The sequence below is a fragment of the Eutrigla gurnardus genome (genome assembly GCF_963514095.1).
Source record: "Eutrigla gurnardus genome assembly, chromosome: 15".
NCBI lineage: Eukaryota > Metazoa > Chordata > Actinopteri > Perciformes > Triglidae > Eutrigla > Eutrigla gurnardus.
The window spans coordinates 1,919,318-1,983,077 of NC_139938.1; the positions used below are offsets into that span (position 1 = coordinate 1,919,318).

Genomic DNA, 63,760 nt, shown 5'->3' on the forward strand with positions numbered 1-63,760 from the left:
TTAAAACCTGTCTAGACCTCTAAAAATGTACATATTTTGACATGTGACCACTGATGAGCATCAGGCATGGCTTTGTTTTAAGTGGTAACATGACGTTGGGAAAAATGATTAAAAAACATACTTGTATTCTAAAGAATCAAATTAGTTATAATAGTTTCTCTCCAATAGAGACAGTTCTTTCTCCAGGAGAGGTAAATAAAGGGATTTATAGCTACTTAAACCTGCCGGGCCGACAGTCTGGCTTCTTGCTGAACCTGCAACTGAAGAATTGTTGTGAGTGCAAAGACAGCTGTGCTTAGTACTAATCAGTTTCTTTCCTCCCTTAATTCTCTGCAATGAGATAAATAAACCCACCTGTATTCAGAACCCATTACTGGATCCACGGCTTTGCCTTTGCTTCAGCCCTACTGGAGGTCAGTCAGGGGTTCCTGTCTTCTAGAGGGCTGTTCCCTCTAGTCTAACCTCATGGTTGGAAACAGAGGAGGTCCTTTATTGGGCTCCTTTTTCAACTGAAGCCTGATGAAGGTGTCTCATGGCGTTTTACAAGCACTCTCCTTTCTAAAAGACTGTCATAATTCTAATGATTGTGTGTGTAGTGAATGCACAGAAACTGACATTTTCTTTTTTCAAGAAATGTATGAGCACATCTCTGGTAAACACAAGATCTCAGATTCTTGATTTTAGGTATTGACAAATAAATAAACAAATCGATTAGTTTATTGTATGTGTTAGTAGACTAAGACCCTGTTTACACATAGGAGGTTTGGCCTTTCATTCAAAAAATGGAGGAAAATGGTTTTATCACGGAAAACGATCATTTCTGAAAACTCCAGCCAATTTGTAAAAAGATAATTTGCGTGTTTATGGGGTGAAACAGAGTTTTAGGTTCCCAAACATCACAGTGTTTGACAGAAAATAATTGTGCGTCCATTTTTTATCCTTTTGAAAGGAACAGGAAGTCTCTTGTGTCATTCGTTGTTGTTGTTGTTGATTCTGAGGGTTCTCATTGGCCTGCGTGGCTTTATCCTTCTCGTTCCACTGCTGCCTATAGGTTTGGCACTGTTATGATGGTGCTTGACGGCGTATTTATGCAGGTTCATGTAAACAGAAACTTCTTTGAAAACGATCTGGGGTGTACGACGTTATTATTGAAGATGGTTTGGGGGAAATATTTGTTTCTGTAAATACCTGGCTATGTGTAAATGTGGCTTTAGAATTGATTTAGTGGAGGACAGCCCTACTTGGCACACACCGTAAGTTTCTCCTGAAGCTGAAACTAGAGGCTTGAGTCATTGTTGGCTTGCTGCTGATACGGCTGTAGATTATGTAGAATCCCAGACTTCACATCAAAGGGAACAGGTCCATTCATTCCCATTGCAAACAGGTAAAAAGGCTGTTATTTTCTGTAGTGTCTCACCGGCCTGATCTCTTGAACGTCAAATGTCTTCATTGTGTAACCTGCTATCAAACTTTGCGTTCAGACACTTAATGCTGGAGTTCTGAAAGTGCTCATTACTCGTCTTAAAAGCTCTGAGATTTGGTAAATATTAAGCTCCGGCCGAGGAATGTCCTCAGTGACCCAGTCCTCACACAGACATGCCACACAAACAAGCTCACGCTGAAGTCAGAGGTTTATCTCATCTGATCTCCAAACTACTCCCCGCAGCCGACTGTTTTCTGTCCTTTCTTAGGATTTTTTCTTCAAGAACCTATTACAAACCAGACATTCAGATTGGGCCCAAAAATGTTCACCTCTTGAACATTGCTTTAAGAATGCAATATGCACATGACAACGAGGAGGAAAAATAGAGCAAATTTGTTTTAACATATCTGTCGCATGTATCAACATACATGTTTCCCCTCAAGCAAGGTCAAAGGTGACTGACAGGTGACCAAAAACATCTCTGTTAGGCTTGGAGCTGAGCCGAAGTGCTGCAATCACGTTGTGTAACCAGAGTCGACTGTAGTTGTAGTACGTATATCCAAAAAGCTTTTATTCCTCTAGAATCCCCCCGCCTCTCTCCACCATGCATCCTAGACAACGTTGACACCTGGACAAACCGGTGTACATGTCCAAGTCCTGGACATGTAAGGAGCGTAGGTTCATTAGCAGTCGCTCCAGGCACAGCTTTGCATTTAGAAATCCCCAGATGATCGGTAGGCAACAGAGCTCTGATTGCCTGGTATCTGGAGTCATTAGCTAGCTCTTTCTCTTTCCTGTCTTTAGACTCAGCTCAGTTAGCCGCCGTTAGCTTCGTATTTACAGACATGGATCCTCTGAACTTTGCCTCTAAATGACTTTTCCGGTTGACACTCAGTTCAGCAGGGCGCGGTGCTCGTGCTCAGTTAATCGCTTTTGATCCTTGATTGTAATGTTTGGTGGTTAAACGAAGCCACAACCGCACAGTAAACAAAAGTGTGTCCAAAAAAAAAAAGAAAAGTGGCACACAGCATAACTCTGCCACACTATGCTGAATCATTAGAATAGTTCTCGACGAGCAGAGGTCAGCTGTGGATCTGTCATCGCTATTGTTTGCTCACAGATCCCGTTCCTGCTGCAGTCAGCAGACCTCCTCAGAGATGCGCATTAATGAGGCTACTCATTGGGCCTTTCCATGTACCCATTCAGACTCACATGGGCTGCATACAAAGCACTTCTTTGAGAGTGGATATCTCTCAAATGGTCTGTGGTGTGCAGTCTATCTGATTCAGCAATAGCAGCAAAAACAAAAATCTGCTTCTGATCAGACAGAAGACGCCACATAAAAAAAATGTGTCACTGGGCTCCCTAACCCTAATGACTTCCAGAAACTCTTAGGATCCTAACCAGTTTATAATGGCTTCACTAATTAGGGGTAAGCCTTTCCTCGGTGGAACTTTTAAACGTGAGTAAGAGAATGTGGAGTTGTGGGTATTTAAAAAAATCAAAAACAAAACAGGAAATGCAATGATGCGCTTCTGGCTGACTCACATAGTCAAAACAGTGACTCGATGTTGAGCCTTTGCACCAGTGCTGGATTAAAAGATTTCGGCGACTTGCTCAATGTAGCAGTTGGTGGCTCAGTGTTAATTAGGATTCATTCAAACTTGGGCCTGATTGTTGTAGTTTTGGCTGGTTATGATGGCACTGTACTCGCCCAAAGTGGTCACATGATTAGACGCGTTGTAAACAAGACACCAGATTATCTTAACCACTTTATTTGGCGGTAAACATGACATTTCTGTGACAAATCCTTGAATAAACAGGAAGTGTATCGACATAGATACAGTAAGGATGATGTCATTCTGTAAACCTGATTGACCTTTTTCCCCCAAACATTTGAACCAACTAGTGCAGTGCCCGCTGAAAACATGCCTGTTCAGCATGGCAGCCCATGCTGAATTCTTGGCCCGTGGTGTTGCTGCTTTTCCAAAAACCACTCAACTCTGGGATTTCTTGAGTCCTGAGAAATAGTCCTGCTATGACATAGTTGCATCACACACCCAAGTAGCGGATATTCACAGTCAGTAACAGGGAAATATACTCATCATGGGAAACCCCACCGGGGCAGATTGTACTGTTAGGTGTGGGAAGGCAAAGTGGGGCCCAAACAGCTATAGATGTGTTATGATGTTTAGAGATGAAAAAGTATTGAATTATGTCACTATTCTAACTCTGTGTACCCTGAAATAACTTACAAAAGGCCCCCAAAGCACTTTTAAAAACATGCAGCTGGCCTGTACTAAAATGATGTTGGAAAGGGTCGAGGGTTAGGGTCCAACTTGTGAATTTCAGTCATGTGACAGTCTCCGTCCGTCATTCCCCCCTCCTCTCCCCACATCGGGGAATTCCTGTTGCTGATTTTCTGCCCTATAAAACTTATTAACACTCTAATGGAAATGTGTATTATATAAACTGCACACTGTTTTCGAGACTGAGATCATTAATCCTTGGCATGTCCACATCCGTGGCAAGTCCAAATACAACATAGGCCTCCCAGTGTATGAGATTTATTTTTCCAAATCAAAAGCTTCACTTGAGAGAAGCTGATGAAGCCAAATATTCTTTTTGATAAGGAGTCAGGCTCAATTAAAGCCATCAAACCTGCAACTAGATATGACTATAAACACATGCAAGAGGCAACTAGGGGAATAAATAAATATTTCCATTGGCTCACCTCCAGGTTTTCCCTCTATCTGCTCTTATGTAGGTCAGACCATTCTGCCGTTTTGACATATCACTTCCTTTTCAAAAGAAGTTTAAAAACTATCAGACACAAGATTTCCCATGTTAGACTCTGACCTTTTCCTCGGAGTCCTCAGACATGCATAAGTCATCATGCCGGAGTCACACAATTCAAAATTTCCACCTTCTCACACACAGCTGCATTCTTGAACTGGTCACAGACAGGCAGAACGAGTCCACGTCAACCGCTGGAAAATCTCCGTTGTTGCATGTCTGCTGTGTTGACCGTGAAACAAACGCACGGCAAAGTGGAGTTTATAGGCTACGGCGGATTGTTACAAGGAACGCTGGCCACCCGCCTCACCGCTGTAATTATACCGCAGCTGCACATGTGAGAGCTGGTAATTAATTTGGATGTTTCACAGAGAGGAAACGCGGTACCTGGGCATATGTTCTGCTTTCATAGTCCACACTTCATCTGCTTCCTCTCTTTCTTCTCTTTCATTTTAATGCTGACCCTCGCTGCAGGTCCTCTCTCTGATAGTATTCTACATATTTGGCAAAAAACGATGCATTACTTTAACTGAAGGAAGGCTTTAAGTGCATTAAACCATTCCTCAAACTGCCCTTACTCTTACAAGGCTCAGAAATTCTTGATTGTCCTCCCTCTGTCATTTTGTTCACCACTGTGAACAATTTAAACAGATAAAAAGTAAATGAAGAGGAAAATAAAGCTGTCTGAGTTAATGAGCTTGCTAATGGCCATTTAACTAGCTTGTTAGCTTGGTTGTTAATGGAAGAATAAGTTCACACAGTCAAGTTAAAAAGGCCCATTTCGACCATGGTGTCTTATACATGTGTGTACATCTCATAACTGTGTAACCGTTTAGTGGAGATATAGAGAATGTTAAATTAAAGTGAATAGTACAACACAGCTAGTGTGCGAAGATGGCTTCTTGGAATTTTGGACTCTCCGGCTTGCCGTTCTCTCGAAGGTCAGGACAAGACAACAAGGTGGCTATAGAGGCGAAGACACGCCCTTCCGGTGATTTAATTCCATAAAATATTGGATATGGCCCAGTGAACTATATCTCTGGCCGTTACCATGACTCGCTAGCTCGCTAGGTCACTTAGCATTGTTACACGCACAAATGAGAGCTTAGCAGATGTGTTTTATCTCGCGACTCTTTTTGTCATCAAGGTAACCTGTAGCTTCAGCAAGAGACGCCACGTTGGCGTGTCGTCTTTCATATTTTCATATATACATATTTTCACAGTCAACAGTTTTACCACAAAATACATCTTTCTAGATGTGCAAAATGATCTTGTAAATTGGCCACATCATATGTGTAAGTCCTGGCACAATTACGAGTCAATCTACTAAATGCGGCAATTGCATTGGAATGCACCAGACTTGGATAGCAATATTAAATATTTGCAGAACAGGGAAAAAATGCAGTATTAGTCATAAGTATACATGAATGGCTTTATTTTTGGAATAAATACACTGGAGTCAAAGACTATTACAAATATCTGTGTAAAAAAAAGATTTAAAAAGTATTTACATTATTTTTTTACAGAGCTGAATAAAAATATACATAGTATACAATACAGCCCATGCAGGTCATAAGTATCTTTTGCTGTACAAAGTGCAAAAGCTGATACAAAATTAAAAATGATAATCCAACTGACACAGGATCCATCCCCTAGTTGGATGTCGGACTGGACAATGTGGCCCCTTTAAGAAACAAAACAAGAATATAATGGATTACAGGATTTCAGCGAGTGTGCAGAAAGAGCAGCTTGGCTCAGGCTATGGGGGCCGTGAACAAGGCGATCCAGGAAAAAACACACACAGCACAACTGTACAGCATAACCGGGGGTTTGCCAGTTTTTCTTCCCCTCTCCGTTTTATCGTTTCATTGATGATAAATTATCTGTGGTAACTGTGCCAGACAGGCATGACTAGACATTATGAACTGAGCAGACAACTGTTGTGGTCGAACGATAAAAGAAGCGAAGGAAGCAATCAAACACACTGAACACAGGAAGTGGGAATTGAACACAGCATGTGTGCGTGCATGCATATCTGTGTGTGTGTGTGTGTGTGTGTGTGTGTGTGTGTGTGTGTGTGTGTGTGTGTTGGCGTATGTGTGTGTGTGAGACATCAGGCTAAGCCCTTATCTCGAATGAGCAGTGCAATGTTGGGTGCAGCCTGATGAAAACCCCTCGAACTGGCAGCCACGCCAGCTGACAGGGACCGCTGGCCATTGTCTCCTTCCCTGCTTTGTTTAGTCAGATGTGTCATGAACAGCAACGGCGTGGCTTTGGTTCTAGTTCAGACTGTTTCCATGACTGGTGCTGAGTGAGGTCTGCAGAAAATGAATGTCCACAGCTTCCTAGATTTGGAAGGAGCGTCGCTGGCAGCATTGTTATCGTTTGCTTCTGTGAAAGTTTTAGGAGTAAAACGCTCCAGTGAATGTAGTGGTTGTTGTTAGAAATCTATGTAATATTGTATGAACCTTTATTGGCGATAGCTGTTGACCAACAGAATGTATTTGCATTGCAAAAAACAATGCAGCAGCAGCACAGATATTATGTCATAGCAAAGGTTACTAAGTGCAACCTTGTGAATGAAATTGAAAAGACTACCTGAAAAAGCACCTGTAATGGCAGATGAAGATCACACATATAATCATTTAATGGATTGGATTTTTTGGGGGAAAAGCCAGGTGCCTTCACTGCTGATTCCCAGTTAAAACAGTTAACTCCCAGACTTACAAGGTAATCGAGACTGATTGCTTGCAAATGGGAGTCTGTTGACAGTACAAAGGATTCAACTACATTTTATTTGACCTTCTGTCATGTTATTTTGCCATCACAGTTTGACCTGGATAATGTCTTTTGAAGTCGGAGGGATGGCAGTGAACAGTGAAACATCTTCCAGCATCCATCCTGCTGCTTTCACTCTCCTTCCAATATTCTTGCTGTACCATGATGCAGGTGGAAAATATGCACCTGAGGGACACAGTGTGTGTGTGTGTGTGTGTGTGTGTGTGTGTGTGTGTGTGTGTGTGTGTGTGTGTGTGTGTGTGTGTGTGTGTGTGTGTGTGTGTGTGTGTGTGTGTGAGTGTGTGATACTTGCAGGTGGATTCCCTTTGTAGTTTATAGGTTTTAGTCACTAGCAAGGCCTTAGGTTACAGAAGTCCAGCTCCTGTGGTTTGCGTAAGCCAGTGCAGTGGTCCCTTGGGAGCAGATGCCCATGTTGGGTTTTGCAGTGCAAAGGTCGTCTCTTGAAGCCCTTCCCACAGGTTCTGGAGCAAGGAGACCACTGCCCAATAGCCCACTCAGGACAGGGGTCTCCACAAACCCTGGTGGCTGGGGGTCTTTGTGAATGATCACAGTCCAACCCCGGCCTTCCATCCGGTCTCAGACACTGCACCAACCTCCTCTGGATCCCGCTGCCACAGGTCACTGAGCACTGGTCCCAACCTGTGGATATCCACTTCCCAAGAGCGGGATCTTCCTTGCTATAAGACTCCTTCAGAGTGTCCCCCCCCTTCTCCTTGACACTGTCCTCAGACAGGACACTGTTATGGGAGTTTACATGCACCTCCTTCTTCAGAGTCTTGTCCTCCTTGGTCTGACGGGCGAGGTAGAAGGAGTAGCGGATGCGAGGCGGCGTCATCTGGCCTGCACACAGAACCTCCACGGTCAGGGATTCTCCCAAGGGCTTCACCGCCTGCAGGGTTTCGGCGAGGCCAGCTGTGCCGCTGTAGCGCAGCAGGCTTTTCTTCACAATGATGTCCCTCTCGCCAGCTGACACCACGTAGTTCCCGTTGAGCAGGTAGTGGCCCTGGCTGTTTTTCACCGCCAAATAGTTGTCATCACTCCTCATGCCCTTGTAGCCGCGTTGACGGATGTCGATGTTGGCTGCGCCCACCGGTAACATGACCACAAAGTTGTAGCCGTGCCTGCATGCCAAAACACATTAACGTCAATGGGAGCTAATAAAAGTGCAGTTGATAATGCTACAGGGAACGGATGGCGTAAGCGACATGCCATGACGGCGTGGATTTTACTCACTCGGGCTTCGTGAAGAGTCCAGACACTTTCTTGCAGCCCTTGCTATCACCTCCGCAGATTCCACACTTATCAAACTTCTTGGCGGAGCCAATTTTTCCGTCACAGCCAGCCTTAATGCACTTCCCTTGGACACACACTCCTGTGGAGTCTGGAGAGCATGGTGTCCCGTCCACAACCTGGAGTGTACAAAGACACTATCAGGTTAGCTTTTCATATACATATATATGTACTATCCAGTACAGAACATAAAAAAAAAATAGTAAAAAAGCAGCAAAAACAGCACAGCAGCCAACTCGCACTGAATTCCATTTTTTTCTTCCATTGTATAGCTGTTTCAGTGCCTGTAATTCTTTCACTACCTCCACTGGAAACAGTTCAGTATGTAAATCAATAGGCAGGCAGGAAAAATAAACATTGAAATGATTATATTATCATAAATGTACTAGTTACAGATAAATAAATGTCCCATGGAGGACAGTATGTGAAGTGATGCTGTCTCACTGCTGGACTGGCTGCAAATATGTGACTGATAAGTTCACTTCAACTGGTCGTGAGTATTTTTTCATCCTCAAATATGTCAGACACCATATGAACCAGACTAAACTAAACTGTACACAGAAAGTACTACGCACTCGTGTTTTTGGTTCAAAGTCATGACTCTGTGGTTAAAACTTCCAGCTGCTGTGATTCAGAGCTACGTGTCCCCTGAGCGCTCTTATCTGCTCCTCCTAAGCCAGTATGATGGAGTGAAGTGTGAAAGCTGCCTTCACTGCTGCTAAAGCTCACTCTACACCCCGCTATCTGAAAGAATCACACTGTCCTCCTCTCCTTCATTCCTCCCTTTCACTCTTTGCACTCGTACCAGAGGCAGCTGGCTGACGCATATTCACTTTCGGCTATCTTGGCCTCATTATCTCAAAACCTTAATTCATTTTAAACTTTTTGTCCAATCACCAAATCTTAATATTTGCTCAGACAAAGCAGATGGTTTACCTTGGGTGCCAGGACATAGAAGTAGCCTGTGCCGTTGGCCCTGCAGATGAGTTTGCATCTGTCGTCGGTGGACACTCCGGAGTACTTGGGTACCCACACCACAGACGGGTCGATGCGGTTACTGTTGAAAGCGCGGCCGCTGGACTCGCACTGCTCCTCGCGGTACGTCTTACCTATAGGGGGAGGGAGGGTGCAAGGTGAGAGGTGGGAATGCTTGAGTGGGGGGAAATGTCATCGGACATAGTTGTCTGGTTTAGCTCCATCGTACCTGTGTCGGGGCAGCGGTTCAGGTTGCAGGAGCGGTATTTGACCCGAACCCCTTGGCAGTATTTACCCCCATTGGATGGAACCGGGTTGTCACACTCTCTCTTAGACAGTTGGACACCGCCTCCGCATGTGCGTGAGCAGGAACCGAACGGGCCCCACTTCCCCCAGCGTCCGTCCACCTGGATATACACAAACCAGTAGAATGTTGCAGAACGTATAACCATAAAGACCCGCCTGAATCCCTCCCCAGTCAAGGTATACGCTGCTGTCAAGGACCTAGTCGTTTTTGGGAGTCTTACCTTCATATTTCGGTCCCGTTTGTCAGAACAGACCCCTTGGTCGCAGACCTGATTGTCCCCACAGTGGGTGCCGTCTGCCCAGGGGAAGTGCCGAGTCATGCACACCAAATGGCCATTGGATTTCCCCGTGCACCACAGACGGCCACACGGCGGTTGCATGAAGGGACAGGGCTTGGAGCCCTCTCCGAACGCAAGCTCACACTGGCGGTCGAGGATGTAGGATGTTCCCGGCAGCGTGTCAGGGAGGACCATCGGCTTCTGGGGCTGGTCGAGCAAGCATTCCCCTAAAAGGAGGGAGAGCAATTGAGCACATACGCATTTATTAAAGTGTCAACATTTAACAAAAATGAAAAAAACAATGCTTTACTTTGTCAATATATAGCCTACACGATCGTTTTCATCGTGTGTTACGTGTGTGTGTTGTGGTTTTGGATCTTTGAAGTGAACGTATAGCGTGATGCATTGCATGCAGTGTATGCCCCATACCACACACAGACAGATACATGACACACACACGCACACACACACATGTGAGTGCCCCACCCCCATCCTAACCTCTCCCTAAAAACCCACAAGCTCTTAAGGTGTGTACACACCGCAAGAACTGCCCGACTCGCGTCTGTAAATTCGCCAGACGCCATACGTTCCGCGCTTGCGCAAGATGTAATGTCTCCAAAACAACAGGCGGCGCTAATCTGTATTGTGGGCCAAAAAACACGAAAACCGGAAGTAGGCGGTCCTCTCTTCTTCGATTCCACTGGTTATTTGGTATGTTTACCATCGTCACTTCCGGGCTTCACTGATTCGCTAGTCAAGCTGCTAGCCTCCACCAATCAGAATGGTAAAAGAATGACCGACTCGAATGGCGGATTACACATTTGAATCGGCTGAAATGAACGCCGACGTGGGCCGATTCGAGCGACCACACCAAGTAGACTCATATCACGGACGCCGACTCTCTCAAAGACGCCGATTTTCGGTCCGGTGTGAGGCCGCCTTTACTCTCAAATATATCAACAAAAAACCTTTGGCCGATCGTCCATACGGATCCGGTGTTTTCGCTGCCTCAAAACGCACTATTTTGAAACCAACTGCCATGTCCTGTCCACACGAAGCAAAACAAACTTTTTTTCTCCGTTTTGCCTTGGCGTCGTTTCAAGAAAATCCGCATCCAGACGAATCCACAGAAAACGACTCAGCGCGCTGTAGTACATATTCCAGGCCCTTATGTGGCGCTGTTTCTGCTACAAAAACGCAGAAGAAGAGACGGAGCTTGACCGGATGTTTGCCATTGCTATGGCAACACGTGAGAGTTACGGCTAATCTCCGCCCGACCACCCGATCAATAAACACCCATAAGATGACAATTTGTCCCGTATAAATAAAACCAACAATAAGGATCAACAGCCGTCACCCTAAGGACCTTGACGAGGCGTTGTCACAGGTTGAGATGGATTAATTAGACAAATAAATGCCTACACTCATGGGAAGTTAGCTAGCGGTTGTTTGTTAGCATCGTAATAAAGTAGCATATCTGCAACTTTTTTCTCTGAATATCGCCCCCCTCTCTCGGCTCCGTTTTTTTCATACAGCGGCCCTGATACGCCTTCGTACAGACGAACAGAATATCTGCTACGAGCACGGAGGCCGCCGTTGTTGTTGTTGTTATGAGATGTCGCGGGGGAAAAAGTCAGGCTCGAGGGTCGAGGGGCGGGCCGATGACGTCAGCGTATTCGTTTTCGCTGTCTACACGAAAACGAACACGAAACGGAGGGGTGCCGTTTTTTCTTTTTCACCCTGAGAGCTGGTTTCAAAAAAGTGCGTTTTCAGGCCGCGAAAACGCCGGATCCATGGACGGCAGGGTGAAACGCACAAGACTTCTGCATTTACGCACTAAAAATGTTTTCGTGTGGACAGGCTCTCAGGGTGAAAAAGAAAAAAACGGCACCCCTCCGTTTCATGTTCGTTTTCATGTAGACGGCAAAAAGCGACATCTCGTAACAACAACAACAATGGCGGCCTACGTGCTTGTGATCGTGCTGCAGCAGATATTCTGCTCCTCTGTACGACGGCGTATCAGGGCCACTGTATGAAAAAAACGGAGCCGAGAGAGGAGGGAAATATTCAGAGAAAACAGTTGCAGATTTGCTACTTTTTTACGATGCTAACAAACAGCCGACATTTATGCTAGCTAACTTCCCATGAATGTCGCATTTATTTTTCTAATTAATCCATCCCAACATGTAGCAACGCCTCGTCAAGGTCCAAGGACAGCCGTCACCCTAAGGACCTTGTCAAGCAACGTGTTTACTTCCCCATGCTCCGTCTCTTCTTCTGCGTTTTTGGTGTATTTTTGTAGCAGAAACAGCGCCACATAAAGGCCTGGGATATGTACTACAGCACGCTCGTTTCCAGTGGATCTGTATGGAAGCAGATTTTCTTGAAATGACGCCAAGGAAAAACAGAGAAAAAAAGATGGTTTTGGTACGTGTGGACGGGGCCTTAGCTTGAAATCTTTGCTTTAAAGCAAGGAGTAAGGAGTAGTAAGGAGGAGGAAAAGCAAGGAGTTCAAAGGTCAAAGGTATTGACTCCATTTTCAATAAAGGGCACACAGAAACGTTTCCAGGAACAGACTAATAATCGCAAGAGTTTGACAAGCAGGTGCTTGGGAACATGAAAGATCAATGTCACATGTCGGGAAGGTTTCCAGGAGTAGGCTTTTTATCACGCAGCTTCACACCCTCATGGGGAATTTACACATCCCAAACCAGTCATTGGCACGGGGGAAAAAGTAGGCTCACTTTCTTTGAACTGTTTTATTATGTTGTTCGTGTTGTGATGAATTCACAACAGATAATAATGCAGTGAGGCTGTAACCAGTGGCAAATTTGTTTCCTCCCATTGAACCGCAAATTTGGCAAATGAGACGCACTGATGGACTGATAGTACAATCCCACATAAACAAGTCACTTCAGTGAACAAGCTGAACTTCACCCTTTCCTTCCTGCTGTCTCTCTGAAGAGCCATCATCCAAAACAATAGCTGGAGTGTGTGTGTGTGTGTGTGTGTGTGTGTGTGTTTGTGTGTGTGTGTGGAGAAATGACCATGTTACAAATAATTTTGGGTGCAGCAATGCATGAAAACTGCCTCAAACATGTGGCAACATGTTTTTTTTGTTTTTTTTTCTCCCTCCTGCTTTTTGAAGTCTAGATTTATGACAGACGGCCAGGCGAACCCAAGTTACGAGATTGTGAGATAGAAATCACTTGCTGTCAAGTAAAAAATGCTCTTCTGTATCGCTCTGGACAAGTTTGTGTTCCCTTGTTCTCAAACTATCTCTCAAATGGATACAGAAAGAAGCAGAGAAAAAAAATGTCTATTTGGAGAAAACCTGCATGGGAAACGCTGGGCAGATACACCTCTCTGTCCAAACCACTGTGGCGACTCTCCCCAGAACAAGCCCTCTAATTTGGGACAGATGTGGGGGCAGTTTTAAAATAAACGTTCATCGCTCCAAGGCCAACTCCAGTGGTTTGGCCTTCTTGGCAAACAATATACATCGAAAGGAATGGATTTCTTTTTTGGCTTTCTGCTCATCTTTTCTATGAGCACGGTGCTATATGAGGTTAGGCAGATGTCACATTTGAAGCAAGACTGATGCTAAAGTTAATCGTGCTCTCACTTGCATTTACCTCAAACGATTGTTGCAAATCAAGAGGTTTTTAACCCAGAAAACAGGAACGGAAAGCAGCAGATGTCAAAAGAAGAGCCTGCTCCTCTTCGACAATTGCGTGAAAGTAATGTTCTGATTTGCTGTGAATGTGAATACACAATGAGTCCTGATGTAGTCCACACCTCACTACACGTTTGGATTCATGGTGGAAAGAACATTTTCCTTGAAAAAACCTGGTCCTTGCATAACACACAATGCAACTTGGCCACAGGTGTCTTTTGTAGCCTCGAGCTGCTTGCCGTTCTAACTCTGCACCACCCTCGTTTTCAGACTCGTAGTCTTCACCCACAACGGACGCCGTCACACAGTTTATCAGCTTTTCCACATATATAGTAGTACTCCCCAAGACAGACTTTGATTTGTAATTTATTTATAAATGACACTTTAATAACAGTTTGTGTCTGTCCTGACTTCACATCTCTTAAATCACACTATGAGGCATGCTCGCAGTCCAACTCGGGGTCGTGGAAACTCACCGTGCCCGCTGTCCAGGAACTCCGTGATGATGGCGGCGCTGCAGGGAGACCAGGGGCTGGTGCGGTTGATCTGAATGAGAGTGGGAGACATCATGTGGTTGTCCTGCAGTTTCCCAAACACGTCCTCGCAGGCCCGCACGTTGTCGTGCGGCATGTTGAACACGTGTCCTGTCGAGAGAGAAAAAAGGAGACGTTGGGCGTCTTGCGTCGGACCAGAGAACACGCCGCGGTACTAAAGCGTGTTATAATGACGTCGGCTCACCAAGCTCGTGGGCAGTGGTGAAGGCCGAGGGAAGGCCATCGTCTTCGATCACGGAGCAGCTCCTCTTGGGGTCGCACATGGTGCCAACATCTGCCATGCCAAGAGTGTCACAGGTGGAGGCTCCACACAGGTCCTGGACAACAAAAAGGAAGAGCATTTTGCATAGTGCATCAGAGCGGGTCAGAGCTCGAGAAAAAAACAGAAATACGCGGCACTCAAGTTTTGCAGCTGTGGCCTTCATTTCTATCCGTTTAAATAACAATGTAATCTGGCTGTAACATTCTTACCTTGGAGTTTGTTTGAAGGCACATGGCCGGTGCCATTTCTTGCCCTGTTAGACTTATTTTCAGTGACATCAGCTTGTTCCGTGCCCTCGTAAAGTCACTTGGTGAGTACAGTGTTGTTAAAGCCAATAGAAGCAATGGCCTGAACAACCAAAATAAGACCTAAGTTGTAACAAACTGGAATTATTCTTGAAATTGTCTTGTTGTCATTGCAGTAAAGTTTGTTTTTTAGAGATTGGAAAAAGACGTGATAGTGCACAACCAGGCTTTCCACCACCCACTCTTAAAGTGTGGGCAACAGTGTTTAGAGCACACCTTCTCTATGAGGTCATGTAACTGTCCCCCAATCATAACATTTCCATCCCAATGCAGAGTTTCCAGATGACCTATTTCCCCACCACACGTTTTTTTAAAACCCAATCTCAGCATCCTTAGCATCCATTTGTAGCTGAACCTACTAATCACAGGACAACGTCTGCAGTAACCGCCACAGAGAACCGCCCATCTGCCCGGCTCCATGACAGCACTGTCTTCTGCATTGCCAGAAACACCGAAAACCAACGGTGGTCAGCCATTAGAGATAAAGCACGGGACAAGGTCAATGTCACGCAGCCCCTGCTGCCCCCCCCTCCCCCCCTCTGCACTGCATGTACACATAAAACACAGAGCCAAATGAAGACCCCGAATGCTATGACAAATCATTCCTAGAATAAACCGCAAAACCACAATTGTTGGCCAGCGCAAATCTAGTCCAGATGTGCTCATGTGTGCAGACAACATCTGAACGCTCGGGCCATTTATGAGCACAAAAAAAAGAAAGCTGCAAGATGAACAGGGGGAAAGAAACATAAGTGTCAATGAGTTTGTTCTTCGCTTTGACCTACTTCCACATCTGTCATCTATCTTTGCAATTTTGTGTGTTTCTGGGAGTTTTAAAACAAAAAGTAAGTAATCTCAGCAACAAAATATTTCCATTTTATTTTGTATACAGATTGAAGTGCATTTAACAGCCATCTGGCCTATTACGGGCCGTGTTTAGGGTGCAGAATTCATAACCAGCATGTTGCTCACAGTTTCATTTTCTAAATAAACCTAAGTGTAGGAGTGAAAAACAAGTCTGATACAACAGTATCAGTTTATGACTTACGGATTATTTGCGTGTACACTTTTCTTTTTCAATCCATTTTATCTGGAAATAAAGGCAAACCCGCTGTGAGGTAAAGTACGATCAGCCCCTCTCTCCCTGAGGAGACAGATTTACAGTCAGATTTAGTCTTTTAGAGACCGTATGTTCACATACAATAAACGTCCTGTGCAACTTAACGAAACGGAGTAAACTTACAACATTCTTTACACAGCAGTCATGCTGGCTATAGAGTTTAAAGACGACCGCAGTTGCCTCTGGACAACACCGAGTTGGTCTTCATAAAACCTGCAAATTAAACTGGGCGAGTAAACAGCAGACAATGGACATGCCTTAAATGCCCGCTGAAGTCCATGGTAAAGCAAAAACAACCCCACTGGCTCAACTGACTAAGTGTGGAGTCATGAATCAACACAAGATGGGTTGTTGTCTGACTTTTTGACCGTTGCTGATTTGCTGAGCAGAATGCTGAGTGTAAAATAGTATAAATGAGTAGCTTGAGTCTGGGAGGGGTGAATATGTTTGTATGTTTGTTAGAGGCCTGAATGGCAAAACACATTATTTTGTTTTATACTTAATTTCATGATCATATTTGTATTCCATACTGGAGCACATGCAGTAATGAGATTCCATGTTTTGCATGTTGTACAATCTAAATCCTGCTCTGTGCACTTAAACTGTGGACATATTTACCCATTTATGGCCTTTCAGTTTTTCTGAACAGAAACAGAAAATTCCATCAGCAGGGATCTGTTTTTCACACGAGGCTCAGGGCCAAATTGTCTTTGTTTGACCCATCCTCCCAATTGCATTTTTTTTCCCGAAATGCAGTATCTGTTACAGCGTAGGCTGTTAATTCACTCCAGCACAATGTGAACTCTAACAGGGACTGAATCCCTCGATGTCTGTTTTTCTGCTTTGTATCACAGATTACAGCCACGTGACCTGCTGTCTGTAGGCAGGACCAGTGCAGTTGAACAGAGTCATCTATCAGCTCTGCATGTGGAGCTTGTGATCCGGAAACCTGCTAACAGATTTTTTTCCTATGTTTTTTCCTGCTGTATACTTTTATGGAAAATATGGCCCATCTTTGAGATGTGATGGCCTAAACAGGAAGAGCATACTATAGGAGCCTTACAGTGAAAACGAGTGAATGAGGGAGAAAGTGTGTGACAGAGTGAAGAATGGGTTGTAAAGATGCAACTGCAGCTGTGCGGGGCTGCACTGCTTCAGACTGGGGGCAAGCAGGTGGGGCAGAAACATGGAGGGGATTGTGATATCTCTGACATGCACATAGGAACCTCCTCCCTCCTACATCACTCCCCCGCTCTCCCTCCACCTCTCCCTTCAGGGGCCTGTTTAATGAGGAGCAGGCAAGGTGGTGGGTAGGGCTGGAAAACCCACAGCTGGAGGAGGAATGGGAACGGCTGAGAGAAACAAGACACTTCCGACTAATGCGTCCCTGGTGGCACTTAAATTTGGCAAAGTTGCAGTTACAACAAGCATTTGTTTGAGGTCCGATGCGATCGTTTCAGTGACACTGGCCAAAGGTAACATATGACCTTATTATACCTTTAAGCTTCAGGCGGCGGCGGCGGCTTTGAGACTGTAATTACAACGACTGTTGACCCTTTGCCGGCAGACTGAACAGTTAAATGTGCATCTGCTGATTTGGAGTCTCCAATGTTGATAAAAACCAAAGTGGCCCGGATCCAGAAGACAGACAGTCCAATCACATGTTACACACCGAGCAATGAATTGTGAGCAGTGACTTCATCTCTGACCCGGTGTCGTCGGCCAAATATTTGGGAGTGCAGAGAACTCAGAGACGGGTTCCAAGTCTATGAAACTATCCTCTAAGGATCCATGAAGAGACTATTGCTCTGTTCAGCTCAAGTAATTTCCTCAGTGAACCCAGCCTCAGTGTCAAAGCTGTGATGGTAAAGCTGGACTTGATATTCACTGAGTGCCTGTTCCCTGACTCCAACAGAGGTGTGGAGAGTGTGTTTTGAGACCGAAACCAATCACCTGACACAGCATGAGTGGAAACCTGTAGTGTTTAGTCTTTAACCAAGCTCATCTCTGCTCGCACATAAACATGCCTGACATACAAAAGACGTTATTTTACAGCATCTGCTGGTGAAATATCAGATTTACGCATTGCTGTGCGTAATGGCGCGTACCAAACTCCCACTACCCCCGCAGCGTGAACTCAAATACATCGTTTTTTTAGTTTTTTTTTTTACCTGTCTAGTGAAAAGGATCGCTGTGTCCCAGTAGTCGGCATGCTTGTCGTTGTTTTTGTTCATCTTCTTCTGCCAAGTGCAAAAGTTTCGCAGCGTCATGGCGGCGTTCCCGGACACCTTGGGTCCTTTGTCCTCCTCGGATATGATCACGATCTTCACAACCACCACGCTGATAGAGTTAAGGATGCTGGGGTGTCTGTAGAGCCTCGCCGCCACCGCCATCAGCGTCAAGAGGTAGTGTTTGAGGTCGTCCCCGTGGAACTGCGCCATGGACTCGTCCGCCACCACGAGCGTCTCCACGTACCGGGGGATCGACGCGAACCTTTTGGCTCTCCCCATCTTCTTCAGCATCGTCTCGGTCACATTGTCATCTTTCAGTCGCTTGTATTTCTCCAGCGATTGCGCCACCCGGAGACTTATGTCGCTGTCCACTGCGCACCTAGAGGTCGAGTTGGGCTTCAGGTGGTTGCTGGTTCTGCGCCGGATGATGTGCGCGCCTTCTGCGCTCGCGGTGTCATTTTGCACCGGGCTGATAAAATATTCCCAGCCTTGGAAGCCAAACGCACCTTGTAAACCCTTACAGAGGCTCAAAGCAGCGTACGAGTCTATGTCAGCGTTCACGTATCCGGAGTAGAAACACCGGCTCAGGTCAGTGGTGACATCGGTGTTGGAGAGCCAGAAAGCGTCTTGGCTAGAAATGGAAGGGGCAATGAAATTGGAGTCCTGGTGCAAGTCGATCACTAACTCCTGTTGGAAAGCTCGTATCTTTAGGACACATTTTTCATTTAGGATTTCCACGTCGTTGTCAAGATCCCGCCTGTCATGCAATCTAACGGGGAAGCAGAGTTCACTCTCCATGCAACGAACCAGTTCTGAGAGGGAGACCACAAAGCAGAGGAGAAAAGTTGCTCTGATAAACATGACGATGTTTGCATTCAACAACGAATACAATGACCATCAGAGAAAAAACCCACAGCGGCGTTGAACCTGCAAACTCAATGGAAGCGGTGACAGTCACGCAGCAGGATGAAGAGCATAATCCAAACTTTACTCTTAAAACAGTCCACTGAGTGCAAACTCCTCCTGGTCATGACCCATCCTCCACCTGTGTGCGCCGAGTCGACTGCAGCCTTCTGTGGACTTTATGCATTTTCGTCATGTGTAAAAAAAAATAAATATGGAAACTCAATCTCTCTTTTGGAGGGGGGCAGTCTTTGGAGGCGCTCATTGGATGCGCGTCTCAGCTCGAGCCTTTTTTTCTGCGGCCACTTGAAACTCCGCAAACAGCAGGCCTATCATCATGCCCCAACACTGGCATGAAGGATCACATCTCCCACTTAGTTCTTTGTGCGCTCAGACCCGCCGGACTCAACATAATATGCGAGTTATTACTCGACACCTTTGACCACATTCGGGAGATGCAATCAATAAAAGCAAATTCCATAGAGCAAGATAGATCAGCAGAAATATATCCGGGGCCTCGTTTGATATATAATGCTTTCATAACTTGTATTTTAAATGGAACACCAGTGGGAATATTACAGAGATCCTAAAATGAGGTGTACCTGACACAAGTCATATCATATTGCAGCTGAAGACCCTTAGAGGAACATGTCATGATCGGTTTCTCTGCGTAACTCACATCCGCCACCTGGTGGCCACACGCGTGTGTAGTTCTGGTCCGGTCGTTGCTGCCAGGTCCATCCTGTAATGTACTGAGACACATGCAGAGCAGTGGTGGAAAGTAATGCTTTTACCTTAGTGGGTTATATATCCACTACAGCTCACATTGTTTCTCTCAGCTTTATTTAGCCTTCTATTTACGTTAACAGTCTGAGGAGGAGGTGGGGAAATATTATTAGTGTTGCTTGCTAAGATGGCTTTTACAGCTGGTCGAACAAAAGCAGTCCGGAGCAAACCAAGCTATTAGAAAGGCTGGTCATATATTCTGTATTTAAAAGTTTAATATGCAAGTAAGTAAGTACAGCTGTATACTCTCCCATCTTCCCCCATGAGTGTAATAATAATGCAATATGTAGGGTATATTCTTGACTCAGCGGTGTATTAACTATAAGCTGAGGGGAAAAACTGAGAAAACAGTATTTTGTGATGAGTGGATTGTCCGGGGTGTGACGCTCTTCAGATGACGTAATTGTCCTCCAGCGAGCCGCCTGCTTTCCCCCCCTTTTTCACTCCGTTGTCAGGAACGCAACAGCGGTTGCTAGGCGAAGGACCCCTGCCTGGGTGTTGTCCACAGAAGAGCCGGTTTTCACTTTTGTGATACACTTTAAAAACAAGTATTAGAGTAACTGTTCGTTCTTCAAACACGATACGAACAGGCTACAGGTACAAATACCGAGTACGTGTGTACGGCAAGTGAAACTTAACTGTGTCTTTTGGGTCTTTTGTGAAACGGCAGTTAGCTGCTTCCTTTTACCGTCAAAATAATTCCATGGCAGGCAACAGTGAGCTGCGCTTTAACGCACTTTACAGTTCCGACCACGAGAACATAACGGCTAACTCTCCCGTCGTTCAGTGCCGACATGGACCGCTACCACGTCCTGGAGCTGGTGGGGGAGGGCTCCTTCGGTCGAGTTCACAAAGGCAGGAAAAGATTCAGCGGCCAAGTAAGTCCCGTTGTGTTTGAATGCGTAGCTGTGTGAGTGTCTGCGTAGCTGTGTGAGTGTTTGTGTAGCCGTGTGAGTGTCTGTGTTGAGCCACCGTCTGCTGTGTCCATCAGGTGGTGGCCCTGAAGTTCATGCCAAAGGTGGGCCGCTCTGAAAAGGAGCTACGGAGTCTCAAACGAGAGATCGAGATCATGAGGGGTCTTCAACATCCCAATATTGTGCAACTCTTTGACAGCTTTGAGACCGAAACGGAGGTACATGTACTGTCCTCTAACACACATAATCACTGCCATTATGTGATCTGCCAAGCTGCTAATCTCCCGATCACCGTCCCTTCATGTTGGTAACAGGTTGTGGTTGTAACGGAGTATGCAGAGGGTCAGCTCTTCCAGATTCTTGAGGATGATGGGAACCTACCAGAGAGCCAGGTATTCAATGTTCAGCGTGCAGTTCTGCCAGACACCTCACTTATCTGGGTTCCTCCTCGTTGACGTGTGCTCATTCGTCCTCCCTTCTTCCCAAGGTCCGTGAGATCGCCTGCCAGCTGGTCTCAGCTCTGTATTATTTACACTCCCATCGCATTCTTCATCGTGACATGAAACCACAAAATATCCTGTTGGGAAAAAGTGGAGTGGTGAAGCTGTGTGATTTTGGGTAGGTAATCATCTCAGAGAAAATATACAACAAAGAATAAAAAAAACAAAGAAAATGTGAGTTTTTGTTGTTGTTGTTGTTGTTGTTGTTGTAGGTTTGCCAGGGCCATGAGCGTCTCCACCTTGGTGCTGACTTCTATCAAGGGAACGCCGCTGTACATGTCTCCAGAGCTGGTGGAGGAGAAGCCCTACGACCACACCGCTGATCTCTGGTCTCTGGGCTGCATCCTTTATGAACTCCACACGGGGGCGCCTCCATTCTACACTAACTCCATCTTCCACCTGGTGCAGATCATAGTGAGAGACCCAGTCAAGTGGCCTGACACCATGAGCCACACCTGCACGGTACAGTACAGCTGGAGTCTAGTCATGCTTTATCAGGTTTGGGTCAAAGCTAACCTCCGTATGAAGATGTGAAGGTCAGCCCATGTGAACAGCGAACAACTGAAAGCCTTATCATTCAAATTCTTAGCTGGGTGGCCAAGAGCTGTGCCTCAGGGCAGGACCTGAAAAGGGATTTTAGTCCAAGTCCCAATGCAGTTTATTTGGACCTGACATAAAAAAAAAACAATTTCCTCCTGCTTATTGGCTTGAAAGTAGTCGAATTCATATATTTTTTGTTTCCCTTTTTTCCCTTATCAGTGATCACTGTCAGCTAGAGAAGGAAAACTCAGGTTTTAGCCAAAGATACTGAGGCAATGTCCCTGGTATTCTCAGCGATGGCTCAAGGCCTGCTAAAGGGGAGATAAGGCATTATTATTATAAGTGCATATTTATATTTCCCTTACAGAGTTTCCTGAAAGGATTGTTGAACAAAGACCCTCAAAAACGGTTGTCATGGCCAGACCTCCTGCATCATCCCTTTGTTGCTGATGGCGTTTTAGGTGATGCTTATAAAATTCCAAATATGCATGATGATGGTCTGTTTTGCATATTTTTTTGAATGTAAGTTTGAATGTTTTGTTTTGATTTGATGATTGTTTTATTCCCATGTTGATGTGTTGTGCAGTGTTGTCAGACACCGGTGTTTTCAGCCCTCTGACAGTCACACCCAGCCCAGACATGATGGCACTGAAGCTTCAGCAAGTAGCGGCAAAGACCGTACAGAGTCCCGGAGGGAGCAGATTATTGCAAAAGGCCAGGGAGCAGATGGACCACAATAAGAGATCGAAACCAGTAGGCTCTGCAAAAGTGAGTCACATACTGATTAGTTAGTCGAATGGAAATGCATGAAGGAGCTTTAACCTGTTCTACTAACAGAAAAAGAAGGATGGAGTAGGAAAGGAACGGGTCGACTCTCCAACGGCAGCAGCATCCCCGAGAGCCAAGCCCTCCTCCAGTGAGGTCTCTGTTACCTCGGGTCCCTCAGTCATTACAGCAGCCAATCAAAACCACAACCCTAGGAGTCAAGCCTGCATAACATCAAAACACAGGTTTTTATGGAAGTTCAGATTAATAATAGAATATACCACCAAAACGGACAGAGGAATGTGCTCACGGTTCAGGGCTTCCCTCTGCAGGGGTCAGATCAGCAGGGACTACGAACAGGAATTCCCTTCTGTAGAGGTTGGGCCTCGACGAGTGCAGAGATGCAATCCAGACAGTCAGACACCACTGCACAGGCAGGTCAGTGCCAGCTGCCTTTTCCACTTCCTATTTAGAGATTGTGATTTGTTTTATAAAGTCAAGTCTTTGTTTTTTCATATTTTTTTTAACCCGGACCATATTTTCCATTGTTTTTGTGTCTAATGAAGATAACGAGTTTTGAAATTGGTCCACTATTTAACGAGAGTGCTGTAACAAAATATTATTGCATGGCAACAGAAAGGACCGTGCAGAGAAATGAAATGTTTTCCACTAGATCCGGTTCAGTGTAACTCTGGGTAGACGGTCTCAGCAGCAGCTGGAGCTCCTCATCCCGTACCCTTCCTCAAATAAATACAGGCGGCCATCAGATCCAAATACCTCATCTGCATTGTCATCTAAATATTCAGCCATGACATTAAATATCTTATACATAACACACGCTCGCTGTACGCCAACCAAAACTCTGCCCAGCTGGCACTCGCGTTCTCCTTGAGCGAAACTCTTTCCATAACATCGTCAGACACTTATAACACTCAGAGCCTGTCAGTGGCAGAAACAAGCACTTTCAGTGACATAAATTGATGATGTGATGGCATCGCAGCCTGTGAGCGGCTGTCGTCTGCAGCATCCTCACTCGATGCAAGACCAAGTTCACAAATGGTTGTCCCTTCTAGTTAGGTAGACAGAAAAACATAGGATTAAAGGTCCAGGTTGAAGAAGATCCCCTTTAAAGGAAATGTGTCTCATAGCATCAACCATTTGTTCTTTCAGGATGTTGACTGTGAGGACTATTGGGAGAAACTGGTCAAAGAATCAGATCCAAGCAGGCAGCACAGAGAACCATTAAACTACGGGGCCATTACTCCTCAACTTAAAGCCAAGATCTTTGCATTTAAAACTCAGGTATGTGGGTAGGATTTTCAAGAAAACTCATGTTGATTCCAACTCGAAACCATTTTGCATTTAGTTCTTTTTGTCTGGCCAGCTAACAGGTGGCGTTGCTAAAGAAGCGTGGCGGATTCAACTGCCACTGAAGGTCTTGCGTAACCTGATTGTGACCTCTGACCGTGAGAGGTCGTACCACGTTGCTCAAGAACTCAGACTGCCCCGTGTTCTCTTTGACCTCATCCGTGATGCTGTAGAAAACTCTGATTTCATGGAGGTGAATGCTCAGGAACCATATTCAACAATGCCTGAAACAGTATTCCTGACTCTTCTTCTTCCTACTCAGCAACCGTGGAGTGTGGCAGCACTTGGAGAAATGATTGCTGTGCTTCTGATCTACTGGAAGAAGCACTGTGAGTGGGTGGAGGAAGAGCCCAGGTTAGATTATACCTGTTCTTCACTGAAGCTGATTTCCTTCATTTCATTCAAAAAAAAAATAGCACTTCCATGTTCTTACCTATAGCACTTTGATCATAGCACTGTGGTTCTTACGGTATGTTTGCTGAACAGCTACTACTTTACTCAGAGGAGGATCTAACACTTGTTTCTATTTTTAGCTCTTACTTTATCGGCAATTATATGTTGTGGTTTCTTTCTTTAGACAAATGTACTTATTGTAAGTCCCTTTGGACAAAAGCGCTGCACAAGTGAGTGACTGTTGTACATCACAGTTATTCGCTGGTTCTCTTTCCGTAGGCTGGGAGAGTTCACCACGCCTTTCATCACCATTCTGAGTCGACCACACCTCACCCCTTTGGCGGTCAGTACTCATCGAAGTTAGAATGTGTAAATGTAGAATTACTACGCAATTAATTTGGGTTTGTATCGCTTCTCAGCTGTGTGTCTGATTTTGTGATCTATGTTTTAGCCTCTCGCTGCCTCTGTTTTATCTCTGTTGATGCAACACGATGTTCGTGTCAATGTTGATATGGTCACTCTCACCTCCGTGCTGAAAAAACTGCTGTTGGACTCCTATGAGGTACTGAATCTGTGAGGATTAATTTGACAATAACTGGACTGTTTTTGATGCATGTTAGTGATCCTCCATTGTGTCCTCTGCCTCGTCAGCCCCAACAGTCTCTTCCATCTGGCTTTGGACTTTGTGACGGCCTCCTGTGTTTGGTCCTCCACACGCTCTCTGAGGTCAGTCAATAACTAAAAATGTGTTAGAAAAACTATTTCACTGGATGGATCCCAGAGATAAACCAGCAATTTCTTCATCCAAGCTTTTCTTTTAACAGCATGAAACTGGATCTTCGTGTTTAGATCAAGAAATGTTTCGGGATCTGTGGGAAAAAATTGGCAGTTCACTGGCAAGGACAACACCAGACACCGACTTCTGTTCATCAAACGGTGAATATACGGGTCTTACTGGGTCCATTGGATTTGAAAACCTGTTGTTTCTTTACTGATTTTTTCATCTTGTGTTTTACATCAGGGCTGCATTCCTTTCTGTCTACTGCACTGTTTCTCTTCACCCAGGACCCATGCTCATGCATTCCCCTGTTCTCAGAGTATGAATCACATTGTGTATTCACTCTTGGCCGGCTGCTGGCCACCGACTGGTTGGTGTACAGATTTCTTAACTTACTGTTTAATTTACATTTTTCATTTGCACACTTCCTAACCCCCACTTGGAGTTAACATGCACATGTTATACCCTGCAGTCTTCGTGTGTTTCCTGATGCCAGTCCTGATGGACTGGAGGTGGATCTGAGACAGACCCTGTCTGGGTTGAGCTGCCACCTGTTGTGCTTTCCATTTGCCCTGGACCTGCCTTCACACGCCATGTCACTGATTTTACAGTCATATGACAGTTGTGGTATTGTTGCAAGCCTCCTGCAGGTGAGGGCCTTCCCGTGCTCTAATAAAGATCCTTGCTGACAAACATAATTCTCTGATGCAACACAGGACAACTCTTGCAACAGACATCCCATCAGCCACACACTACAGTACATCTTGGTGTTTTCTGTACTTCTGTGAGAGCGCTGTGTTGTTTTGTTGTCGGCTGTTTGATCTTGTGACGAGTTGTCTGGGTGATTTTGTCTTCCTTAATTTGGCAGGTTATTCAAACTCTTCCCCCTCCGCTATTAGACCTGCCTCTCTCCCTGCTGAGCCGTTTGCTCCTCTGTGACCCCGAGCGTTCCGTTTCCCGCCTCGAAACAGCTGATTGTGGTTTTTTTGCGCCACCCAGCCACTCCAAACACCAGCCCCCCCCGAGCCGAACTGCCGGCTCTCTGCTCTCTGACTTGCTGCAGCACGACGTGCTGCGTGATTCTGCCGCGGAGCTCTTGACTCTGTTGTCCCAAGTAGCCCGTTTTTCCCCCCGGCCCGCCGGCCTTCAGCTTTACCTGGAAGCCTCGGTGCTGCACCAGGCGCTGGCTCACTCTTGTGATCAGATCAGGGCTGCCACATGCAGACTTCTGGGAAATTTGGATCCATTCAGGCCTCCTACGCTGTACACGCTACAAGCTGACATCTTCAGTAGCATGATAGACTGCCTCCATGATTGCTGCATGCCTGTCCGGCGGGTGGCTTGCAGGGCAGTCGGGAACTGGTTGGTATATATTGCATCAGGGTTTAAAAGGGGTTGGTCCAGCGTAAAGGGCAGTGACACTACAGGGTGGGGGAAAGGGAAGGCAGCAGGAGGTTTGGCTCCGACACCAGAGCAGGGAGTGGATGGCGAGGAGGGGTGCAGGTGGAAAGAGGAAGCCAGGAGGACGGCGGCCATGCTGACGTCTCTCATCACTGACCCCGATGCCCTTACACGCCGTCACTGCTGCGCAGCCCTGGGAAACCTGGTTCACGTTCACGGAGCTGTCTCCTCGCTGTTGGAGGAGGACACGTCCGCCGTTCTTCTGAGAGCTGCATGCTCGGATTCCCATAATGCAGTGAGACGAGCTGCCATCGCAACCCTGTGCCTGTACAGCGAGCAGGACGCAATACTTCAGGTAATAACATGAACAGGCTGCAGGAGGGCAGGAGAGTCTGTTTTCAGAACTACAATTACAACGGTATATTTATTACTCATCTCTTGATTACTTTCCACTATAGAAGCTTGTTTATTGGTTATATTTCATTCCATTCTTTAATGGGCGAGTGAGATATTTTTTCCAGTCATAACTCTGTGCATGTCGGCACTTTGGAACACATTCACAACTATTTTCAAATGACTTTGTTTTGCGTTGGTTTGAAGGTCCTGAGATCCCTGGATGCCAGCACCAAACTTCTTCAGGCTTCACAAGGTGCACCTCCACACTGTGACTATCAGCAGCTCATCACACAGCTGGAAGGGAGTCCAGTTCACCAGGACTGATGGCAGATCTAAAAGCCACGTGGAAATACTTTTCTGCAAAAGTTCTTCTTCCTCCGGCAGTGTGGGACAGAACTGCAGTCGGGAATCATACCCTATTTGTCATGTTCGAAAGTGTCTTTTAACAAATATTAGATTCAGATCTTCACCACTGAAATTATTTTTCTAAAGTGTCTTTTTTTTCCCCAAATGAAAATGCACTGAATACATGAATGAATACATTCTTCATGGGGATCTTTGTTGGCACGGCTGGAGTCATTGCTGTGTGTGTGAAATAAAACATGCTGCATTTCATTCAGCCATGAAGCTGCGGCCCATTTAATTAGACATTGTTTTTATTTCTTTATTATGTTTTAATGTTCGTGTTTCCTTACGAACGTCTAAAGTTTGAGGTCGCCGTGTTTTTGGGCGATTTAAATCAAATCGAGTTGCTGAACTGTCGGACTGCTAGAAGCATATTTGAGGGTTTGACGTTGAATTAATTTTTCAGCGTAACATCGACGAAATAAGAAACGTTGAATATTAATAATCATCATATTAATATTAATAATAATAATAATAGTTCCTAACTGTAGGACGTGTGTGGCGGGCCGCGGCGTCGCCGTCCATCAGGCCCGAAGCTTCCAGCTGCCGTTAAACACACGAAGCTTTATTACGTTAAAACGCGGTTTGCTATAGAAACGAGACGACACGTGATTTCTGATGATTTCAACAGTCGGTGCAGTTCAAACGCATTTGGAGAAAACAGAGAAACAAAGACTGAGTTGATGACACGCTTTATTTTTTTTAAAGAAAAAAAATCATCTTGACGCCACACAAAATGACAAATATCTGATTAAATAAAACATTACAAGTTATGTGCCGTCACGTATTTTTGGTTTTAATAATCGGATAGTGCACCGTAGGAGGGTCAAACAATGACGTGAATAAACAAATAAATGTAAATATCCACGATTGTCTGAAAATCAATATATGCATAGAAAAAAATGGATCCTCCTTCTAATGTTTGACAGTTAAGATGTCCTCTTACACCAGAGCTAACGCTGCAAAAGCCTGAACAAAGAACCTCATGAGATTTCGTTCTGTTGTTTTCTACAAAGGAAAGTCGACACACTTCACTCCCTGAACATACAAAAGTTACAAATCAGTGCAGATCAGCCAGAGGCCTAGAAAACGTTATTGCCTTAACGAGCACTTTCCAGAAGAATCCCCAACTTAGTTCTGAAATCCTAGATTTTCTACTCCGTTTATGGAAAAACATGCAGATGGAGGCTGCTAAAACTCCACTAGTTACAATATTTGTACAGAAGGAAAAGTTTTTTTTCTTTTTTTTTTTTTTTTACATCAGGAAAACCTGTATATCAGTAGCAGTGGAATCTGACAGAAGTCTCTGCATTTGGAGGCCTGGAGGACGGATCAGATCCTGAGCTGCAAAATAGATTCAATTTGCCACAAACAATTTCTACCTTCAAAACATTATACATTATTAACTTTTTTTTTTTTTTGGTCACAGAATATTTAATTTGGACATTATTCACTGCTGGAAAAAAGTGGGTGATTTGGGCATTAAACGTGTAATTACCAGGAGTCATTTCTGACAAAGCAGGATAAAATGTAGATGACTGACCTTCAGTAAAATAAAGTATGCTCAAAACATCCAAATCCCATTAACAGATTCAAAATTTGGACTGCTCAAACATGAAGTCAATCAAAGGCTTTGTCCAAAATAAATGGAACAGTATTAATAAATATGATAAATGTTTGCCGAGGTTGACAACGAAAAGATTGCCGCTCTAATGAACATCAGCCGTTCTTTCCACGACTCCAAAAGTCCAGACATCTCCAAGCGTAATCCTAATATTCTAAAATAGCAATAATATTTGCTGTTCAAGAGAAGTGAGAAATTATTCTAGAAAAGTATTTGGTCTGAAAGATGTGTTCGGAATGAAACGATGCCGTTTTATGTGTTGACACCAACAACATATTTGACGACTATTAAAAAAGACGATAAATAAAACTTTAAAATAGAAAAAAACAAACAAACATGAAGTTCTATTGCTGACATCAATTCCAATGTAAGGCTGTTAAAAAGATCAAACCTGCATAATGAATAACATTACTTCTTCAGAAATAACCATATTAAATTAGTAGATCCAGGCAGAGTGAGATCTATTAAAATGATTGTCATTTAAAGCATTGCAATGCAACAGTGCAGGCTCAAGTGATTAGAGTGCGAAAGCAATGGAAGCATTGGATAGTGTTGATTTAAAATGTAAAAAATAATTCTTATTATTTTTAGCAAAGCATGCATTTACCCCACCCGCCAAAAAAAAAAATCATTCAATTCTGAACAATCTTAAAGACACAAAAGCGCCACGTTTTCCCTGTTCGCCCTTTTTAAATGTACTTGCAGAGCTCTGCTACGCCGTCGTGTCCTGCTTGAGCCTTTGGCTGCGGGCCTTGTAAACTTCAATCAGCAGGTCTTTGACATACTGGATTTCACGTTCCACCGACTCGGCTTTGTCCCGGAGCTCCCGGTTCCTTCCTTCAAGGCCGTGCAACTGTTCCTCCAGAGAATCTAGCTCTGCCCTTTTTCGCTGGCGGTACCTGCATTGAGCAAAACAAATATTAGATTGAGATCTTCACCTATGAAATCATGTTGAAAGTTACATTTTGTAAAAAGCAGAAACCAAAACGTACCTGTGAGCAGCAGTTTTGTTCTGATCTCTCTTCTTCTGTTTGCGCGGCCCACCTTCAGCTGGAATGAGGTCCGTGTCGTACGTCAAAGCACAGTGGTCGTCCTTCAGCCTGCATGCTTGTCTGGGCCCCGAGGACTCTGGGTCCAGACTCTCCCTCGCCATTAAAAGACACTCTGGGCCCTGATCCTCCAGGAAATGACAGTGTAAATCATGTTGCTCTATCTGTAGACTTTCTGCTTTCACCTGTTCGTTGATGTTACTTAAGAAGCTGTGATAGGCCTCCGACTGTGGCGTCGCTGGAAGGTAACAACCTTCGGCGCCCTCCGTTTTCCACGAGACGGTGGCTTTGGTCCCCTCCATGCTTGTTTTGATGTTATTCAGCACCTCGTTGTCCCCGCTGCCTCCGCCGACCTCCCTCATGCTATACATCAGCAGATCCTCTTTCTTGTGCGGGACGTTGAGTGATCCACCAAAGCCAAATCCACCACCAACAACCTTCGCGCCGCCTATGACATCTTGACTGAAACAGCAATTTTTGTCGTCTTTCGGCAGAGCGGCACATCTTCTGACCTCAACTGCACTACCCAGACAGTAGCTTTTCCCCACCAGCTGCTCGTCCTCTACGCAGTCGTAGTTACCGGTCAGGCTCACCGCCGAGTTACCTGAGTTACTTCCTTTGGAACTCAACAAACTGTTATCGTATCCTTCAGCGAACCTCACACCATCGGGGACTCTTTTCCTTACACACCCACTGGGGCGACTGCAGCTGTACGGGGTGTGTCTTGGAATTTTGGATCGCCCAATGGGCCCGCCACAGATACTCAGCAGGTCCAGTTCTCCGGTTGCCAGGGTAACAAGGAGTGGGCTGGATTCCGATTGGTTGGATGTTGAGTATGATGCGTATGGCAGCTGAGTGAACGGCTGAGAAGCCGCCGGCAGCGGACCCCTGTCGCATTTTCCCAGCCTCGGCCCTTTCTCTGGCAGTGGTTCAGACAGGAAGTAGTCCTCCAGTTGGGCGAGTTCCTCTTGCAGCAGAGAGGTCATGACCTCCAAGTCAGAGGGCACCTGGATATCATTCTGAAGGGGTGAAGGGGGAAGGGAGGCATTGGTGGAGGAGGGAGGGGAAGGAGGGTTTGGGAGGTACGAGGAGAAATCCACTTCTTCCGTCATCCAGTCACTAAAACCATCACCTGTCGAGGAGAGAGAAAAATGACAATCGTTACCGGCTGTTTGCTGGAGGAAAAACATTACAGCTAAATAACAACGTTCACGCAAATGTTATAGAAATAGCATTCATTCAACATTGCACGGAGCAGTTTTCTAAAGGCAGAATCTGATCGACGATAGCAAACGCAAAGCAAGATTCTTTCAAAGTTGCAGCATATCGACATAGTAGGCGTAGCTAGCTTTTTTACTTACTGCTCGGGAAGGACGAGTGTGCTGCAGTGCCGAGCCCACCTGAAATGGGGAAAAATATAAAAAAGCGTACTCGCTGCAACTCACCAATTAAGTGCTGACTCTCCTCTGACACCTCCCCCCTGCACCCCTGTGATTGGCTGTGGTTAGCCTGTGGGTGAGAGAGAGCGAGGGGGTCTGCCGGGCAGACATGAGGAGTCTTCCAAACAGGAGCTGATGTTGCCATCATATTGTCTGTTGGTGCTTTGGTTCAGTCCAAGTCCAAGCATATGCTGGGAGCGAGCAGGGTCTGACAGATGGGCCACAGAGAGCAGGGCTGGGTGAGCATAATGAAACCTGGAGGGTCAACGGAAAACATGGATCAGAAACATGCCACGAAAAGAGATGCAACTTATTCAGCCGACCAGGATCAGGAATATCACTGGTGCTTCCCTCAGCAAGTGAACAATGAGGAAACCACCTGCAGGACATTAAATATAAAAGCAGTTTTTTAGCAATAAGGAAAATTATCCAGAGCATTTACATTTATACCAAATATCAATCATTTAAAATACAATTGTTCATAAAAAAAAAACGTCAAGAACCAACCGTCAGAAATGACAGTGAGTGATCACCCAAGTGAGAGCCGAGTCCTCTGAGCCTTGAACTCCCTCAAGGCTAAACGCACTTGGTGCCTTCACACCACGTGGGACCCAGTAACGCGGCTGTCACCGGCCCAGCACTAGACGGGAGTAACTGGAGTGAGAGGCGCCCTGATCACCAAATCGGATTAATGCAGATTAGCTGCTGCTAATCGCATGTTCCTTTGAAATGAACCGCCTCTGTTTGACCACCTAAGCGGTTTGGCAGGTGAGGTGACAGTAAAGTGGCACCTAGGTGGAGACCTGGCAACACAAATGTGATAGTGGATCTCCAGTAGGCTGTATATTAATCTGTTATTAACAACCCAGAACAAACTAAACCCGAGAAGCATTTCCTATGTGGGCTGTATGAAGATATATCCAACATAAAGTAGATACACCAGCCAACAAGTGGACCACTTCGACAACACAGACAACTGTAACAGTAGAGAGTTTGACTTACTCCATTCTTGCAGGAAAAAGGTAGAGCACTTTGGGGGGTGCGTTGCGGAAGCAAAGCACGGTTTCTGTTCGGGTCCAACCACTTCAGTTCACAGAGCCATATCTGAGCTCCACATATCCCGGACAAAGCGCACTAAAAAAAGTCGAGCTGTTGCTTTGTTGTGGTCGACCTGTAAACTGAGGCGCTGCTTAATTGTGAGAAAGCATCAGTTCATTCACACCTAGCAACCAACTGCGTCACCGGGGACGAACCGTGCTGCTTGGCGTAGATCCCTCCGCCCCCTCTCCCTCCGCGTCTCGCACAAGGACGTCCCACAAACGCATCGCCTAGTTCGGTAGAAAAGTACCACCACTGTTATTAATATGTATTTATGATAAACACAAAATACCATGTAGGCATCGGTGACTATCCACAGAAAGCTATATTTGTCCCGGCCTCGTTTCCAACTTGTTGTAATGTTGATATCGCAGTAGTAATCCCAAAAAGTAATCGCATTATGTAACGCGTTACACCTTGCCATTGTTTTCCCTATTACCCGTTGTTGCTATAGAGACAGTGCCGGGGAGAAGCACCTGTAGTGTGTATGCACGGGGGCTCGGACCGCTCCTTTTTTACACGGCGGTCCGGAACCTACGTGATTTACGTGAACGCGTCTTTCAGATACACACCGATACAGTTGGGACACTTTGACGTTACTATGCGGCGTGTTGTTGTTTTATTGGAGCCACGGCGCACGTTGTTGTTCAGTTACAGGTCTGTTGCATCGCCATTGCATCAGTGGTCCACGCTGAGAGCGATTGGCTGCGCGTGCACAGGCTGCCGTTCCGTCATTGGTTGGATTCGGCTACATGTGAAATTTGATTGGTCCGTGGTAGGCAAGGCAAAGCATCACTGTGTTATCCTTTTTCTCTCCTCTCCTTCCTGCAGTGCAGACGGCGCACATGTTCCAGGTAAACAAACCGGGCGTGGAAGTCAGTGCTGCAGTTTTCTAAAAGCCGAGGAAAGCTTTCTGTGTTCCAGTTTTACCCAACAGCCAAAGTCTGACTGAGTAAATGACATGCCAGTGTGTCATTTAACACCAGACTTAAAATATCATCTAATAGGAAGCCATATTGTCATCATCACGTCTCTGTGTCATTACTTTGCAATTAGTCTACTCTATTGTAAATATGTTTAATCACCATTTCATTTTCTTTCAGGTTTTGCTTATTGAATCTAATATATTTTATTATTTCCTTCACCAGGACATAGTTTGATGAAATGACACTGAGTTAGTGAATAATGGAAAAATAAATTCATTTATTGTCATTGTGCACCACATAAACGTAACATACCATAACATACTTTAACCCTTATTTCTGTGATTAATTTAGCGCGCATGCATACACACACACACACACACACACACACACACACACACACACACACACACACACACACACACACAGCTGGCAGAACCAATTGCTTTACTTATAATGACTGTCAAGTATTATGTGAGAAAAGAAGCTTTGTTTTTCTCCTCTCAGCAAATCCCGAAGCTGAGTGAATGCGCTGTTCTCCTGTTGCTATAGTAATAGCGGACACTGCCCCCTATTTTAGACTTGTTTTCTGGTTGCTGTTGCCATGGGATTTGCATCTCTCTCTCTCTCTCTCTCTCTCTCTCTCTCTCTCTCTCTCTCTCTCTCTCTCTCTCTCTCTTTCTCTCCCTTTCTCTCTATCTGCCTCCCCCTCCCTCCCCCCCTCCCTCCCTCCCTCCAGCATACCTGCTGTTTTCCTTCCACCTTACCTCTGTTTCTGCACCCCTCCTCGTTCAACCATTCCTCCATCTCATTTGCTGAGTTGCATCTCTGTGACTTTATCATTTTGTCAAAACCAATGGGTTTATTTCCACTTCTGCTGAATTTGCATATTAATGACCCGTGCGGTCTAGCCTCTTAATAGATTTGTCCACTGAGCAGCATGTCTGTGTATTGAGTGGAAGTCGGGGAACATCTAACTTGAATTGATCGCACATAATCACCTTATCCCGGTCGGCTCCAGCCGGGTTGTTACCACACAAAGGGAAACGTGTTAAACAAATAGAGTTAATCTGTATCTATAGATTATATTGAATGTGAGTAGCTCTGTGTCGGGCTCTGATAGACACACGTCCATCTGTATGAATCATTTAAAGGGACAGCCCGGTTACAGGGGAGCCATTCAGCAAAATGCCCATCGCGCCGGAGCGATCATCTGAGCGGAGCGTTGAGAGCTGAGCAGAAGGGCAACCTGATGCAATCTAGATAAATGTGGTTGTAATGGAAACCAGATTGAGATGGTAGTAGCTGGTGCAGTCGGAGAGTCTCCCAGGGAATCGCTGAGTGCTCTCTCTGTTTGTATTAATTGGACCACTGAGGGCCTCCTGTTTGCACATCATGGGAAATCCAAGGTGCTGCTCACGACAGCGCTGCTGCATTTCCCTCTTGTCTACACTATTAAGTACAATTTACAAAGAGATGGTCATGGTATGTGGCCAAATAAAAATGTCCTCCTTGCTTCAAAATCCAACAGGCTCCAGTATCTCCAGGTGAAACAACACGATTTAAGGTGACACCTAGTGACTCGAGGGGAAAGCTGCTAAACTTTGACTCAACCTGGACTTCAGATATATTTGATACGTGTTACAAAGTTGTCCAATCAGCTGATGCCCAAATTCACCGTCTGAATATTGTGTGTGAGGCGAGAAGGGAGGGGGAAAAAGTTGATGCTGCATGCCAAGTGCACGTGTGGCACGTTAGTAAGGGTTACACCATCATTTCATCATCATCTCTCTCAGAATTTATTGTCCTCAACTTTTGCCCCTCTTTGAACATGCGATGAAAACATGGAAGTCAGTTACGACTTGTGAACTGAAGCCTCTCGGGGGGGTTTGTGGATGTTTGTGTGTATTCAGCCTCCAAATAGCTCCCGTTTGTTTAGCACAAAAAAAAGTTAATTAAGTCTAAAAGAAAAAAGTGACAGGCACAATGTCATTTTCATTCATGCACGGTATCTAGGGGAACTTGATTTATATTCAGCTTTGACAGATGTGCAGCAGTCAGTCACAGGTTATGTTTATTTACGGTTCCTCAAGGACTTGATGGTAAATTAGAGGTGTTTGATGGAAAGGTCTACCGCGTCTGTTTTGTCCCCCTTCGGGATGTCGCGGCTTTTAAGAGAAGACTGGTAACTTATATAGTGCTCTGGCGTCAAAACCTATATTGTTAAAGGTGAACTCAACATCGGCAGGACAATAAGGTGGCGCATTTTGTGGATGGGAAAGTGTGTAAATTAAGTCTGGGAGGGGACAAACCTCCTGTTCGTGCATCACTTGTGTTCTCCAAAAAATGTCAGCTCTTTAAGCAAACGAGTCCCAAACGGTTCCTCAGTGTCATCCTCGGCACTCAGGCTGCTTCATGCGGCTCCGCGGAGCCTTTCAGCCCCAGAGGCTCGCCGTCTATCACCTTTGAGCTTTACACAGCCAATATTCATCTGGGCCATATGTTTGTTGCTCATAACGCAACTCATAACGCTTCGCTTAAGAGCATCACTCAACCGGAGCTCGTATTGACACTGAACTTTAAATCAGGTTTAAGTGTGGCAAATAAAAACAACTGGCTTTACTGCACAAAAGCACATTTCACGTTGCATTTGAGTCACGTAGTTGATGCTTTTACCCAAATTCAACTATAAGTCTAATTCCTACACCGGCAAACTGACTGAGGGTACAGGTCAGCAGCGTGGCATGATGATGATGTAACCGACAGGAAACTTTAAAGCAGATCTAACATTACGATACAGCACTAACCGATCCTGTTCTTCACTTTATCTGAACACAAAGTGCTTTCGTGTTGTGAAAAGCGATTTAGTTTCTAAAATGTGTGTAAAAAAGTAGGAATGAACACATACAAGATGACGTTTTTTTTTTACAGAAGTTTTCACGCTGCGGTGATATTGGAGATCCCTTTCATGCCTGCTGGTGAATAAAAAAGAAAAGAAAAAAGAACACTATGCCACACTGGGGTGCAGTTGTGGGATTCACAATCTGTGTTTTTGTTGGCCTCATTAGGTCAGCGCTGGTGCTTCGGCTTATTCTCCCCTCTGGATGTTTTTCAGAGATCATTGTTGTGCCTGCCATGAGATCCGGAAAAAAACATGTTCCTTGTATTGTAATTTAATGATTTGTACATTGTGTGCCCTATTTGGCATTCATGACATGTCATTTTACGTTGCCTTCAAAGAGAGCGAAGATGATTTGTTCAAAGCGGCAAACATTAAGAGAGGAACTTTTCTTTGGTGTATCAGACACGTTTAGTGAAAGCGCCTTTCATCTGGAATACGTCTGAGCTGAGTGTGTGTGTGTGTGTGTGTGTGTGTGTATGCATGTTTGGGGTTGGGCAGGATATTTTTCTCTTTAATCTCCTAAATGACTCTGAACTCTAATGTGGATATGAAATCTTCTAACTAACAAAATGTCTAAAACTGTGTGAAGGATGTGTGTAAAGTCTTTGACAGGCGACGCTTTTCAACCCAGACATTTTATCCGTTTCATCAGAATGTTGGAGGCTGTTTTCAGAGCAGCTTAACGTCTCCCATCAGCATTGACACAATCATGGGAGAGCCGTGCTAATTCACAGCCCACCGTCTTTATTTGTGCTCAAAGGCCCGAGGGAAAGGCCAGGCTGCACTGTGTGTGAAAGTGAGGGGAGATCACCCGTGGCTCATTAATATTTCACCAACAATACGGCCCGGTGTCACTCACGCTCATCAAAACGGTAATGAGCTCACACTGCCCTCGTAAAGACCTGTTTATTATTCCGCCGGCTGCACCGGAGACTCAAAGATACACTGAATGGCACGATGTGTGGAAATCCCTCCCAAGGTCAGAGAAGCACAAAGATGAGACGTCGTCCTCTCATGTTCTGGACTCGTAGGCTCGTTGGATAAATATAACTAAACTGTAATGTGATTTTCCTGTGCTGAATCTAATTGGTACCTGTCGGGGCCAAGGTGTGTTTCCGTGATTGCCTGCTCGTCTGTTAAATATTCCAGACATTCCCTGCAACAAATGAATCACACCTCCACAGTTGTTTGTGATGGACCTGCAGGTGTTCCTCTCGATTAGAACCCAGAGCAGCAGAACAGATGCTCTCCGTCAAGATATCATACAGGAACTTGTTTATGGGCGCCTTTTTTTTTTCTTCCCTGAGATTTCTTCTATTTTTTCTTTACATGATTTCACATTTCCTGATGTTGAATCATGCATGTTAAGTTGCATGTAATTTCACTCCGTGTTTTTTTTCTTCCTGTGGCCGACCTGGTGAAGGGCGAGCCATGTAATCAACCGCACTGAGCCAGAAACACACGTAGGTGGTACGATTTCAAAAAGCAGCTCCTGTAGATATATCAGAGTTAACGAGCCACTTAACTAACAAACCCACCTGACTGCTGTTATGCAAATAGAGACGCGGCAGTGTTATAAGTGCAACACCTATTGTGTGCTCTCACTTAGCGGCTCGTGAGGGCGTATGAGATTATTTAAAGAGAGCTGGTAATTAACGACTTGTTTGCCAGAAACACTAATGAAGGAAGCAGGAAGTGGGTTACGCCTGAATGTTCTCGGTTTAACCAATTTGTCAGCAACAAACCAGTTTATCCCACAAACAAACAGATGCATCATACATTTTTTATTTATCACATTTACATGGTAGTTTTACAATATCATTATAGGACTTTCATTTATGACTTTTGTTAAAATGCTTTTAAAATGTTTTCTTTATATTTATGTAAAATAAAGGCAGATACATGCTGTGTTGTATGTCTGAATAAAACTTTAGAGTGATATTAATAGAAATGCACGAATACCTGGATCAGGTATCGGTCTGATATCGGATAACATTATTTTAATACATAACAATTCCATACATTTAAAGCTATGTATTTATTAGTTAAGTTTTGTTTTACAAAGTTAAGACAATAATGTTAAAGTCGAGCCCTAAACATGAAAGAATGATCCCAGTCACCAGTGAGCCATACAGCTTATTGATTATACACTGGTATTTATCGGCCGACATCCAAAGCACAGGTGTCGTTGTCGGGACTGAAAAAGTTGGACCGGTGCATCCCAATATATTAACATTTATAGTGTAAAAATTGGACAAAACATTACATAAAATATTTGGCACCAAGTAATGTTTAATTTTAGAATATATGTTTTTTTTTTTTAAATATCTTTGAGAGTATTTGCTACTTAAATTTGTTTACCTCTTAGTGTTTTAAAATATCAAGAGATTATTTTTTTCATCTGAGAAAAACAAATGACAAAAAGTACAAATGTATCAAAAAAGTGGGGGGGGGGGGGGGGGGGGGGGGGCGGTTAGAGTGAAAACACTGCATGCATAGATCGGCTTCAGAGGTGTTCTTCCTGAAACCTCGGAATAATATTGTAATTAATGACAACCAGCCAGCGATCTAACTGAGGGCTCCTTTCATAGATCCGTCGGCAGGCTGCTAAATCTATCTGACTTCTCCAAGCGGCTGAAAGATAAACTCACTAATTGTGTAAATGCACCTCTGTGGTTATTAAGCCCTCATGTGCTGGAAGGCATCAGGCTTCTTTACGAGGACGAGTCGTCTCTTCAAACGTCCACCTCCTACACACCAGCCAGTCTTGTACCTGCTCTCCGGCAGGCAGCAGCTCAGGCCGGCTTGCAGGTGTCTCGCTCTCTCTCTCTCATGCTCGCTCGCTCAGTCCCTGTCATCCTCCAAGCCGTCACCCAGGGGTCCCTCAGCTCATGAACTGTGTGTAGCCCTCGGCGCCTGTTACTATGACATCCATCCAGATCCTCATGGCCTCCGGAGACGGGGCCACCATGTAGTAGAGGCGGTCATGGGTTTTCACACAGAAGGTCAAAGACGGATTGGGGCTCTGGAGGATAACGGGGGAGAGACGGGGAGACTTTTTAGGTTGCAAGCTGCACCTGTTGCATCTTTGTCCTTTGAGACATTTGTCAGAAAAACAAAATATATAACCGCATATACTAACAGTTTAACCTTTATCATGGCCTCTAATATACTGCACCTTTGGGAAATAAGACAATAATAATAATAATAAGACAAACTAGTTCAAATTAAGAAAAATGAAAAAAATAAAAAAAATAAAAATACAACTTCATCCTGTCTAATCTTTCCATCTAAAAACATTCCCATCTTTATCTAGATCAAACACCAACTTTGGCAGCCGGGCATTTTAGTTAAGTCAAGTGTTTGATTGCTGTTCACAATGAACTTCTGACAATATTTCCACAGTTAACACAAATTGTGAGTGACTACAGAAATGTAGCTTTATTCTAAAATTAGTATAATACCATTTTGATGCAAAAAAAAATAATTAGATGTTGTTAAAACAATGTTTAGAATAGAGAAATGTTAATCAGCATCATTTTGGAAACAAATCCTTCAGATTAAATTCAACTACTGATACATTTAAGAATGATAAACAGCCATACTACGTTCCCAGTTATGAGTAACGGAGAAAAAGCGTCGGTTACCTTGGTGGCGCTGCGTAGGTGATCGTAGTAAACCTCTTCAATCGCCTGGAAGTATATGAGTCCTTTCAGCTTGGTCTCATGCTTGTCTGAGCAGAAAAAGGAAAAAACACATATTAAGATACATTACATTACGTCTTTTACTGATGCAAGACCTCTGTCAGCCCAAGCAGACACACAATCAGCCAGTGATGTGGGATTCACTTCACGCTTGTCTTTGGGAAAATAATTAGAGGCAGTCTTTTCTTCTTTTTTTGAAACAAATATTTCATACAAACTTTTTGAAAGTAGATAAGTGGTCACAAATTATATTTAGATTTTGCAACATTCAATTTCAAAACGTGGCCTTTTCATTTGTATTTTAACTATTTGACACAAACAAATGAAGTAATCTAAAACAATAAAGTAAGCTGCACGTTTCCTCAAATATCTGTTTGGAAATAAATATTTCAGAAACCGAAATAAAAGCACAGAAATGTTTTCAAACAGAAGATAAATGACATGCAGAGAAACGGAGCAAAGCCGTGTCTGATAGATAAAAGTGTCAGATGCTGAGCAGAAAGTAAAAGTCATAACTTATCCAACATATGATGTGTGATTTTTTTTGATTTCCTGTTTCCAGTAAATATACTTGTGGATGAATTCCCTCATCCTCTTCTGTCGGCGATGACTTGAATGAAAACCAATCATGGCTCACAGGAAATCTATAGTGAATTGTATTGGAGTTTTTGTGCTTTAATTAGATAACTTTAAAGAGAAAATGTGTATAATTTGACAGTTATTTAAAAAAAAATCTTGTTTCCAAAAAGAGATAAAATCCTTCCATATAAGTAGTATGAGGAAGTAGTATTAGTAATTTGTAAGTAAAACCGAGGAACTTAAATCTAGATGAAGAAAGCCGACTGAAAAACAGCAGAAAGGTGTTTCTCTTTTTTTTCCAGCAACACACAACCCATGAATAGGTATGAGCAGCACTGTATCGCAGACGAAAAGTTAATTAAAAGTGCGAGTCTATTTCAAGCTGTGCCTGAAGTCTTTACCATCCTATTAATTTGACTTGTTTTCTTCAGTCGTACTTTCTGGATCGTCTCTCTTTTCCCTGCCAGCGAGGTTCAATGCCTTTTTAAATCTTAAAAAGAAATGCCTCTCTTTTGTGTATCAGATCACTTCAACGTTTCCCTTCCAGCAGGTCAGAGACTCTGTCCGGTTGTCTGGATTCTCTACTCACACAATATCTTTGAGTGTTGGAGTCGTCACACTGAGGAGTTTGGGAGTTATGTGTCGGAGGAACCTGAAGCTCATTGAGCGGATGGGTTCCTCTCGTTGGGGGCTAAACTGTCGGCATTCAACTTTCCTCACGTCTAGAAGATGAATTTTCTTCATTTCAAAGTCTCTGGTTTCCACTCTCGTTCAAATAAACTGGTCTTTTTTGTCTCGGCTGGGAAACAAACATCCAGCTACGATTAAAGGCAACCTTTTTGAAACACGTCTGACACTTTTGCCCGCGTTCCCTTTTTCCATAAGTCAAATCTGCTTAGTAATGAGATAAATGTTTTTGAAATGTGAGTTTCGTTTTATTAGTCACGAACAAGCCAGGAGCTAGCCTCCTCCCCAAGAAAAACACATCTAGAGAAAGCATTGCATCTTATTTCATCACCATCATCACCATCATCTTCGTCAGGAGTTAAGGGGGTGAAAAGGCTAGGCAAGTGAGCGGGTGGGGGGGGGGGGGGGGGGGGGGGGGGAGAACGGGGCGACGGTAATGAAAATATACTTTGATTCTATTTTCAACTTGATTGTAAAATAATAGTCTCAAAAAAAACCACGCTCATGAATTATTGAGGAGCCGAGCTGTTCTCGTTTCAGATTCGGGGGACGGTCTGATAGGCGTGAATCCCAAACTGACTTTTAACACACAAGGACGGAGAAGGCAGAGAATTCCACTTAGTGCAGCTTTAATTAGTGTTTGCTTCCAGATGAATAAACACCGGTTGGGACAGAAGTCGGGTTTTTATTGAAAAACAGGGTAAAGAGGGCGACGTGTGCGTTTCTCAGAAGAGCCTCGGCACTGCTGTCGGCTACCTGAATAAATCACGTCACGGCAGCTTTTCAACAGAAAGTTCTGAGGTCATGAATTCTACATGTGTGTGGATTCTTCTGTGAGGAGAAGGATTTGACCACTTCAGTCTTTCTGTGACCTGAACAAACATTTGGCATATTAGCACTCGGGAGGGAGGGAGAGAAGTCTTTTTCTTTCACCTAAGTGGCCTTTTAATTTGCAGATTCTGAACTTTGACATGTTGTTACACGTTTTCTGGAGAAAGATGTGCTGTAAAAATAATGTTTGCCGACTTTTGAGGGTAGAAAGAAAAATATCATGACATCTAAACAAACCTGGATTTTTAAATCTGATGCCTGTTTTTATGAACGACTTTTTTATTTGGACTTATTAATATCACTTTATTCTGTGTGATATTATTTGTTTGGTCACTATTTGTCCGTTTTGCGACATCAATGCATTCATGTCATTGTGATATCTGTGTTTCCTGAAAGAGATGTTGGTCCTGTTGGTCAGTATTCATGTCTATATAGGTTTTCAGGTGTAATCGATCTGTTTTTGCTATTTCCACTTTGTGAACAGACCCTGTGAGGATGAAAAGGCTCCAATATGCCCCACTAACTATAACTCTTCCCTTTGCTCTTCTTAAGATGCCCTGACAAACGTTTTCTTTTCATTTCATCATTTTTTCTGCTTTAAGAGCACCTTAATTGTTCCCTAGACTTGCTGCATGTGAAACTAAGTGAGCACTCGACTTCTTCGTCTTTCTCATATTTGCAAATGTTGAACTTTAGCTGCTGCATTTTTCCTCACCTTGTACTCGGTACCAGTGGATTTCTAAAGTGACGGGATAGGAGGCCTTGAATGGTTCCCTGCTATGGGCGCTTGGGTTCAATGAGTAATTTGCTGCTCACAAATTAGCAGTAATAATAACACACCCTCGTGTCATGTGTCCTCACCCGCGTAATAACAGAAGTTCCTCTTGATCCGGTCAAAAACGAACCAGCGTTTCTTCCACGACTTGATCTTGCCGCCCATCTTCACCAGGTGGCCCTTGCACATCTTCTCTGTGAGGATGACGAAGGGGCAGACGTCTATGCTGTGGCCGGACGACTCCACGTGGGCTCGCAGGTCAAACTCTTCCTTGCGGTTTGGCAGATAGCGAGTCATCGGACGGGCCTGTGAAGGAGATGCTTCATGTTGTTTTAATGCAGCGGTGTGAGGTGGAGATGTGTCCGTATGGCTGAGGGCTTTTACGTTTCAAATGGTCAGAAGCAAACACAAGTCACCATGCAAACAATTCAGGTCTCTGAAAGCTGACTATTTAAATGACATATTCATAGTCTCTCAGAGCTGTGGTTTATTGCGTCAAGTGGTTGCACACATATCTTTTACTCTGAGTTTTTTTTGACCACACCTGCCCGACACAGTCATATTCATTTCATAGGTAAAAACTTCTATTTTCAGGTCTCAAATCAAGTCTTTAAGGATTCAAGATTTGAGTCTACAGCAAGTTTCAATGCATAATCCTTGACTTAAAGATCCTTTAACAGATCGTTTTGGCCACTTGGGGGCAGTAGAAGCAACAACACTGACATAAGATGAACCAAACATGTTGTAACATTTGCCCATTTTAAAATCCTGGTGTATAGCAACATGAGCGTTCATTTTGAGTCTTGGTTACAATGCAAGTGGATCCAGTATTCACTGGACTTCAGCTCTTTTTTGGTCTCCACCAACTCCTGGGGGAAATATCTGGCTCTTTTGCTCTGCTGCGTTCACCAGCTATAGTCGCTAACAGTGTCTGTGTGTCGTTGGTAAAGAGCCAGATGTTTACAAAGTCAGGTCATTACACCGTGTGGGTTCTTTCACATGATACACAGTCATTTCATGTATATTATAAAACATATCCGTTCTAACAGCTTTCAATAGGCTCCATTGGAATGAGGTGTATTTGTACTTGACGATTTGAGGATATTTGTTGACTACTTATACCACTAACGACTGGTAATTAAACACACTCCGTCAAGATTAAAGCTTTAATTATGTGTACATTTCACCCCCCCCCCCCATCCATTTTCTCTCTGTTCTTCCTCCCCACCTCCCCTCCATGCTCTTCCTTCCCTGACAATCTTTGATCTTCCCATATTCCCAGCCTCTCTTTATTGTCTCGCCTCTCATCCTCTCCCCCAAGTCTCCCATCCCCTTCCCTCGCTTTCTTCCCGCCGCCCGTCTCCTCCCGCTGCTCCACTGACCTGGGAGAAGTGTTTCTCTCTCATCTTCACCTCCTCCTCCACCAGCCTCAGCCTGTGGGCCGTCTCGTCCTGGAGCCTCCTCTCGGCCTCCTCTCGCCTCCTCCGCTCCTCCTCCAGCATCTGCCGCCGAGCCTGCACCTCCCTCTCCTGGGAGCGTCGGGAGAAGAGACAGAGGAACAGATGGAGAGCAGAGAGGGGAAAACAACGGGGGCAAAAGGGAGACGGGAGAATATGTAAATGGTAGGCAAATATTGCAATACAAAGTGAACGACTGTCAGCGGAGACGCGGGAGAATTCAAGTCCCAATCCAGGGTTTTGTAAAATATATCCCTTAAGTCTGGGTTAGCTTTGCTGATGTAAAATGATCCTTGGCAGCTTTCAGACACTTACATACAGGTCTACTTTGTTTCAACAGGGAGAAGTAATACAAAGGTAAACAACTTCATTTCACCACACCTGGAGCCGAGGGATGGCTTTGATACACGGTGCTGCTGCTAAACAGGAGAACCGGGAGACCGCTGTGGCAACCCAAAGTTATTGCTCATCAACTGTCAGGGGACTTGATGTCATATCATGTTACTGTTTTACAAAATCCATAGTCCAAATTGAGGATTTCATTCAAATTGTGAGTTTATTGCAACGTATTGATATGTTGTATGATTTTATCCAGCCCTGACTCCAAAAACAAAATATGGAGCCCTAAAACAAATCTTGTCTAATGTAATTATGTTTTTAATATTTGCCAGGAATATGATCTATTTCATATTCACTTCTGAAACCAGCTAAAAATGTTCTGTAGAGCATTCGTTACTAAAAAGGGTGAGACAATTACCTTGAGTGGTTGAAACTAGGGCTGCAACATTGTTGATTATTCAGAGAATCATTTTATGTATAAAATGTCAGAAAAATAGGGGAGATGTCCGTTATAATATCCCACTTAACTATCATAACGACACAGTAAAGCATCAATTTGAAAAAAATGGAACTATTAATTGTTTGGCATTTTTGCTTTCAAAATAACAACAAATATGAATAGATTATGAAAATAGAGTAACGTAAGTGCTCGTTTTGAAATCTGAACTTGGAGGAGCTGAAGGAAGTGATGGCACAACTAATGAAAACTGATGTCCAGTCAGGTTAGAAACAACAAAACCCTGCGGCACCAACGTTTGCCACTCACTCGGTTCTCCATCAGTCTGGCTTTCTCCTGCTGCGCCTCCTTCAACATCTTCTCCATCTCTTCTATCCTCTGGGCCTCCAACCCGCAGGCACTACAGCACACAGAGGGAAGGAGGTCTGATGACACGGCCGCGACCAGAAAACAGTTAGCAGACATGCCTGGAAGCCAAACACTGGCAGCAGCAGAAGATGGAGGAGACAAAGGGTTCTTCACCAACAGTAAACCAGGTCTTTGAACTCCGAACTTCACCAAACACTGAAAACTTGAAGAGGTTGGCATGGCAACAGCCGGTGCGCTGGTAGTCGCGGGAGCAGACGTGTAACAAAACATGTTGTCACGGGAACAAAGCGCAATGACCCTTCTCCTGGGAGACGGGGCAGACTTGAGTGTTTCCATGGAAACAGTGCCAACTGCTCATTCTCCAGTCTCTCACCTTTCGGGGGTGCAGGCGGAGTTGCCAGTGGAGACGCTGGTCTCCATGCTGTCTGAGCTCTCCAGGCTCAGGGTGTCGTATGCTTGGTTGCCACTCGGTGGCGACTGATGATGCAGGATGGAGTGATGGACCATGGGAGACAGATCTGTGGAAGCAGACAGGGTGCAGAGACAGCTGTCACAGACCTACAGTGCCCTCTACTGACGGTGTCAAGTCATTGCTACTAGGAGATTCTAATCCAATCCAGAGCATGTTGTAGACCTGACACGCTGGTGGTTCCCAGTCTTCTATGCTGGGTGAAACCCTCCAGCGTGCTACAGAGATGACCATTAAGTACCTTTGCTCTGCAGAGCAACCTGCCTCCTGGAGTCCATGTCTAGTGGGTTTGACATCTCCTTCAGCATTAGCTGTAACCCCTGAAAACAAGTATCACACGTGTAACTGTACTGTACATTAGATTAACACTTTGCATGTGTTACAGCTGATGTGCTCACCTTGGTGGATGCAGTTTTCTCATGGGCGACACCACTGGAGTGTGGCAGTGTGCATGACGCTGCCTGTGCAACCTCACCATCTGATTTGGATTTCAGTAGCTGAGAGAAGACGGAGGGATCTGCTCATTATTTATTCACATTAAAGAGGAAGTGGAAATGTTTTTGCTCCCAAAAGAATCTGACACTTTCTTCTTAATGTGGAAGATTCTTTCAAAAAGCCAAAACTGATATACATTTTTACATATGACTTTATGATTTTTGACTTGCTGCACTCATCTTGGCAGTGGTGGTAGTTATTTTTATGCAAGTACTGTACTTAAGTACAATCTTGAGGTACTTGTACTTTAATGATCTGCTACTTTATTCACTAGTTGTATTACTGATTGTTTCACTGTCATTGTGTGTCTATATGGAGCACTATGCTTCATGTTAGGTAGACTTCCTACCTAGCCCAGTGTGTTTCTACAGGAAGTTATAACTGCTTTACTTTATGTCTGCAGGATCAAGTACTCAACTGAAGGTTCAACTAATTCTCATCATGGCAGAGTTACTGGAACTCCAGAAAAACTACCCTGTTTTGTCCACTAGAGGCCCTCCTTGTCATAAAAATAGGGATAGTTGAAGTTCAAGCCGGTGTGTTGGTTGCACTCTGGCCTGCCGTTAGTGCCTTTTAGCAAGCCACGGCGAGAGCGTGCAGAATTTACCTGACTGTGTCTGCGTGTGGAAAAAGACTTTGCAGGCAGCGGTGGTGGACATGACTGAGGCTCTCCAGCAGCCATGATGTCCTGGTACCAGTGCTCCAGGTTAATAGGAGACATGGCGTTCCTGCTCAGCTCAGGCTGGCTCTGAGGTGATGGAGGGCATCCAGCCAGAGAGGGAGGGGGGAGCAGCACAGCATCGGGACAGAAGCACCAAGAAGGTAGGATAGATAAACATGCAACAGTGCTTTGTTCAGTGGATGACTGACATGTTAAAAACGGGACCCCACCACTAAGGAAAGAATGACAAACCTGCGCAGAGAGAAAGGAGGAAGGACCATATGCAGCTGAGTGGCACGAGAAGGTGGATTCAGAGGAGGCGAGTTGGAATGATGGAGTAGAAGAAGAAGAGGAGGAGGGATTAACTCTCTGCATCCCAAAGATCTGGCTCAGCTGACTGACTGTGATGTACTCCTTCACCGACGCACACACACATTTACAGGACAGAGAGAAGAAAGTGGAAATGAACGCATCTATAAGGAAGATATTTTGGGTCCAGACTTGACAAATCGGAGAGAAATATTAGCAAGTGTGGCAGAAAGCTGGGGGGGTTGTCTACCTCGCAGGGCAGAGCCGGAGCTACAGCGAGGGAGAGGCAGTGGAGAGCAGCGGGAGAAGAAGAGCGAGGCTGCATAGAAGCATTTCCATACATCTTATAGACATCTGAGAGCCTGAGGTACTCCTGCAGCGAAAGCCACAACACAAGGGTGAAACCACGCAGACAGCAACAGTCAACACGGAGGAAAAGTCACGCAAAGCAAACAATAACTCACTTGGTCTCTAGATTTCAAAATGAATATGGATTAAAAAGTTTAAAGGTAATTTTCCCAAGTTGTTTCTTTTGTTTGCGTCATCTTATCCTTCAATTGCAGATAGTGTAACCCTACAATTTAGAGAATGTGCAAACCTCAAACCAACGGCAGCAGAAACCTGACGACCAACGTTCACACTACAACCCTGCTGTTGTTTCTCAGTATTTGCCAACAAACCATCATGCTAATTAAAAACAAAACGCAGTGACGTTTGTTAGGTGTTGTCACAGAGAGGATTCTGGTCGAGGTTTACCTCTTGTAGCCGAACAGGATAGAGTTCAGGGGAGGGGATTTGAGAGGAGGAGGAGAAGGAGGCAGAGGAGGGGCAGGGGCTATGAGGAGGAGCGTCCCCGTAAACAAGGTCAGGTTCGCTGATGTGTAGAAAGTCCTGTTTAAAAAGTTCATCTAAGTTAAAAAAAAAAAAAAAGAAAGAAATCCAGCTTTCCTTTTTGTGCTTCTCCAGATCAGTAAGCACAGATGGTTGTGAGATCATGTCTCACATGTTGCTGCTCACCTCTTTCATGCTGCCATTGGGCTTCGGGAAGTTTCTCCCTCCGGTCAACATGTGGTACCTCTTCTCCAGCGTACACAACCTGTCTTGCTCCTAAAAAAGGCAAAGCAAGCAGGAATGTGGAGGTGCTTTCACAGAGCGCCTATCATGAATGAAATGCTTACTGTATGGGTTGATAATGTGAAAGGCTAACCTTGTATAGCAGCTGCAGAGTCACTGTCCTGTCTGTAGCCATCCTCTCACAGTCTTGAGCCGCCTGGAGCCCCAGCTGCTTCCCCTGGGCTTCCATGGCGGCCATCTTCTCCTGCAAAGCAAACCTGGATGTTACGCTGACATCCAGTCTCACGTTGGTGATCTTATTTTACACACACACACACACACACACACACATGTGTTTTCTGCCACGCATGCATCCACACCTTCCTCTTGGCCACGCTGCAGTGATACTCAGCTCGCTCCTGGAGGAGCTGTGAGCTCTGAGTCTCCTTCTTCTCCTCCAGGCTGCTCTCCTCCTCCAGCTGGCAGAACTCCAGTTCCTCAAACTGCTTGGTCCCAGACTCCAGAGCTTCACCTTTCTGTCCACATACACATACACATGCAGGTTATTCACACACTTTGAAACCAATCAAAGGATGAGGCAGTAATTCATGTTTCTTATTGTTCACAAAAATCCATGAAAAGACCAAAACGGGGAATGATGTATTAATATTGTCTGTGCATCCAAACTTGATTTATCTTATCAAGTGACATTTCCCCTCCTTATGATGAACACAGGCACCGCATGCTGTTAATACTCACTAGCAGGTATTGATCCGCAGTTGAAAATAGTCCCCAATTAAAGCAGCTTCCTCGGTCATTTTAGAAAATACCCTTTTGCCTTTTAAAAATGTTTTAACTCAAGTTTCCATCCTATATTATAGCATTTGATGTTTTCTTCTGAGTGCCATAGATGTCAGAAAGTATTGAGAGATGGCCTGGCTCACGCTGGTGTTTTCATGTGATTTGTTCACAGCAAGAAAAATATACAAAACTCCAGCCTCATCCTTTAATGTCCGAAATGAAGTAACCGCAGCTTTATCCAATCCAATCTGACATAAATCTGCCTGTTAACATGTGGGCATAAGTGACTTGAGTCATTCATAGTAAAAAGCATGCAAACTTTTAGAGCAAAGCTGTGAATGACATTATTGATTATTGCTATTATTGCATTTCCAAGCATCCAGAATGAGGGGATAGCAGAGATTAAGCAGCAGTGGAAATGTGCCGCCGGAGTAGCAAAAGCATCGCTGACTGTGTCGTTACACTTACAACCGTATATGTTCAGTTAATGAGGTGCAACAGCAGGAAAAAGAGGAAATGCACAGTCGGCAGATTTATGAGTAGCTCCAAGTGCTTCAAAACAGAGTCAGTGTTATGTCTGCTGCCCTTTTTCTGTGCAGATCATACACAACTGTGGTATTGGATATATTATAACTCACTGTTGCCAGCCAGTGGGCTGCGTGAGAACACTGACCCTGCTGAGCTGCTCCTGTAACTGTTCCCTTAGAGACAAGGGGCACTTATCAAACTGCCTCTTCAGCTCATTGTACTCATTCCTCTGCTTTTCCAGGGCCTTCCGCTCAGCCGACACATTAGCCCTCCCCTAAAAACACATAGAAACACACACATACGCACGGTTGGGTCCGCACACACACACACACACACACATACACACACACACACACACACACACACACCACCCCGGGGAGAAACAAACCAAAAAAATCACAGATAACTTAAATCCATGCAGCCAAGCTAACAGGCGAAGGCAGTTAAAGTGTTAGACGTATGAAGCAGTTAGGTCGGCAGGTGTGTCGGGTTGCAGGTGTTAAAATGGTACACTGAATCAAACATTTTAGTGTTGGTCACATTGAGCTAAACGCCTCATACATGTAGGGAAGAGTCCCGCTGTTGATGCTTTTGTCTTGTTGGACACTTCAGAGAGAAGACAGTTTGTGCTTTGTGTTTTAGGACAGACAGCTAATAAAAAAACAAAAAGCAGTGCATGTCAGTTGAGATCTGAGAAAACGATATGTGCATTGTTAGCACATTTGGGAAGTAAATGAGTTCATGTCCAATCAAACGCAGATGTTCAAGAACATTCACGTGCAAACTGACGGTATTTACTGTGTCACATTGTTTAGGACCCAGGTGCCCACCTTGTCCTTCTCTTTCTGGGTGGCCTTGTCCAGCTGGCTCAGTTTGAGCTGCAGCTGAGAGATGATTTCATTTTCAGCCTCCACCTGCTCCTGCTCCGCCTGCCTCTCTGCCTGCAGCAGGGCCTGCTCCATCTCCACCTACAGACAAATGTGGAGTCAGAGTCTGACAAGCTCAAGTTTGTGTGTGTGTGTGTGTGTGTGTGTGTGTGTGTGTGTGTGTGTGTGTGTGTGTGTGTGTGTGTGTGTGTGTGTGTGTGTGTGTGTGTGTGTGTGAGTGTGTGTGTTAACCTCCTGTTTGGTCTCTTGTAGTTGCAGCTCCAGTTCACTGACTCTGTGCTTCAAGTCATCGACCCTGGCCAAGATCCGGCTCCTCTCCTCCTCCAGGTAGACCTGCTCCTGACCGCCTAACAGCTCCTCACACTGAGGACACACACACACACACACACACACACACACACCAACTTTGATATATGAGGCATAAATAATGTCATCTGATGCAGGCCTTCATGAATGCGTCTACTACCTCATGGTGTGTGCTCTCTGTGCTGCTAGACTCCTCTCTCTGGTTTTCGTCATCATGCTCTCTCAGCGTCTGGGGTCTGTCTACTCCCTGAAGGGCCATCCCCCCCGCTGTGTCCGAGCAGGCTCCTCTTGCAGCCCCCAGCAGCCCACTCCTCACCACCTCGGCCAGCTCCGCGGCGCTGTCCTCGTGATTATAGTCGGCACACAGGCTGAGGATGGTCTCCAGCCTCTGTCGCTCCTGCAGAAGAGATGCGAGACGTAAGCAGTCGTTCATTATAGATCCTATTGCAGATTAGCTGTAAGTGTCCTTGTGTGACATTGTCCCATTTAGGCAGCTGTCCCTCTGCCACTGGCATGGGACGACTGTAACCTGATAGCAGGAGGGTCCAAGCTGATGTAGTAGGTATCTGAGGAGGGGGGCTCGTAGTAAAACATGTCAGAGCCAGAGTTGTTTATTAGACACTGGTGAGTTTAGGTTTCTGAGATGACAGCACGCCCCGTTGTCACTGGTTGTTTACTCTCTGATCACATATGCTTTCAATGTTGCCCCTTTTAGAGTTGTCATTCTTTTTTTCTTCATCTGGTTTTGTATTTGTTTTCCCTGCCACGTGGTTCCAGCTTGTGGTCAGTCTGTTGTCTCCCATTACTAGAAACAATGTGATGCTTGCTTTGATCGACCAAAATAGCAGCGTAGAATGTGGAACAATAACTAGGAATCTGGCGAGACTTGGAACAATTAAATCCAATGTGTTTATTGTTGTGTCCACAACCACAAGCCCCTTTTTGTCTGGTATATAAATGAATGAGGCTGTTAAAATAACCACTAAAATAATGAACTGTCAGGAAAAAAAAAGATTTCCTAAAATGTTGAACCTTTGCTTCAACTTTAAAATGAATGTAATCTGTAAAGGCAAATTGTATAGATTTAAAATAATTCCTCGACCTCAATATTAATGAAATGTTGCTTTATTGCAGTGCAAATACTTTTAAATTGTGTATCGCCATATAAAACCTAAAATAGAAATGTTTGAGCTCTGTTGCAAATCGACAGTTTGTCCTCCTCCCAGTGGAATTGATGCTAAAATTAACTTTTCTATCACATCCCTTCCTGTCTAGCTCTGCCCTTTAGTTTTCCGAGAGATAAACTGCAGCAATATCCATGTATGTAGGTTGGGTTGAGAAAAAAAATCCATAATAGCTGTGCCAACTGTGCCAAGAGAGCAGTGTGCCACATGTAGGCCATTCATTTCACTGAGAGGAAATCCTCTCTTTGTCTCTGTATCTTATCATCTGTTCGTCTACAGGTGCTCGTTTTTATGTGCTTCTTTCAAGGCTGTATCTGCAATAGCAGCAAACCAAGACTGTAGTCCAAACATAGTTCACCATATGGTATGTGGTGAACTGCAACGGACAGAAGCTAAGAGATGGCCTGATGTGATGGAGCTTCAAGACCAATCATGCAAGGCCTCTTTAAAGGTTGTTGGGTTTTTTTTTGGGGGGGGGGGGGGGGGGGGGGGGGCATGTGATCCTGTTTAGATTTCCTCCCACCACATGAACGCAGCACCAGCGCCTAGAGGAAACATCAAGCGTTTTATCTGTTCATGTATTTGCAGAGGTGATGGCTTAAATGATCCACACGTACTGGATGACTCAAACTGCTCTCAGTCCCAGTCAGACTCATGTTGTCGGTAACTCTCTTATTTGTTACCAGAAACCTTTTGGGTCCTGAAATAGTCTGTGGACACGGAGGGCTGGGAACCCCCACCCCTTCCTCTCCCTACGGTCCCTTCAGCTGTCCGACGCAGGCCAGGGTGGGGGCTGAAGAATGGTGGGGGAGTGTTGTTGGTGGTTGAGGATGGATAACAAGTATGCAGTCTATGATCGAGTGTGGGCACGAATAAGAAAGAGCCTTCAGCCAAGCACGGGCGGCTTTGAGAGTAAAAGTGTTGAGCAATATGCAGCCGCACCCGCCGCGCTGGACCTTAAGACTTGTGGAGGAATGTTCACCCCAAGCTACTCGGGCCACATGGGCTGAGGAGGCCAGCAATGCTCCGGGGAGATGAGCTGGTGGCCGTGTGCCAGGGATTTGGACATGATATCTGAATACAGACATGGTGTCTGCCATGCCAGCAGTCTCAGCACCTCCACCTAACAGTCACAGGGTTTGGTGCTCTGATGGACGGTTAATCTCTTTTTTGCTGTTTATATGCACAAATACAGCTGTGGCTCTGCATGTCATCTTGTTTAGCTGTTTTTCATATATAATGGATTATAGCAGATTTTAAGTACACAGGGTCCACAGGATATAGAATAAACAGTCTCAGAGCGGCAAATGTTTTCTCTATGACTTCCTGAGTGGAGTTCACATCAGCATCTCGTTTCGAGCTGAACCTATCAGGGTTACAATTATTTTCTGTGGTCATATCTGCTGTGAAGTCATATCTAAAGTGCCGATCACTTACCAGTTTCTCCATTTCTTGCTCACGCAGCCTCTCCTCTCTCTGCCAGCGGTGGTATTCCAGCAACTCGTCCTCATTGTCACTGATCTCGGAGATGCTGTTTTTGCGCTCACGGGGGTATGTTTTCATAAGACTCTGTTCCTTGCTGGAGGTCTTTCTTTTGTTCCGAGGGCTAGTAAGAGGAGAGGACCCATGCAGAGAACCCAGGCCTGGCATGATGGAACCACCCAGGCCAGCATACATTGCCCTCATGGCTTCTGCCTTTGACGTCGTTGTGAGCTTGAGGTGGCCCTGGGGGCCCTCTGGGACCGGTTTAACCGTGAAGCCCCGTGAGGAGGAGGCCAAGCCCTGCGATCCTGGAGTCCCTCTGCGGGACATGTAAGGGCTGAGAGGAGGGAGTTCTCTCAGGCTGGTGGACCCAATCGGCTCTGGAGTCCTGAGCCTTTGAGGGACTTCTACTTGAGAGATGTGCTGATCTCGCATAGGACTCGGGGATCTCTTCTGGAGGGAAGAACCTCTTACTCGAGGGCTGGATGGAGCTGTTGAGGAAAGTTTGACTAGGTCCTGTCCTGACCCCCTGCTCGGCAGTGTGGGGCTTGACGTAGCCTCTGCTCTTGCGTTCCTGAGGAGCTTTGGGCTCTCCTGGGCCCTCTGACCTCCACTAGTACCGCTTGAGGCCACAGACAGTGAGGTCCGTGGATGGGGGACGGGAGTGTGGTTGGTAAGAGCGGACCAAGCGGCAACCGGCGGCGTTCTGTTGCCGAGGTTCTGGCTCAGAAAGCTGCTGGTGTTTTCATAAATGGAGTCCTCTGTCACAGAGCCGTTTCTCCCATTGAGCATGTTTGGAGGGGAGGGCTGATGAATCGGCTGTTTACCAAATCCAGCCTTCAGCACCAGTGAGTCCTGGAGGTTCTTTGCTACGCTGCTGATCTTGGAGTCGCCGTTGCTGGAAAAAGACTGCTGGCTCCCGTTCAGGACACTGCGAGAGTCTGCGGAGTGAGACAGAAACACTTGCTCATGAGCATTCCTGTAGAATACAGGAAGAGCACACTCTAGAAGACAGTTGCAACAACACACATATACAAACACGGTGGGAGGTATCTGTCCTGTGTCATCTCCGTCCCAGTCTGTGCTGTATAGAAGGAAGAGGACAGCCCTTAAAAGGACAAATGCAATGCCTGAACACACACAGTGTCCCGTCGGCCCACTTTAAATAGTGATAAATGTCTCCTGTATGAACCAGACGCAGCAGGCGGGATGTTGTGCTCCTCAGTTGTGTTGTAATCCTACAGGGATCTGGAGCTGCTAAATATAACAACTGCATCGGCGCGTACCTCATTCAGAGCAGATGAAATCAGGGCCTGGTCAGGAAAGAGTGGGCCATACACACTGGGCAGGGCGTGGCGGCTCTTACTATACAATCCAGGCACCAACGGCCCAGCCAATAAGGTCAGAGGAGAATGGCTTCTAAATACCATCAACAGCACGAGGCAGAGGTCAAAGCGACGAATGCTCCAGAACGACGGATCTGAATGTAGCCGTAAAACATAAAGGTTACAACAATCCTTTTTCACAATGGGGTCACACCTTGAGCGAAAACCACGGATTGAACTTAATTAGATCACAATGTAGGCCACAGATAATTAGCCCCGAACAAGCTATTTCTGCATCCTGACCAATGCCAGTCAGACTTCGAGACTGATCGCGCTGCAGATGTGAAAATCTGGAGAGCTGGTAAAAATGGCAGCAAATTTGAGCAGCAGAAAACAAACATTACTCCTTTTTTTTAACTTTTGACATAAAAATGTCATTTCTGAGTTTAACAAAAAAAAAAAAATGTAAATTGTGTTTGGTTATCTCTTATTATACGATAACAATTTGTTATGTGAGCACTTAAACATGATAGTCTTAAGAGCTAATCATGTACTAATAATGTAATTCACTGTAACTGATGTGCGACAGTTGTTCAGCATGAACAGGAACTTATGACTGACTTCTTGATTTGTACACTAAGGTAGTAGGAACCCAACTGTGACTGAATATCCATCAGCCCAAAGCATTTGCTCTGCCCAGAATAGCTCCTGAAGAAACTGTGCAACCTTCATACGTACCAGCTTATTTCTGGGGCCCTGATTAGTTATTATTACTAACTGCCTGCGTGCACAGGGTTTGAGCACAAGCTGTGCGACTGGATCACAGTCAGCCGTACAATCATGCAGCCAAGTGTTGCTTCATGATCCCAGCAGGGTATTTACCAGTAGGGAGAGTTCTTGTGGTGCTCGGTCCGTGGCTCCCTCCGGGCAGCATGCTCTTCATCCGCTGGGCCTCCTCTGGATGGTTGAAGCGGAAAAAGGTCGACTGACCAAAACACAGCATGCACCCTGCCAGGTGGGAAGACGGAAAGCTGTCAGTGATAAGTTCACATATTCAGAAGTGGAAAAGTATCACTCTTTAATACTATCCATTCATTATTGCTGATGTAGTGTGTTAAACACGACTTGGAAACAGGAGTAACGTGTGACAGACAGGAAAAACAACTCAGCAGATCCACTCTTGTTGTGATTTGACCTCTTCGTCCACCAAGTGTAAGACTTTAACCTGACATGAGTGAAGGACTATTAACTCACGTGTAATTAACCAAATCAAGTCAAATCAACTGCTCCTGCATTTGCTTTTCCAGCATGTCTGATATATTCCCCGAGAGTCGCTGAAGTTTAGTTTCCAGGTCTTGATATTCCACAGACTTCGGTATTTATGTCATCCTCTAGAGTGACGTCAAAGGTCCACACGGCTGCACTGTTGCTGTGTATGATAGAAATGAAGCATTCCCCTCCATTCCGGGTCGTTTTACTCTTCTTACACGAGTCCTTTTGAATGAAGGCTGAAATATTCGTGTTCAGCAGCTGCTGGCTCCGACACGGCCGCCCGCCGGCCTCGAATGACGCTGCTGGCTCGGAGCCCGAGAGGGGCCTGAGGTGGGCGGGCCTTTTTAATGGCCGCTAGGCTTGTTAGTGTTATTTTTCAGTATGTACTACTGAAATGTCCTGGCCGCTTCAATACGTCATCAGAGTGGACGTCAGTGTTCAGCCAAAAACAACCAAGCAGGTGTGTTGTTTACTAGCATCACCGGCTTAGCTTAGCATTTTAGCATGCAACGTGTGCTAATTAGCACTAAACACAAAGTATAGCTGGTCGGAATGGAATTAGTTTTGCTGGCATTTAGTCATGAACAAAAGTAGTGGAGAAATGAAATGTTGACCTGATGAGCTGTGGCAACAAAACGTGAAGGGATCACCAAGTTTAATACAAGTCATCCTCAGGGAGACTACTTTTTTTTTCATTGTAAGAAAAAAAAAACTTCAAACATCAACCTTATATGAAAAGTCATTTCGAAAGTCATTAGGATCCATCCTCTGGGGATGAAGAATGTCTGTAAAAAATGTTTCTTTTTTCAGTTGGTCAATTGATATAAGATGCAAAAAGCAACAGCTTTAACACGATCAGTAACCCGTGGCGGTGCTACCTTGTGTCAGGCGGAAGGGTTTGGTGATGGGCAGGCCATCGGCGGAGCACTGGTTTCCACATGGGAACAAAGTGATGCTGTCTGCTTGGTGCTCGATGTAGCAGTGCTGAGCTGCGATGCCGGGGCCCTGCAGAGGGATATCTGTGGCCCCGCTGCCCAGCGTGGTCCTCCCTGCAACAAGAGAAAACATTTCCTGCGTTACACGTGGACCTGTGAATACTTCTGTGGAGTATTCTTGGGTTGCGGTTGGAGGTGCCGGTGCCGTTTCAGGTGTCAAGGGCACAAATGGAGTCACGCCTGTGATTGAATGTTGAAAAACAGGTGTCAGTTTCAAGAGGCACCACTTGGCCCCGGCAGATGAAAGGAATCTCGGTAGGGGAAATTAACTATTTTCTGTGTTGTTATTTGATTATCTTGTATTTACGACACTGTAACACTATTTATTCGTATGTGATAGCACAATGTACATCCCAGAAGGGCTTTCTCTTTTCTCTTCCTCTGTGGTGTCTCAGCTCAGTGGAAGACAAGTGGTGCAAGAAAATCCCAGACAGGAGTGTAATTACAGCTGTAGTGCAGTAACAACATGATTAGGAGGTAAGGTGTCATCGCTTTTCACCTTCCAGCAGTGGTAGCAATGTGATGGCTGTGCTCAGGCGTCCACTTCCCAAACTGACCAGGTGGGGGCGCTCTGCCTGGACTTTCAGGGACTTGCCTGTCTCAATCAGGTCTAAAGGAGTGCTCTGTCAAAACAAAACCAATTGGAAAAACAGCATGACATTATTCGGACATTTATAGGTTACTTTCAACGCAGAGCATATTGATTTTAACACTCAAGGGAGCAGCAGTTATCAAATCTACCAAAGAGAAAACTATGAGTACGAACAGTTAAAGGATAAATATTAAAGTGCTCAAATAAACTCACAACCTCACAACTTAGACAAACCTCGTGTATAAACCAGATGTGACTGGAAGACTTGTGACTTATGATTGTGATGAAAGATTGTTAGAAATAAAGAGGATTACAACATTCAGAGACCTTATCAGAGAGAAAGACATAGAAATGTCCATATGTTTACATTTGAAATGTGTAGAATTAACATATACTGTAAATATACATGTAAACGGTATATATTCATATTCGTATTGCAAGAACAAATTGGCAGATTCGTTTACTCGATGTGAAGCTATGGTTTGTTGCTAAAATCTCATTTTTAAATAGTAAATTCTGACACAAATAATTGACTTCTCAGGTATATTGACTGACTCACAGCAGATTTATAATAGTAGCACACTTTCTCATGATTTAGCACCTCCGTTACAGATTCAGCTGTAGATGATGGTCGCTGGTCCTAAAGTAAAAAATGAATCACCTGCAGGATCTGGTGTGTCTGCCTCCCATGCTCCACTCTCCTCCTGCTCACGCGGTCCATCTCGTCTGGACTGTCAGACTCATCTGACGCATGAAGATCCTGAAGCAAACACACACATACAGAGAGAGAGAGAGAGAGAGAGAGAGAGAGAGAGAGAGAGAGAGAGAGAGAGAGAGAGGGGGAGAGAGAGAGAGAGAGAGAGACAGAGAGAGAGAGAGAGGGAGAGAGAGCGAGCAGGGCATGAATGGGAGCACTGGGAGCACTGCTACTACAGTTGCACTACAATGGGAACAGTGCTTTCCTTAGAAACCTCCTGCCCCACTTATAAGCCCATGTGACCAAAGCATTATACTGGGTAATTGTTTCACCAAAGAAGCCAGATAAAATGATCCGTCAAGATGATTTATGCCTCAATCTCTGAGAGATGACTGATTTTACACATTTGACGACGGCCTGCTATTACGCGAGCTGCGTCACAATTGTACTTTTGCAATGTAGCGCAAGGTATGAAGGAGCTCTCAGGTCAGGGGTCACTGCGACTCATACGGCTCTTCCAACCACACACACACACACACACACACACACACACACACACACACACACTTGCGTGTTTGTAGGCAGATGCTGCAGATTAGATCCGGCTGTCTGCTCGCATCAGTTGAGAGGGAAACAGGACCAGACGGACCTCAAACAATCGCTCACAGACACATAAGCAGCCCAGATGAGTCATGAAGTGTTTTTCTACTAAAAGCTGGTATCCACGTCCTTCTCTGTCGGCCACTTTGGTTGCCTGCCTGCCTGCCTGCCTACTATCTAGTCTCTGTTTTCTACCATAACCACATGTGAATGAACTGGAGAGATCTCTTTACTTTAATGATCTGATTAAGGAAGTGCTGGGCCACCTTAAGCCCCCCAAACAGCCTCAGCGGTTTTTGAGTCTCTACTGTACTACTGTACTCTACTGGAGGGACCAACGGCGTCTTTCCAAAAGATATTCCTTTATTTGGTGCCTTGATGGTGGTGGTGGTGGAGTAAGATGTTTGTCTGTCAGTCCAAAATCTGTTCACCCGGGGATGAGATACAGAGTCCCTGAAGGCAACAGTATATGATTCACATCATGTTCATACAAGTTCAAAGCGTTCACTAACACCTCTTAACCCGTGCTTCTCATTTATTCTGCTTCCCCCTTTTTAATGTCCCACCAGGCTCAGGAAATGACCATATCGGCCCATTTGAACCTCCTGTTGCATCAAAGACAAAAGCTTGAGCTCATGCTGACATCATTTATCATGTCAAATTCAAACACCATCCACAACTGCTGTGCCCCAACTTTACTCCCCCGGGTGAGACAACGGGGGCGTTCTATCTGCTGTCTGATGTAACGGCCGACGAAGCTGCCGCGTGAAACCACACATATCTGACAATCCTGTCAGTGTGTGGGTCTCGGAGGACCCGGTGACACGGAGAACAGACCGTCCCCTCTGTTCCCCGCTGACACTGGACCCCACACGGCCCGCTGTCAGCCCACTGGCTGTCAACACTGGCCCTCTTTGAGCCACGCAGTCAGAAACAGGACGGGAGAGTGGGCAGGGCAATGAGTCTCCGGCTGTCTGACTCACACACACACACACACACACACACACACACACACACACACACACACACACGTGTGCACACATATGCTCCTGCTCCCACAAGCCCCAGTGATTTGACGTACACACCCAAGCCGGAGAATAGTTTTAGTGCTCGCAAATGCAGGGCTTCCACTGTAACCTGTGATTATGGGGCAGTCATGCCCTTCAGAGTTGCTATGAGCTTCTGAAAATAGACACCGCCAGCCACACAGTCTGGGCTGCTACTGTTAAAGGGAAACGATTTCTGCCGAGAGTGAGCAACTGACTTTTTAAAACGACGGATAAATAAATGAGTAAAATGTTATTTTGTAAAGGATAAGATACACGTAGGCAAAAAACAACTTTCGACAGTTCACTTCCCTGACAGGCATGCAGCTCTTACCATTTCTCTACTCTTGCAAATTCAAGGCAACGGTTAGATCCATGAGTCTGTGTTAGTGGCGTGTCAGTCGGTAGAGTCCACGTTGTTATTTACGTCTTGCTCCCAGCTTTCTTCATTCACTCACTGAGTTCCTCTGCTACCTCCCTCCTCCTCCCCCTTCTCCTCCCATCCCGGTGCAGAGTTACAGAAGGGGGGACCCGGCGTCGGCACTGCGCTCTAAAAGGTGCTATTACATCTCACTAAAGTACATGTGTTTTCCTTTTGTCTCATTTTTTGGCAGGTAAACCCCACGAGTATGTTTCAAAACAGCCCATGTTAAGGAAGGCACTGGGGTCAAAGTCTGGATCCTCTCAGGTCCTGAGATGTTTTCACTCCTACAGGATTTCCATTGATGGAAAGATCAGCTGGACCGCACCAGATGATCAGAGGAAGAGGCTGCAGACCAAACCCCCTTTAAGGCTGTGAGTCTCTTCGGTGAAGCAGGTGTTAACCGTCTGATCGTGGGAGGAAATATAACGTGGTGTAGGAGGAGGAGGTGGAAAAGACCTCGTGTCCTCTGGCTTCCTGCTCGGAGCTCTGTGCCACCGGTGCAACAAACCGTATAGCGGGTATTTCCACTCTGGAAAATGCTTGGATAACACTTTATGAAAAATATGACTAAGCACGGCGGATTATAATGCATCCACTGTGCTTGGTACATTGGCGATGATGGGATGGAGAAACGCTGTGTTCCACAGGAAGTGAGTGAACACATGTTAGCCATCTTTTCAGACGTCCCATGGGACGATTTGGTCAATACAGACAGAGACAGAGAGCGAGAGAGAGTGGGAGAAAGACTCCACTATTGATCTCTCAAGGCTTTTCCCATGGTCGGGGGCCAGAGAGGAGATGGAGGAAGTGAAGCAGATGATGAGTCACTCAAGAAAATAAAAACAAACAGAGGCAGCTAATAAACCAGATGGACGAGAAGCGAGTCTGCAGGAAGGGTTGTGATGATCGGACGTTACAGCAGGGGGGTGAAAAGTTGATGAGTTTCCTTTAAATTGGGATTTTTAATATAGATTACACTCTACAGTCTCTGCATGCAGGATACAGCAAAGGGAAAGGGGATAATTAAAGGAAGCGTCAACCCTTATTATCTAACAAAATGTCATGTGACCATGAGTCCACGCCCATATCTAGTCTTCAAAAGCGTTTAATTAGGCAAATTGACGATGATTATGTTGTGTCACATCGGATGTTGCTTTTCCCCCATTTAAGTTGCATTATTATAACAATTGTGATATATAACTACTGATTATTAACATATGAAAAGAAGCATTGAAACATTTAATAGCAAAAAGTCATGTAATTTAAAATGATGAACATATTCTTGGATTTTCCTTGTGAGTACGATAAAGCGATGCATTGTTTCAATCAGTAAAAACCATCCAGGCTATGAAAGGAAGGTTTTCATTTGGCCTTGGAGTTTAATCACGTTGGTCTGGAGAGTTTAACTGATAGATAAATCATGGGAAACAATCCAGATGAAGTCGTCATCAATATTAATATCTAAATAATAATAATAAGATCTATTATATAGCTTTCATAGCATACAATGCAGCTCAAAGTGCTTTCCAAAAGCAAATACATAGATATTACACAGATATTAAAACAGAGAACACAGAGGGAGAAAGCAAGAAGAAAAAGTAATAACAAAATTAGGAGTTATGGTAGTAAAACAAGTTAAAAATGCTAGAAATAGTTTACAAATGGTGTTAAACAAGCATAACTATTGAAAAGCAATAAAACAAACAAAAACTGGAAATTGATTAAAAGCAATTCTATGAAAATATGTTTTGAGCTGTTTCTTCAAACTGTAATCAGAAGTTGATTGTCTGATATGAGCTGGGAGTTTGTTCCAAACCATCAGTTGATAACAGCAGAAAGGTGCCTCTCCGTACTTCTTATAATTAATTTTAGGTTGGCGTAGCACGTCGGCACCAGATGATCTAAGAGGACAGTTTGGAACATGCAGCCAGCCTTCAAAACAAGTCAAATCATTTAAAGACCAATCCTCAACATTACAGATGTTTACAGTGTACTGATGCTCGTACTGGTGTAGTATATACTATATATATATATATATATATATAGTATAATCTTCTTTTTCTGTTTTTTCTTCAAATTCTTGCCGCTGCATTTTGGAGCAGCTGCAGCCAATCACCGGTCTTTGAAGTCCAGGTGTCTGCAGGACGTCTGGACATGACGGCAGACAGCTGGAAGCGTGGCACGAAGCGTGTGAGCCGGATACACACAGAGGTAGACGGAGTTTACATTCCATGAGGCTGAAGAATGTGTGAAAACGGCTTTCATCTTCCTTCTCCTTCCTTCAGGTAACACTGACATCCTCGCAGCGAACCCAGGCAGCACTTCCTCTCAGCCATGCACAAATCCTGCATCTACCGCGAAAACGTGACCGTCGCCCTGACCTCCACCTGAAGTTAAAGGTATGATATGCAACAATCTCACGCATAAACATTCCCTCTCAATCATCACTTATTATGTAGAAGTGTGTGTTTGTATGCTGTGTTTAAATATATGTCTACATAAGACATTTCTACATAAACCTCTAACCATTTGAGGGTTGGACAACATTGTGAGAAAACACACAATGCCACAAAATAAGAGCGTGTCCACGAATGCAAGTCTGCTGATCTGATACAACACCCACACTCTCATACATACAAATCATCACGCAGAACAGAAAGTACCAACTCAATCATGTGATCCGCCGAATGCTACTCAAACCAAGTTGTATACAAAAAGTATATCTCACCTGTTTCACCCCGTCACGCAGAAATTCATCACATTAGAAGGTTGGTTCTATCAAGTTCAAATACTCATTCGGTCGCATCTGCACCACACATTCCTGTCAGGGAAATTCTTCATCAGCCTGTTATTCCACCAGAGTTCATAACTGGACGATTGAGCCCTGAAGGCAGCCTGATTTCACACACACACAGAAAAGTGTTCATTCACAGAGACGGCTGGGTTTTGCTCCGAAAACTCTCCGTCTTTCTGAAACCAGATGACTTCCACCTGCTCCCACCACTCTGTGATGTGGTAAGTTATAAACGATTCCAAAATAAAAGGTAACAAAGATGAGAATGAGACTCTCGCACTAAATGAATGAGAGATAACTGGGTCACATTAGGCAGAAAATCGTTTGTGTAAACTGCCACAATAGCCCCATTATCTCTCTCTCTCTCCCACTTGCTCTGTTTCTCATTGCCAGAATCACGCACACACACACACACACACACACACACACACACACACACACAA

At 44.9% G+C, this 63,760-nt stretch overlaps 4 protein-coding genes across 5 annotated transcripts; 1 reads left to right on the plus strand and 3 right to left on the minus strand.

The window, feature by feature from the left end:
- Positions 1–5,651: 5,651 nt before the first annotated feature.
- Positions 5,652–19,218, minus strand: LOC311026346 (A disintegrin and metalloproteinase with thrombospondin motifs 15-like). The gene is made up of 8 exons (XM_084029860.1): positions 17,956–19,218; positions 14,282–14,414; positions 14,020–14,187; positions 9,811–10,094; positions 9,513–9,690; positions 9,245–9,417; positions 8,252–8,427; positions 5,652–8,139 (listed from the first exon to the last, which is right to left on the minus strand). The coding sequence occupies exons 1-8, from the start codon at positions 18,874–18,876 to the stop codon at positions 7,347–7,349; spliced, it is 2,826 nt and encodes a 941-aa protein (XP_083885986.1). The 5' UTR covers positions 18,877–19,218; the 3' UTR covers positions 5,652–7,346.
- A 979-nt stretch (positions 19,219–20,197) lies between these two features.
- On the plus strand, positions 20,198–27,219 carry stk36 (serine/threonine kinase 36 (fused homolog, Drosophila)). The gene is made up of 20 exons (XM_084028649.1): positions 20,198–20,582; positions 20,696–20,836; positions 20,933–21,010; positions 21,106–21,236; positions 21,331–21,580; positions 22,026–22,119; positions 22,245–22,426; positions 22,496–22,668; positions 22,756–22,861; positions 23,594–23,725; positions 23,808–23,984; positions 24,054–24,145; positions 24,464–24,527; positions 24,636–24,746; positions 24,836–24,910; positions 25,009–25,120; positions 25,206–25,332; positions 25,435–25,612; positions 25,831–26,718; positions 26,964–27,219. The coding sequence occupies exons 1-20, from the start codon at positions 20,499–20,501 to the stop codon at positions 27,081–27,083; spliced, it is 3,315 nt and encodes a 1,104-aa protein (XP_083884775.1). The 5' UTR covers positions 20,198–20,498; the 3' UTR covers positions 27,084–27,219.
- A 621-nt stretch (positions 27,220–27,840) lies between these two features.
- Positions 27,841–32,445, minus strand: atf5a (activating transcription factor 5a). The gene is made up of 4 exons (XM_084029896.1): positions 32,279–32,445; positions 31,283–31,531; positions 29,781–30,969; positions 27,841–29,687 (listed from the first exon to the last, which is right to left on the minus strand). Exons 2-4 carry the CDS (start codon positions 31,422–31,424, stop codon positions 29,501–29,503), a joined length of 1,518 nt encoding a protein of 505 aa, XP_083886022.1. The 5' UTR covers positions 31,425–31,531; positions 32,279–32,445; the 3' UTR covers positions 27,841–29,500.
- A 5,528-nt stretch (positions 32,446–37,973) lies between these two features.
- Positions 37,974–60,562, minus strand: phldb1a (pleckstrin homology-like domain, family B, member 1a). Of its 2 annotated transcripts, XM_084029299.1 has the most exons (25): positions 60,434–60,562; positions 58,418–58,516; positions 57,664–57,787; positions 57,048–57,218; positions 55,780–55,905; positions 53,528–54,513; positions 51,067–51,303; positions 50,832–50,963; positions 50,544–50,681; positions 49,859–49,987; positions 48,765–48,920; positions 48,539–48,649; positions 48,349–48,438; positions 48,088–48,222; positions 47,582–47,704; positions 47,275–47,436; positions 46,969–47,109; positions 46,265–46,363; positions 46,108–46,186; positions 45,771–45,915; positions 45,338–45,428; positions 44,158–44,304; positions 42,862–43,081; positions 39,847–39,932; positions 37,974–39,224 (listed from the first exon to the last, which is right to left on the minus strand). In XM_084029299.1, exons 1-25 carry the CDS (start codon positions 60,434–60,436, stop codon positions 39,084–39,086), a joined length of 4,071 nt encoding a protein of 1,356 aa, XP_083885425.1. In that variant the 5' UTR covers positions 60,437–60,562; the 3' UTR covers positions 37,974–39,083. The 2 variants fall into 2 exon arrangements, with proteins under 2 accessions (XP_083885425.1, XP_083885426.1); XM_084029300.1 differs by lacking the exons at positions 47,275–47,436; positions 47,582–47,704; positions 48,088–48,222 and having other exon boundaries at positions 60,434–60,561.
- Between the last annotated feature and the right edge of the window lie 3,198 nt (positions 60,563–63,760).

What these genes read in the sequence shown, in the direction of transcription:
- atf5a (XM_084029896.1), bottom strand. Translation starts at nt 31,424, where the DNA reads ATGATGGCAACATCAGCTCCTGTTTGGAAGACTCCTCATGTCTGCCCG. An exon ending in GGAGAGTCAGCACTTAATTG is followed by an intron (nt 30,970 to 31,282) that starts GTGAGTTGCAGC and finishes TCTCCTCGACAG; the next exon opens with GTGATGGTTTTAGTGACTGG. An exon ending in AACAAAACTGCTGCTCACAG is followed by an intron (nt 29,688 to 29,780) that starts GTACGTTTTGGT and finishes TGCTCAATGCAG; the next exon opens with GTACCGCCAGCGAAAAAGGG.
- stk36 (XM_084028649.1), top strand. Translation starts at nt 20,499, where the DNA reads ATGGACCGCTACCACGTCCTGGAGCTGGTGGGGGAGGGCTCCTTCGGT. An exon ending in GGAACCTACCAGAGAGCCAG is followed by an intron (nt 21,011 to 21,105) that starts GTATTCAATGTT and finishes CTTCTTCCCAAG; the next exon opens with GTCCGTGAGATCGCCTGCCA. An exon ending in CGACTTCTGTTCATCAAACG is followed by an intron (nt 25,121 to 25,205) that starts GTGAATATACGG and finishes GTTTTACATCAG; the next exon opens with GGCTGCATTCCTTTCTGTCT.
- phldb1a (XM_084029299.1), bottom strand. An exon ending in CACAAGAACTCTCCCTACTG is followed by an intron (nt 54,514 to 55,779) that starts GTAAATACCCTG and finishes CTCACTCCGCAG; the next exon opens with ACTCTCGCAGTGTCCTGAAC. An exon ending in GCAGCGTGGCCAAGAGGAAG is followed by an intron (nt 48,650 to 48,764) that starts GTGTGGATGCAT and finishes TTTGCTTTGCAG; the next exon opens with GAGAAGATGGCCGCCATGGA.
- LOC311026346 (XM_084029860.1), bottom strand. Translation starts at nt 18,876, where the DNA reads ATGTTTATCAGAGCAACTTTTCTCCTCTGCTTTGTGGTCTCCCTCTCA. An exon ending in CGATCCTTTTCACTAGACAG is followed by an intron (nt 14,415 to 17,955) that starts GTAAAAAAAAAA and finishes TTTGTTGTCCAG; the next exon opens with GACCTGTGTGGAGCCTCCAC. An exon ending in AACGGGACCGAAATATGAAG is followed by an intron (nt 9,691 to 9,810) that starts GTAAGACTCCCA and finishes GTGTATATCCAG; the next exon opens with GTGGACGGACGCTGGGGGAA.